Here is a 72089-nt window from a genome sequence, read left to right as displayed (position 1 = left end):
GAAGAAAACAACCAAGGCTAGTTTAGTGCAAATTCATAGCCTGCAGATTGCCATGGAGTCAGCAGCCATGATTGGAGAACAGCTGGTAAAGGAGCCCAGCCCTCACCTCATGTATATCTGCTCCTGGGCTTCTCTGTCTCACATGTTTCTCATCTCCTGCTCTGCCAACATGTATACACTGGAGGAACATCCCAAACCAGCCATGCTGGGAAGAAAACCACTCACACAAAGACCAGAGAGCTGCTTCCTCAGAGTCAGTACAAATACTGGCTCTAATTCTAACATTAATGTGGCTGGAATCATGCAGGCAGAGACAACTGGCATATGGCAAAAGTTGCAGGCCCCAGAACTGCAAATGGGAGATTCTTTCTGAAAGAGAAGGCAGGTTGCCACAGGAAACTAGACTGATTCACTTCACCCACAAAGGGCAGTAGATCTCCAGCACAGGTGGTCAGGCTGGAGAGAGGAGCAGAAGGAAGCAAGCAGGGGCAAGTCCTACCTAGGTGTATCTCTGCAGTCTGAGCTCCATTCATTTATCCACCAATGGTATGAACTCCACACTGTATTCGGGTATAGCAGGAGCACAAGGCACAGCTTCAGCCTCAAGGGAATCAGGGGCATTGGAAATAGAAGCACAGCAAGCAGAAGTTACCTGGGGTGAATGTAAAGGGTGGACCATGCTTGATTCTGGGAGCAGCCAACAGAGAGGTGCCAGGCAGGAGCTGGAGAAAAACTCCTGATGGTGCTAGCCCCATGGGATCAGGTGAAGGGAGTCACTGAATGGGGCTTCTGACTTCCTGTTCAGGATACTAGAGAGGTAGGATGCCCTGTGCTAGGGAGAGCCCAGCTCCAGGACTTAACACAAAGACAAATAAGCCTTTGACTTTCTCCCTAGACTTTACCCACCTTGCAGACTTTTCTGATCATCCTGAGCCTTGTAGTTCAAGGCCTTGTATTTGCAATCCTTAGTTCAAATCAATGGCTCTGGATCATTTTTGGAGGCTTCCTGCTGTCCTGGGAAAGGATTTTTCATTCTCCAGCAGCCATCTGCCATCCACATGGAATGCAGACATGGTGTCCGGGTGTCCAGTCTCATGCAGGTTTCTCTTGCATGTATGTATGGAGGCTACAAGAACATATAAGGTGTCTTCTTTCCACTTATCCTCTTATTTTTTTTGTTGTTGTTTTTGTTTTTTTGAGGTAGGGTCTCACTCTAGCCCTGGCTGACTTGGAATTCACTATGTACTCCCAGGGTGGCCTTGAACTCACAGCAATCCTCCTATCTCTGCCTCCAGAGTGCTGGGATTAAAGGCGTGTGCCTTTATTATTTTCTTGAGATGGAGTCCCTTCCTTCACTTGGGGCTACTGTCAGTCGGGAAACTGCAGCGCTTCTCTGGTCTTTGCTCCTCTGGGCTGGGTGGCCACACTCAAATTTTGACATGGATTCTGGGGAATTGAATTTGGCACTCTTTCATTTGAGAGACCTCAAACCATTTCCCCAGCCTCAACTTCACATTTAATAATTTGGGGTTAATTTGTGACAGCAGTGATGTTGGAGGATGCAATGCACAAAGTCACTGAGACTGTCTTTTGGCAACAAACAGAGGATTTTAATAACAATGTTATCGGATTGTATGTTGGTTTTGTTCCTTTTATACTTTCAGTTTTTACATTTCCTGCAATGAGTCTGTGGTACTAAGTCATCATTTGAAATAGCACCATAAAGGAAGCTTCAGTGGAAATGTTCTAGAGAGGGCAGGATGCTCTTGCATGAGGAGAGAAAGATAAAAAGGGCCCCAGGTCAAGGCCATTCTTGTCTCTGAGGATCCCTTCTGATCCTGAAGCATGCCCTAGGTGCACTGAGTATTCTTTCAATGAGCATGGAGTAGAAACTTATTATATGGCAGGTAAAGAGTCTCTCACCTTTGATAACCCAAGCTGCCACATGTAGTGGGTGCTGTGTCTACAGATGAGCACCATTATCCAGAAGCATGCCATGCCTCCTGGTCACAGTAGTCAGAAAATAGCTTTCTATTTTCATTCTGGTCTCCAGGCTTACTTCCTTCAAAACTAGAGCTGCCGACAGACCAGCCTCATCTGGAAGGATTCGCCCATGGTAGAGACCTTTACTTTTAATTCCTCTCTGTCCACCCTTCCCTATATCTCCCCACCTCACACGCACATTCACTTGCATGCAAACATACATTCATTCGTACACAAACATGCATATATACCCAAACCCACACATATACATACAAACACACACAAGCACACATACATTTACATACCCACATGTACTCACAATCACACATGCAAATATCAACATGAACATACATACATGCAAACACACTCACATAAAACACATACCACACAGGCATGCACACACACAGCACGTGTCCCGAGCTGACTGACGGGCTCTCTGGCTAAGCTCCCTCAGCCATCAGCTGCTGTTTATTTCTTCGCCTCCTCATTTGGCTCCTGGGAGGATGTTTCAGCAGACTTTTCAGAGAGAAAGAAAAAAATACAATAGCTCATTAAGCTAATGACCCTTAGCCAGGCTGGCTGTGAACAACACAGGGAGGGACAATTGTGGAGCTTTCTACCATGCTGCACGATTGCCTCCATGGACTGTGCTTATTTGTTCTCCCCTCCTTTTGTTTCTCTGCCTAAGGAGTAGATGAGGGTTGCTCTACCTGTTTTTTTTTTGGGGGGGGGGATTTTTAGTTGGAGTTAATCTTCCCAGAAAACAACAACAGTAAAGCTGTTGGTGATAAGAATGTGCACTGTGAGTGGGCATCTTGTGTGTGCACATGCTGCTGAGTTCAGAACCATATGTGCCTTTGTCCTCTGCTCAATCCTCCATCTCCTCTGTAAGTAGCCCCTGGTGCTTGTACTTCCAGAGAAAGACTCTTGAAGAAGGCTAGAGATCTCATGAAGGTCCACATTTTAGCAGAGATCCAGGTGAACTGATCCCAGTGTCCACCACAGCCCAAGCAGATGGGTCTCCAGGAGCTGGCTCTGTATAGTTCTCAGAGGTACATGCTCCTTGTCTGCCTAAGAAATTCCCCAAGACCCCAACCTCTGGCACTTCTTTGCATTTCAAATCTTCACACATTTTCTCTCCCAAACAAAATGAGGTCATTATGGATGCACAGTGAGAGCATGTCTGCACCCCTTAAATCATTATTGGGTTGTATCCTGGATATCCCAAGGGTCCATGTCCCCTTGTCTTCAGTGGGATTTCTTGGTACACAGTGATGCAGTTGGGGGACAGGAGTATGCAACTCACCTACCTGGCCAGGGCCCTTGAGAAAATAAAATAACAATCAGAAACACTGTCTTCTTCCTCTCTCTTCAGAGAATGTGAGCGACCTGAAAGAACTGTAGGGCTGGAGAGATGGCTTAGCAGTTAAGCGCTTGCCTGTGAAGCCTAAGGACCCCAGTTCGAGGCTCAATTCCCCAGGACCCACGTTAGCCAGATGCACAAGGGGGCACACGTGTCTGGAGTTCTTTTGCAGTGGCTGGAAGCCCTGGAGCACCCATTCTCTCCCCCCCCCCCTCTCTCTCTCTCTCTCTCTCTATCTATCTATCTATCTATCTATCTGCCTCTTTCTCTCTCTGTCACTCTCAAATAAATAAATAAAAATGAATAAAAGTTAAAATAAAAGAGAGGAGATGGGAGTAAGAGGTGATAAGCAAAGGCTCGGGAAGATACAAAGTGGAAGAGAAGGCTGACCTATATCTTCAGAATATGGGAAGCTCCTATCACATCAATCAACCTGAAAACTTACTTCTGGGCTGCTCCAGTGAAACCCAAATTAGGGTCTGTTCCTGACATTATTCTTTCTGACTGATAATGTTGGCAATTTATTAAATGCTGTGCTACAAGCTAGGTTCTGCTCTAAGCACCTCACACATCCTGACTTATTTGATGCTTAAGGATACCTTGTTCAAAGATGGGGTAGAGTGGTCATGACATTTGACAAACAGGAAAAGTTAGTCAGTTACTTGATGTCTCAAGTACATGCAACATAAGGACTGGTGTTTGCAATATATGCCCCCTACTCCAGAGACAAATCAGACCATCTAATGAAAATTTCTAAAGAGGGGCTTTCTGCTATTATATGTGTATGTGTCTGTGTTTGTGGGACTATGTCACTTCCTTAGGATAAACTATATGTATTCTGGCATATGACTTTGGGAAAATATCAAGCATATGTATCTATAGGGAGAAAAAGAAATCTCACAATGAACACCTTCCTTGGCATCTTTCCAGCAGGGCAAGTGCTGTCTCGCTTGAGTGACAACCATGGACATGTCATGTTAACCTCTGTATTTGTGTCCACAGTTGAACACACCAAGATATTGTAAATACTAAACATAAAAGCTACCAGATGAACTCCATAGGAACAAACACAAACATTTTACAAAGTTCAACAACTGGTGAGGCTCTCCAAAGTCATAGCACTGGGTGGGGGTGGGAAGAACCCAGTTTCTTATCCACCTTGGTACAAAAGACTTTGATGTGTGGATGTCCTGCCCCTTGGTGACAAGCTCTGTGTCTAAACCAAACTTGTTCTTGATGAGCCAAAACCATACCTACCACACTCCACTTAAAAGGCAGTGTTAGAGGCAAATCAGATTTCTGAATCATTCACCATCTGCTTCGGCTGAAGCTAATTTCAGACACTCGTTTCTTGGGATCTATGGCAGCAACTCAAGTGTCATAAATGTAAATAATTGGATCTTCAATACTGAACCTTAAGGACCTTTGCTAATATTTTTAAGACAATAATATTAAAGTATCAATATTTATTTTTTGTGATTTGAATTTTTTTAATTTAATTTATTACTTTTCTTTTCAGCAAATACAGGCAGTTTGGTACCATTGTTTAGGCTCATCCATGACCTACCCCCTTCCAATGGACCCTCATTGTTGATGTAAATGGATCGTGCATTGTGGAGTTAGCCCACAGTTATTGGTACGATAAATGTCTCTGCATATCATGACCCAACATGTGACTCTGACATTCTTTCCACCCCCTGTTCCACAAAATTTCCCTGAGCCATGTTGGGTTCAATTTTGGTCTGCTTCACTGCTGAGGTGTTGGGGGCCTCTGAGGCTCTGGCTCTCTGATTTGGTAGGAGTTGATTTTTCTCTGTGTTGGTCTCCTTCCCCTTTGTGCTGGTATCCGGTTCATCAGGAACACATCACCCTTGCTTCTTTCGCCAATTGTCCTTAGTTTCAGTTGGGCCCCTTTTGAGGTATGTTGGGGCAGCTCTCTCCTTAGGATCTGCATCTATCTGAAAAAGAGAAGCAGACTCTCCAACGGAGAGTAGTTAGCACAGAGAAAATTGAGATAACACTTTTTTGATAGAGAGTTTAATAGTGTAGGCCCTCTTGTACCACATGATTGATGGTAGCTTGATAAGGGAGAGTGGGCTTGTGTTTGGATATGGTTCTGACTTGTTTCCCAGCTCCAGCTATGGGTCTCATATCACTGAGGGGATCAGTTAGCCAAATCAAGAGCAGTTGGTTCCCCAACATGGCTGTGTGCCACTATTGCACTTGTGTGGGCATCACACCAGGTTATTTGTTGCTAATTAGGTTAGACCATGAGTTGCTTGGACCGATATTGGTCATTTCCCCCTGTTACCCATGTAGCACCTTCTGGCACTAGACACGCTGACTGTCTAGGGACTGACTCTCTCCTGGCTTCCAGCCATACCGTTCCATTTTACGTGTCTGCTGCATATGGAGTCTTCAGCAATAGGGTCTTACGACTGCTTTGGTGGGTCATCAAGTACTCTGACAGAAGTCTGTCATTGTTTTGGGAGACCTTGTAGGTTTCTCTGATCAAAAGCTCTTGTGGATGATAGCCCCAAGCTGGTAGTGGGGGTTACAGGTTTATCAAACCTTCATGGAAGAATTCAAACCAATCTTCCTAAAACTGTGCCACAAAATTGAAGAACAATGAAAGCTACCCAACTCCTTCTATGAAGCTAGTATCACCCTAATCCCAAAACCAGGCAGAGATGCCACAAGAAAAGAAAACTACTGGCCTATTTCCCTAATGAACATAGATGAAAAGATCCTGAACAAAATACTCGCAAACCGAATCCAACAACACATCAAAAGCATTATCCACCTTGACCAAAAGTGGGATTTATCCCAGGAACACAAGGGTGGTTCAACATACGAAAATCTCTCAATGTAATACACCACATAAATAAGCTTAAACATAAAAACCACATGATAATTTTGATAGATGCAGAAAAGGCCTTTGACAAGATACAACATCACTTCATGATCAAAACATTGGAGAGAATCGGCATGGCCAGTTCACATCTTAAACATAATAAAGACAATATACAAAGCTCCAAAGGCCCAAATAATACTTAATGGAGAGAGACTGGAGGAATTCCCATTAAGACCAGGAACAAGACAGGGATGTCCTCTCTCACCTCTACTTTTCAATATAGCTCTGGAAGTCCTAGCTCTAGCAATAAGACAGGAGAAGGAAATAAAAGGGATACAATTTGGAAAGGAAGAAGTTAAGTTAGCTCTATTTGCTGATGACATGATTGTATATGTAAGAGACCTGAGAGACTCCATCCCAAAACTCCTGAAGCTGATTAACTCCTATAGCAAAGTAGCAGGATACAAAATCAATGCACAAAAATCAGTAGCATTTCTGTATGCAAATGATAAAGATACAGAAAAAGAAATAAGGGACATAGTCACATTTTCAATAGCAACAACAACAAAAAAATAAAATACCTTGGAATAACGTTAACCAAGGAAGTAAAAGATCTATACAATGAAAATATAAAAACTCTCAAAAAATAAATTGAGGAGGACTTGAGAAGATAGAAAGACCTCCCATACTCCTGTATAGGCAAAATTAATATTGTGAAGATGACAATCCTACCAAAGGCAATATATAGATTTAACACAATTCCAATTAAAATCCCTACAGTGTTCTTCACAGAGATAGAAAAAAATGATCTTTAATAATATTTTAATAGGCATTTTAAAAGAGATAGATAGATAGATAGATAGATAGATAGATAGATAGATAGATAGAATTTCTTTTTAGGGATATTTGAAATGAGACTTTCTTAGGAATTCCAGTGGCAGAGAATCAGCTTACATTGTTTCTAGACATAATTATGCAGGTCTTCTGTATAGAATTCTTCTGTCCTCAACTTTGGCTCCAGCTAGACTTAACAACACAATGAGCCTTGAGTGTTGGCTATATGGCCAACACTGAACAAAGTCACAAAATGGGCCTTTGAGGACCCTTGTCCTATACCTCGTGGTTGTGTGGCAGGCTCTCAGCATAGCATAGCCTCCTGGACCACTTGGTGACATCCTGCCTTGCTTTCCCTCTAAGCCCAGCACTGGCCTGGCACCTCCCCTGTCCCTGTCCTCCCATGAGCCCTTCCACAGGACAGTCCCCAACCTCACTTCTCTCCCTTCTATGTTAAAAAAAAATCAAGTAATGCTCAAATAAAATCCTGGATGTACAACACAGTGGTAACGAATGCTGACTAAGTTCAGATTATTTTAATTGAAAATAGACTTTCACAGGTGAGGTTGGATGACCTTTAAACTCTCATCAGATCTCCAAATTCTAATTCACTATTAAACATGAATTGAAACACTAACTTTTTAGACATTAATATGTAAAATAAACCCATACAACTACTGCTTACTTCTAATAACTTGTAGATTGTCTTGTACTTTTATACATATAAAAACTTTATCAATAAATTATTACAATGTTATTTCTTCAGATAGTTTGATTTCACTTCTTATGGTTTTATCCCATTGGATGAGATTGTTAGATAATAATGAGACAACAGAGCTCTTTTCTTATTTCCTGATTAAAATACAAGTATTTCTAAAATGTGTCTGTTTTGCTTAATGTTTACCTTATAATTTCGAGTAGCTACATGTTAAAATTTATTTATTTATTTATTTTCAAGTGTTTGTGGTCATGTGTGTGCGTGTGTGCATGTATACATGTGTGCACAAGGATCTCTGTGGCATTACATGAGTGGCCAAGAATTCAACCCCAGGCTGGCAGACTTTGTAAGCAAGCACTATTCTCCCTGGCCCCTTATAATTTTTCAGCACATCTACTTTCTTTCTAGATTTCCATTGATAATTTAAATACATTTTTTCTGAAATGTTCTTCCTTCTACCAATTCAAATCTAGTTATTTTATCCTATAGTCATTGATGTTATAAAATGCATTGGAATTGATTCTTATGCCAAATGATAATTGTATTCCTAGAATAAGTAGTTCCAGGTTGAAAGATAAAATGTCTCAATGTACTGCTTGCTATAAAATACTAGCATTTAATATGGCAACTTCTACAGCTCTTTTCATTATTTCACATTTTTATCCATCTACTGGAGAGCCAGCAAATATGGAGACAGAAATAGTGCAGATACAGAAATATAAAAAGAAATACAAACTAATGTTTAGCAAAATAAAGGCTATGTATTTTAACTGAATTATATGTATGAATAATATTATATCATCTCCATTCTTCCCAAATACTAAATATCAGAACATTTCGGAAATCCCTTTTCTCCTATTTGCTTTGTGTGTAATATCTTCCACTGCACTCCCTATATGGGTCTTGTGGAGTTCTTGGTTGCCCAGTACACACATGTCTGGTGACTTGAGTGGATATTCCCATGTGCTGTGCTCACAAAGACAACTGCCACCTAGATATTTTACCTTAGATGTTTTACAGCTATCTCAAACTTTACCTGGAGTAGAACCCAGGAGCTCTCACTCTTCTTCCTAGTCTTGCTTATCTGCAGGCTTCTCTGTCTTTTTTATTTATTGCCTCATCATTCAGTTGGTTGTCCAAGATAAAAACATGGCTATATTTGATCCCAGCCCTTTGTATCTCTAAGCTATACAGTCTATCAATAAGACATAATGAACAGAAGTAATAAATATAAGTTTTCACAATACAGGAGGCAAACTCATTCCTTGTAGAGTTTACTCAGCAAACAAGCCTAAGGGAGGAAACAAAAATAAAAACAGCTATATTATGGTGAGATTTTTAAAGTATATGGAAAATAAAAACAGGCAAGAATCCAGTGGCTTTCCTCAAATCTATTCTGAAAATATGACCAAAATTTTTTTATTATCTTCATAATAGCATTCATATGTTACTATATGGAGGCATATAACTATGAATGTGATATTTTAGTATATTTCAGCATACTTAGTAGTATATTTCAGTCAGTGTGCATTTGAATGAATATGAAAATGAGTTTGTTATTATAAAATCAAGTTAATTTTTATTCTGGTACAATATGCAATTAAAAATTTTAATGACAATAACCACAATATTTTACCATGTGTTGTAAACAGCTTCAGGTCCCTGAGAGGAATATCCAGACCAGGCACAGTTATGGAGAAAGGGATTTATTGAAACTTAAAGATCCAGGGTAAGTTCCATAATGGCAGAAGAAGCTGGCTTGCTTCCACAGGTCCAAGCAAAGAGAGGGGAAAAGCCATAAGCCAAGGCCCACAGCACACTTCGGAACCTCGCACACTTTGCATGTCTTTAGATTGGAATTTCAAATCGACCGCCACATCTAGGGTCCTAGTGACACCTCCTCCAGCCAGGTAGCTGCAGATCTAAATTATAAACTGTTATAAAATACTGAATATAGCCAGGCATGGTGGCGCACGCCTTTAATCCCAGCACTCGGTGGGCAGAGGTAGGAGGATCGCTATGAGTTTGAAGCCACCCAGAGACTACATGGTGAATTCCAGGTCAGGCTGAGCTAGAGAGTGAGACCCTACCTTGAAAAACAAACAAACAAAACAACAAAACCTGAATATTTTGGGGACCCTCTATTCAAGCCAGCACACCATGCAGACAAATATTTTAGCTATTTCATCTTTTGTTATTATTGGTAACAGCACAATAAATATTTACATTCAGTATTTTATTTCTGTTGTTGGAATTGATTCCTAAGACCAAACATACTGACTGAAAAAGGGTCACAATAATGTAAGAACTCAATGCAGAACAAGAGTTCAGCTTCCCTTAGCAAGCCCTGGGACTTTCACTTCTTCCATGATTGCTGGTTAAAGTCTGATAGGACCAGAATCATCAAAGATTTGGAAATTAAGGCAAAATAAAAAGCAATGGTTTTGGCTCTTATGACCGCTTTTCCTGGACCATTTCATTCATGAACATCTTTCAACTTATAGAAACCCAAGAGCAGCGTATAAAACTCATATAGAATGCATGCTCATTGGTCATCCCTGAAATACAAATTGGCTGATCTGTGCATTATGGAGGTTCCATAACGCCATGTGTCCTTTATTGCTCTTTGTCTCATTATAAATAACAACAGTCTGGTCAAAATATGTCCATGAGAGATGGAGAGATAGATTAGTGATTAAGGCACTTGCCTTCAAAGCCTAAGGACCTAGGTTGGTTAGATTCCCCAGTACCCACATAAGCCAGATGCACAAGGTGGTGCATGCATCTGGAGTTGCTAGTGTGCTCTCTCTCCCTCTCTCTCTCTCTCTCTCTCTCTCTCTCTCTCTCTCTCTCTCTCTCTCTCTGTATGTATTTCTCAAATAAATAAAGCAAAATATGCCCATGGTTAAGTTAACTATCTTAATAAAAACAAGGTTTAAAAAGATCCTACATCTTACTGAAGGCCAATTAAATCAATTAAGCTAATGGAAGTGAGACTGAGATTTTCTTATTAAAGGTCTTATTAAAGGGATTTTACTATGTGCTCTGGGGTGAGTGCACATACCCCTGGCCTGAAGTTTAGCTGAGCATCAAAGGTCACATGCAGTCAGTACCAGCAGGCTGTTAGTGATTCAGGATGACGAGCAATGCTTCATGGTGACAGTTTGTCATGACTTGGGGAGAATGCAGAGATGTTATACATTAAAGGCAGAAAGACTGGCATGAAGCAAAGTAGGTCAGAAAGATAAGAGCAGATGTTGCTGTAGGCAGGAGGGCTGGAAAAGGGATGACTTCAAACTATGCAAACTGAAGGAAAAAATGAGAAGACAGTGTGAGGCACAACTTGATTTGAAACAGTGGAGTTTGCAAACTGGTGGCCTACATCCCCTATCAGATCCATAAACATGAATGTGCAGACCATAAAATCATTTTTTCCATTCCAGGCAACATAGAAATTTAAAGAGCTTTCACGTAAAGTGTATGATCTGACACCTCCAGGCTGATAACATTATATGACCATGATTGGCACAAGCTGGGGCCTTTGAGGGTGCTTGTCACCCTCCCCTTCTGCTTTCCATGCTCATCTCGGGTACACTGAGTACAACCGAGTGCTATCTACTTACTCCTGGAGACAACTGGTATCTCACTCCTATTTTTCTGCACATGCTCAAGTAGTAAATGAAGGGAGAGGCCCATAGGCCAAGCACAGGTCCAGCACAGTTCTGCCTTATCCCAATGACTTTGGATAACATCTCTCAACTCCCAGCTTTAGTATAGCACTGTAGATGCTGAGTAGATATTATTTCCTTCTCTCCAAAGGCATCCTGAGCACTGGGATTCCTTCACACTAACTGGAGGTGGCTTAATCCTGCCAGAAACTTGCATGCATAGAACATCTAGGTGCCAGCTCAAATGGGAAGGAGCCAGAGAATCAGAAATGAAAAAAAAAAATACAATGGGTCATTAAAACATACTTTTCACTGTTTAAATAAGCAAATAGATACATGAATATGTAAATGGATTTGGATCAAGCGTAGACACAAAAATTCTTCTTTATTCTCTAACAGGGCTGAAAGCACTACTGACCTTACACAACTACACCTACAAGAGAATTAGACTCTACTTGAAGACCCTGAATTAAATTTACAGGGATAGATCTGCAAAGATCTTACACATTCTATAGACTCTTATATGAAGCTGTGTGCTACATCCATATGGGCACCTGCCCTTCTGGCCTCTTCTTGTCTGACACTCTGGCACTTAGAATCTGGATCTGTTATGGAGAACAGCGATGTAGTAGCCATCATGACACATGCTCACTGATAACCTAAAGTGTCTTAAAATGTGGTTACACCACCAAAGTTCCTGTAAACTCCCAGGAAATCCTAAATAACCTGACCTTGGCCTCTTAGGAAGGACATGGGGGAATTGTCAAAGAGAGAACGGTTTCATTGCAAGTTTGACAGCTGAGACAGGATCACCTGGAGAAGAGGAACAGGCTTGTTCAGACTTAGATCACTGAGCCATATGGGGCATTCCAAACACTTCCAAGCTGATACTTAGTACCCTGCCCCAGAAGCATCCTTAGAACCACTGCTTTGTAATGCTTAATCCAAACAAAATCTCCAGGGAGCCTGGTGGGTTCCACCCACTCTGAACCTCTAACTTTTGAGATCTTGCACTTCTAGTCAAGGAAACATGAGCATGCCTAGCAAATGGATTCATAGCATCAGGAAAGCGGGCACAGAGTAGTTAGCTTTTGTACATGTGGTTCTGCTCATCTGTAAAGCTGAGTCTATTTGTGTGTGTCTCAGATAGGATGTCTCTCCTTTAACAAACAATTTCCCCAAATCTTATCTCTATCATGGGAATTTCCCAAGTTTTCCAGTTGGATCAAATTGTGCCCACTATGACACATTTTAATAATCCCTGTATTTCTCAGGGAGACCATGTGTTCTTTCCTGGTTGTCAGTGTAGATCTTGCACACATGTTCCTTGTTGTGTAATCCACATGTGTCACCCCCTTGAAGATCTGAGTTCTCAAGTGCTAGCTGGCATCAGCAAACTGTATTTAATGAACAACCACATTAACTTGTGACCAGATAATGCAACCTCACACCCAGAAACATACACTGATAACTATCTAAATGAAAACTAGTAATGATTTCTTGAGGGACTAATCTCCAATAGAAAATCTGAAGAAAGAGTAATTGGGTGTTTGAAACACAAAACTCTTTCTGAAGGAAGGTGGATCTCCAAATGGAAGAATACTTTCCTTTAAATGTATCTTTTGCCTCGTATATTTTCCTTGTGCCTACTATATACCACTTTCCATTTATATGACACTCAAGCTATGTACATTGTGTGTGTGTGTGTGTGTGTGTGTGTGTGTGTGTGTGTGTACAAGTGGATGTGTAAGTGTGTATGTGTATGCTTTTGCTTTCCCTTGGCTATGAGTTGTGTTTTGTGTCATGTTCATCTGCATTAAGTCTGTTTGGTGTGATTCTTACAGATGGTATGAAAGAGTATTATTGAAATAACGTTTCTAATATTCTGGACAGCTTCCACATCAGAATCAGAATCATAGGCCCAAAATCTTTTATCTAATTAACTTTGAAGATGATTTATCAGATTAATGGTTGGAGCTGAAGGAACTTCTTTAGACCAAGGGTCCAAAAATGGAACTTGCTTGAAGTAATTTCACCTCCTGCCATTTCAGAATCTTCTGTAAATTACTGTGGCTGATATATTCCCTGTAATGTGTTTGTTAACTGCAGCAGAAATCTCATTGGAAAACCTGAGCCGTCACTTCTATTGTGCTCATTATGAACACAGTCTTGTGTAACTACCATCTTTCTCTATTTTCCTGCACTTGTTAAGTAAAGTATACAGTTTTCAAGCTTTAGGAATAGAAATTTACAAAACACTTTTAATAGTAATGATTTCACATTTTATAAGCAGTTAAATTAACCATGACACCCACCTAACAAATAATAATTGATTAAGAGCACATGCATACCATTAAAGACAATGTACTACTTACTCTTTTATTGCAAACCAAGTGCAATCAGCACAGAATATTGAAGGGAAATGGATGGATCATAGTAAGTTAATTGCTGCACTAACTTCTCAGAGCCTGGGCCAAGGTCAAGGATACCTGGAATAACACCTGGACAACACAGGAAACTGCTATCACAATAGAACATTATTTATTCCTAGGAGCAGAGTCATCTCCCCAGCATAACCTTCTCTAAGTCATCTTGTAATTCCAACCCTTCACACATGCATAAAGCCACTTACACATGCCTATAGCCTTGGATATAAAACCTATACCCTCATAACTTTCCTTGGTATTCTTTGAACAAAAGCATCAACTGATAGGAACATGGCTATGTTGGTAAAGTGCTTGCCTCCCAAACATGGGACCTGAGTTTGATTTACCAGAATCTGATTTACCAGGTGTGGTGGGGAGTACTCATAATCTCAGCACTAGAGAAGTGGAGACATGCTCATCCCTGGAATCCACTGGCAAGCCAGTCTAGACTACTTGGTGAGCTTCATGCCAATGAGAAATGCTATCCTAAAAATGGGGAGGGTTGGAGAGATGGCTTAGTGTTTAAGATGCTTGCCTATAATACTAAGGACTCAGGTTTAACTCCCCAGTACCCTCGTAAGCCAAATGCACAAGGTGGTGCATGCATCTGGAGTTTATTTGCAGTGGCTGGAGGCCCTGGTACACCCATTCTTTCTGTCTGTCTGTCTGTCTGTGTGCCTCTTTCTCTGTCAAATAAATAAATAAAATATGGAACAACACCCCACATTGGCCTCTCTTCTGTATGGGCAACCATACACATGAACACACACACATAAAAGAGAGCTTCATACTCTCATAAAATCTAAATTGTGATCTTATTTTGTTTACTTATTCAATTAGTTATGTAATAGTTATATAGTTTGTTTTGTGCTTTCTCAATTCTTTGATTAAAGTATAGGTCATTCATACATTAATGAAACCAGAGACAATAAGACATTTTTCTCCAAACCATGGAAATCTTTCATTCTACACTAGACTTCCCAGCTTATTTGTTTATTTTTTATTGGCTATATTCAAAAGCAATTCTCATGCAAGCATAGAAACCTCAATTCAAAATGTGCTGTCAAGGCTCAGTAACATCACAGAATGTATTTCATATGAAAATATAGCCGACATCATGTTTTAGGAAAGTTCTCCATCTCCACCAAGACTACTCTGTTTTCACAATCTAGTATTTTAAGAGCAATTATCTTTTAGTATGATTCTAAAATTATTATCTAAGCAAAAGTAAATGTTTGCTGTGATCACCATTTAATTTCCTTATAGTCACTTAACTAATAGCTGTAAAACCACCAACAAAAATTTGAAAAATTAAAGAAAGAGATGTTATCAAAATATGTTCTTTCCTGTAGTTTTAATCACCCAAATGCGTGCATATTAAATTATAAGCTAGATATAGAAACACTACAAAATGTTCCACTGAAGCTAGTCTTGTAACTTTTACTTTAGTTGTTTTTTTCTTCTTTTGATTTTTTAGCATTTAATTCCACATCCAGCCCTCTGTGGTGGATGTCACTCAAAATGCAGAAGCTTATTGGGTAGATAAAAGGATAAAATCAAGTAGTCATTCTACTAATCCCTTTACAGGAAAACAGCTTTCTGCATAAAAAAATAGAACTTATGTGGCCATTAGCAGATGCTACATCAAGCAACCAAAAATATACACATTTAAATTCTTAAGCACAATCTATGAACACTACACAGATGGTTTCCAAGAAACTGTACCTAAATTGATTACGATAAAAATGATCTGCTGCGATTGTTTCTGTCAAAAGGGAGAACAGAATTTGTCCCAATGTGTCACTCTGCCCACTCATGCAGAGAACCCAGCTGCTGGGACAGATGTTCTTCTAAGCACTTTATTTTAGGGTCATTAAAATGGTTACAGGGGTTAGTCATTCACTGTTTTATAAATTGTGCTTACTAGCTGAGCTCAACAGATGCTAGGAAACTTCTTTGTAGTTGATCAGAAACAAAGTTTCATGTCAGATCCCATCCACCTTGTGCTCAGATGCAGAAATTAGAAACAAATAAGAAATTAGGAACAAATAAGAATGAACAGTCAAACAAAGAAGTACTCAGAAATGCTGGCACATTCAGTGTAGGAAAGCATCATTACCTGGCTCTGCTAATAATGCTGATGCCGGCCCCCGAGCCTCCCGACAGGCAACAAATGAAGCTGTCTAGAAGGCTTGCCTGGGCTTGTACAACTTCATGGTTTAAATTGACCAAAGTGTGTGTCATTGACCCTCAGAACTTGATAGGCAATAATACATATCTCCCTGCTGGTCCTAGAACGTGCTTCTTAGGAAGGTTGATGGTTTCTAAGCCTGACACAGCCTTGGTACTATCCATTATTCCTGGATATCTGTATCACTGTCATAACACAATAAGATGACATAATCCATCAACTAAAACCCAACCAAATCATTCTATATGAAATGATGGGCATATGTAAGCTTCTGGGAGGGAGTCGTGTTGATCTGAACATCAGTGATGTATACAGACAGTAGTTTAAATTATTAGCACTGTACCCTTTAAGAAGCTCACTGCAGAACTGGCAATTGACACAAAATCAGAAACAAGGAACCTCAAGGAGACAACCAAAGGCCAGAGAAGAGTTGAGAGAAAGGGTAGGAGAGGGGCAACAGGAACTAAACTGTGAGTGATTCTAGAGAAGGGAGTTTTAAAGGAGACAAGGCCTAAAAGCATCATGAAATGAAGCTGATTTTCAAGAACAGACAGGCAAGGACTTGGGGAAAAGACTAAAAGCTCTTCAGAGGGTTAAAAATCTGGAAATAAAAGTCTAGCTATACAGATAGAGATGGTTTTGTGGTTAAAGATATATGCAATCTGACAACTCAAATTCTAAGCTCCTCAACTCCCACATAAAGCTAAAGCCAAGTGGCTCATGAGTCTGTAACCAAAATGTGCCTATGCTTATAGCAAGGGGAGGCACAGCCAGCAAAACCCAGACTCTCACAAGCAGCAGTGGCAGAAGAGACCCTGTCTCAAAAGAAAGTGGAAGCAGAGTAGAAACACCCCAAGTTGTTCTCTGATTTCCACACATACAACACAAACCATGAGAAATACATGCCCATACACACACAAATAAGAAATAAAAATAGAAAATAATTAAAATCCAGCTGTAAACAAAGGAATATCAGTGGATTGTATATGCAGAAATTTATACATTGAATTTGGGATAAGAAAAGCTTGAAAACAAAGGAATGCAATTTTTTAAGTTCAAAGTTAGTTATAATGTTGTGGCTGGTTCCCATGACGATGAGGTACCTAGCTTTAGCTTTGGTTTAAGTTTTTGAGAAACCCATATCTGTTTGGAGGCTATTACTTCTTCCCAGTTAACTATTACATGGTTTATTTTAAATTATTGGTAAAGATCTAATTTATTTATATGGTATTATTATGATATCAACACTTCATTTCCAGAGTATCAGTGTAAGTTTCATAAGGAACTTTCTAGAAAAGCCAGTTCCCAAGTTCATATTAGACATCCTTAGAGTACACTCTACCCCTACCAAGCTCTCTAGGGAAACCTATGAACCCTAAGAATTGAGAACCTGATTTAGTATATCTATCAGTCTTAAAGCTAAATCCACTTAAGTAATATTAGAAATCAAAGTAATTATCCGAAAAATTGAGGGCATTGCTGGGCGTGGTGGCCCAAGCCTTTAATCACAGCACTTGGGAGGCAGAGGTAGGAGGATTGTCATGAGTTCGAGGCCACCCTGAGACTCCATAGTGAATTCCAGGTCAGCCTGAGCTAGAGTGAGACTCTACGTTAAACCTCCTCCCCCCCCAAAAAAAAAATGAGGATCTGGGTTAAACAAGGAAATGAAAAGTAATCATTTCTAGTTGCAGTAGTACACTCAGATGTGGAGATCAATTGGCTTCTGCATTTCCCCTATCTTCACCCTTGACTTTTGTCCTCCTCCAAGTTTTGGCTTCTGATGCTGTTTAATTACAACATCTATCTTTTTGCTTTCTGAGTCCAGGGACGCAGTAAGTGGGGTTCTGCTCTAAGATGCTCAAGAGTCTGTGTTATTAGCTCCTTCCTACCCCTTGTTTCATGGATTCTCATTAGTCCATTTCCTGTAATCCAGCTCTTACCTGCTCCCTCATTCTTATTGAAGAACCTCTTCTACTCATGGAGGAAAGTATACACTATAGATAAAGGGAGTCAGACATCAAAACCTGCAGCAAGGTCACATGCTGAGAACTGTGAGAGGAGACTCCAAGTGTACTGGGGAAGGGACTTGGTCAAGACAGAAGCTCTGTATGTGAGGTGTGGAGAGACCCTAGAGCTTATTATACCCAAAATGAGACTTCCTGCCAGTAACCTTTTCCCACTGTCTCCTAATCCTCTCTCATTTTTTTTTTCTTTTGCTGTTTTGTTCTTTTATGTGATAGAAATGGGTAAAGGATATCAGGTCCCAAAACCCACAAATAGTGAGAACATGACTTTTAAGTCAGAAAAATTAAGCTGGACACTCAAATTTAAGTGTAATTTACCCACCTGTAAATGATGTCCTTTGATACAGTTAAAAACAAAAATCATGTAAGAAAATACTGGATCCACAGTTAAGTAAATTACAATATAGTTTGAAAAATCTTCCTGTGTGAGAAAGAAATCACCAGTGAAGATACCCAACAGTGGACAGTGCAAGCATTACATTTGGCCAGCCAGGCCAAATGAGCCAATGGGTGCAAAAGTGGCACATCTGTTATGGGGGAAACACACTGCCTTCTAATTTGACTGAAGGCCTGCTCCATGGGAGGGAATATATCCCTGAAACTGAAAACCTACAAAAGGGGTAGTCATGAGCATTAAAAGTGTAACATCTGCTACTGTCTGGCTAAAAGTATATACTATGCTCACCAAACTTCCCAGTAAGCACTTCTCTTAACATTCATACCCATATATTAATGCTACTCTCACTTTTGGCTAGAGAACCTTTTCTTTTCAGATGGCAGTGACCTTGGGATGATTCAGAAGGCACCATGGTGCTGAGAAGAAGTGACAGAGGAGTGCTCAGCACTGAAATATCTCAATCACACCTTCCATGGCTCAGGACCCATTGAGGAAGAAGTGATGGAAAGAATGTAAGAGCCAAAGGAAAGGTAGGACTCCTTACAACGTGCTCCTCCAAACACAAAATGGCCTGGATATTCCTGACCTCACAGTGCCTGACACTACCTACACAAGACCATCATAATAGGAGGAAAAAATCATAACATCAAAATAAAAGACAGACTGATTTTAGGGGGAGGAAATATGATGAAGAATGGAGTTTCAAAGGGGAAGTGTAGGGAGGGAAAGAATTCCCATGGGATACTATTTACAATTATGGAAGTTGTCATTAAAAATAGTTTAAAAATAAATTAATAAATAATTTTTTATAAAAGAAAAATCTCCCTGTGGCTGGGGAGATGGTTCAGTCAGTAAATCACTTGCCATACAAACATGAAGATCTGAGTACACTTCCCTAACCTCCATGTAAATGACAGCTATGGTAGCAGGGACACCTAGATTACCAGCAATGGTGAATACAAGAGGGTGGGTCCCTGAGACTTGCTGGCTAACAAATATAGCTGAATTGGGGACCTGTATGTTCAGTGAGATACCCAGTGTCAAAAATAAAGTGCCAAATGATTTAAGAAGACAACCAACATCAACCTTTGTCCTCCACACAAACACACATGTACCCCCTCCCACACACACACCTGTAAACAAATGCAAAAAAGGGTAAATTGATATGGAAATGAGTGTTGTGTCACACTGTTACAGTGGACAGTTGAAAGGGATACTCAGCTCATGTAGCTAGTGCATTCGAGTCTCACAGAGATGAAATTCTAAAACTGCCTGGTCATAAGCAGGACGCGTATATTGGTGCTTCTTGTAAAGCAGGATGACAACACAACCATGGGAGCATTTAGAACCAACCTTCACAGCCATGTAGACATATTGGGTGAATTATTGGAAAGTTTATACTGCCATTCCACTGATCTGCCCCAAGGATGCAATATGCACCCAACTTCCACATTTGCCAATCTTTAAGGAATCTATTTAGCATGTCTGAGTCAGAGTTGCCTCCTATCTAATTACCATATAGAGATAGCTATCTTATGTCTTTTCCAGTGTTGCTAAGTGCATTAGTTGCCTTCGTGTTGATGGGACAAATACTGGCAAAAATCCATGTAGGGGATGAAGAGTTTATTTTAGCTCACAGTTCCAAGTTTCAGTCTATCATGGTGGGGAAGCATGGTGGCAAGAATTCAATGCACATGGTCCCATTCAGTCCACATCATGGAAGGAGAGAATGAAAAATGCTGGTGCTTAGCCAGCTATCTCTTTTATATCTGGTGTTGTCCATAGTTAAGTTAGATTTCCCCTTACCTAATCCAGATAACCCCTTACAGATGATTCTAGGTCCTGTCAAGTTGACAATTATTATTAACCTTCCCTAATATGATGGAATGTAGCTCCAAACTGTGAGTCAAAATTGATCTTTTGATCTTTATCATGCACATATAACTGCTTTTAACATGCTGACATATAACTCTAATCCCAACACTTAGGAGGCAGAGGTAGGAAGATCAATGTGAGTTTAATACCACTCTAGGACTATAGAGTAAGTTCCAGGTCAGCCTGAGCTAAATGAGAGCCTACCTATACAAGAACATCATAATAAGAGGAAAAGATCATGACATCAAAATAAAAGAGAAACTGATTGAGAGGAGAAGGGGATATGATGGAGAGTGGAGTTTCAAAAGGAAAAGTGGGGGAAGGAGGGAATTACCATGGGTTGTTGTTTATAATTATGGAAGTTTTCAATAAAAAAAGAAGAAAAACAAAAAAAAACAAATGAAAAATGATCTTTCTTTCCTTAATTTTATCTGGCATTGTGTCATAGCAATGAAAGTAGTAACTAACACATATATTTCCCAGCTATTTAAGCTATGTTTAAGGATACCAAGGTACAGAAAGAGAAAATGACTTAACTTTCAGTTCCCAGAGTGTACATAGCATGATCCTTGATCATATACCATAGCATGTATGTAGCTTAATCTTCCAGGTAGAGAGAAGATAAATTCAAGTATGCTGAATCACTTAAGCCATATATGTGTATATGTATTATACACACACACACACACACACACACTCTCTCTCTCCATATATATATATATATATATATATATATATATATATATATATATATATATATGAATAAAGTTGCTCAGTAGTACCAATGTTAGCCTGGGAAGAAGTAATAGTGCATGTGTTTTGATTTCAGTTTGGCATTCCTGCTGTCTTATTAACATTTCCTTAGCAAGTAAACTTTATAGGAAATTTATTACAGATTTCCATGCTAGAATTGATAAGACCCATCACTGGCATCCTCCTGCTCATCTTCTTTCTACCCCAAATAAATATTTCCCCATTCCAATTTTGTAAACTCTGTTACGGGCATTATATAAGCCTGTTTTACAAGGAGAAAGTGTTTTCCAAAAAGGGTCAAAAGTATAATACCCAAAATGCCTTTGTTATCATGACACTGGGGAGAACATTTTGGTTGTGGTTTATTTTCTCCCTCTCACTCTCAAGGGCAGTTTCTGTGAACTGCAGCACTTGTGCTGTTGTGGACTCTTCACACAGTTGGTCAGGTTTTTCACAGTTTATGCCACATTTTCGTATCAACAGAATCCTGTGCTTTGCATAGCATTTTAAAAGGAAATTTGAAAGTATCAAGATGTAAACCTCTCTCTGACATGTTTTGGGCATTATGGACTGAATTTAAACTCTTGAACTTCAAGTTCTCTAAGAAATAAGGGTGCAGAATTTTTCAAGGATTAATACTAACTTAGATTGAGCATGTGATGTCTCAAGTAAAATATTTCAGACAGGGAACACAGGCTGATCTCTTTTCTAAACACTTGTAAAGTGACTTATGGAATATATAGAGATACGCCATTGGTGAGTTTATAGTGTGTGAACAATGTGACGTCAGAGTTCTGCTCTTCCATTCTTAGCAGGCTTACAAGCCCCACTGTGGCCTCCAATTCAACTTGGTACACATCATGTAAATGGTAATTTTCCTTGTTCCATCTCCCACTGAATTTCATATTCCTCAAAGGCAGCAAATTAACTTCACTTTGCTCTATATCTGCCATCATTCAACAACACAGTTTGTCTTGCTCAGTAGGTACTCAATCAACAATGAATGAGTGGTAATCAAATGCAATAATTGCAGCCTTCACTTTGGAGTAACACATAGGGCCAGGATAAAGATGCTCAGGGTAACAAATCAACAGATAGAAGGAGCAGATGGCAATGGAGTTTAGCTTCAATGTGTGACCCATATTCTAGGAAATATGATGGCATAAGGCATGCACTCAGACTATTCACTTTTTGAAACTGTGTAAAAGAAAAAAATAGAATAGCCACACAATCTGGTTTATCAGACAATGTGCCATACAATGCACTTCGAAAATGTAAGTTCTCAAACAAGATAAATCAGAAGCAGGTAAAATAACCAAAATTTATACAATAGCTCATCCAGAAATAATGGTCCATTTTCTCTCTAACAAAGTATGTTATATAGTCTCATCTTGACAATATTAGAAGTTCATGCAGATCACATATTCCTAAAGTGTATGAAAATCCCAATGTGCACATTTAAATGATCTGATTTCCATGGGGAATATAGATTGGAAAAGGCCCTCAGCAGGGTTTGAGAAATGGTTCAGCAGTTAAGCCACTTACCTGCAAAACCTAACAACCAGGATTTGATTCTCTATTTCCCACATAGAGTCAGATGCACAAAGTGGAGCATGTGTCTGGAGTTCCTTTGCAGTGGTTAGAGGCCCCAATATGCCCATTTTCTCTCTCTCTCCCTCTCTCCCTCCCTCTCTCTCTCTCTCTCTCTCTGTGTGTGTGTGTGTGTTATAAGTTAATAAAATATCAAAAATTAAAAAGCCAACAGTGGACTCAAAAAGATCACTTGTTGATTTGGCTTCCATGGGTAGTATTGATTAGAAAAGACCAGAATCAGGCTTATCAATATTACTTATTGATCTCTCTTCCATAGGGAATATTAATTGGTAAAAGCCAACAGCAGACTCAACAAGATCACTTATGGTGCTGTTGACACAGGCAAAGGTGCTGGTAACTTGGATGGGATGTGGTAGTGGGTGGAAGAGGTTTGTAGAAGAACCCATAAGAATGGATGACCGGATGCACATAAGAATGACTGGGGGAAAGCCACCACTTTAAATGACATCTTGGCCTGGGAAACTGGGTGGTAAAAATTCAGCTTCTTCATATTGAGGAGGCCACAGGGAGGGTGTGAGGTCGGGACAAAGAGATGTTTTTCATGTGTGCATTTTGAAATGTACATTGTTACAAGTAGATATGTTAGTGTGTGGCTTCAGATTCTGGAAGAAAATTCTGGGCTGGAGATATGCCTTTGAGAGGTTTCAACATTGGAAAAGTAATGTGAAACCAAAATGTATTAATTTGAATTCACCAGATGGTAAAAATTAAAAGTTGGAATTATATTTAGAATATAAACAAGAAAAATCTCAAGTAACTTATAAAAAAAATTTAAAAAATGAACATATAGGAAATAATGTATATCAATTATAATAATAAGATTTTTTAAAATCTGAACTTCTGGGAAAAGGAATATTCAATACAGTCAAAAAACTAGAAATCTAAATGACATGAAAAGGATCCACAGCAGAATTATTCAGTAAACATACAAACAGAATGACTTTATGCAATTAGACAGGTTAAAGCACCTAGGAAACAAAAATGGAGTATGGCGTCCACTGAAGTCTGCCCCAAGTGGGGCAGACAATTTCACATGCACATAAACTAAGCTGGGGTGAGTATGTGTGGGATACAACATGGAAAAAAACAATTTCATTGGAGAAAATTTGGGAAAGTCTGCACAAATTTGTAAGTAGGAAAGCAAGGGATAGCTGGGGCATCTATTGCCCCAAATCTCAGGTGAGGGGTTAGGACAAATCTATGCCTTCAGATTATATCTGCCTAACCTCAGGATCAAACCAGGTGTTGTCCTCTCCATCTTATAATTCTGTATATTTATGGGGCACATTTAAAATATCTAATCTGTTTATGTGTTGTACTGGTCAAGCCCATTTATCTGAAGATTCTAAACCTAGCTGGCCTTCCCTAGCCTGGCCTGACTATTCCTGCTTCACTTTCTACAAATTCCCATCTACTCTACTCTTAACAGAGTACACTTTTTCTTAATGGAATTCTTTATGTTGCAGGGATATTGTACAGAATGTCATTCTTTCTGTAAACTCTACCCATTTGCAGGTTAACTAATGCTCACCCATTCTTCAGATTCAAATGAAGGAACCCAATAGTGGAGCGTTTTCTAAATGTCAGCCAAGTCCTTCAACATGACTTGCCCTTTCTTTTCTCTGGTAAGTTTGAAATAATGGTTTGAAATGCTGGACTATTCTGAATAGTTGGCCAAAGTACCTGTCACCTCCACTAAACTATTAGCCTCTGGAGGGCAGTGTCTTGTCTAGTTTATTTGTAGTTGTCTCCTGTATTTTTAGAGAGACAGGCATGGAAGCAACTATTTGTCCAGATAGATACATGGTGCTAAATAAGACCCTGGCTGGTAGAGAAAGTTAGTTGATGAAACTTTCTCTGGCAGATGAACTCAACCCTTGTCATAGGACATTTTTCTCTTTCTATCTAGTGATTTGAAAAAAAGCTAAAGGGAGCCACAAGGGGAAAAATATCATCTGACTAATTCTCCCTTTGATGTTTCCATGCGCTACTTTCTATGTGTCAAGTTCTGTGGAGTTAAGAGTACATGTTCTCATCCAAAAAGGAAGGGACAGAACTTGAAATACTGTCACAGGCTAGAAAAATAAGTCAAGCCTCTTCCTTGCTGTCTCCTTTACAATGTAATTCTTGTAAATAAAATAAAATAAAAGCAGATACGTTTCAGAAAACAGCACACCAGCAAATGTGAGGTGCTCTGTGGCTTCCCACAGCTCCAGGGTGTGACTTCCCCTGACCTTATGGATCCTGCCGGCAGCAGAGCTCCCTGTCCTCCTGCTCCTTAATATGATGGAAAGATGAGCTTCCTGGTTCTCTTTCATGACTTCCATGGTGGGGCTTGGTTCTGGAAAGATGCATAAATAAACCTCATGTAGACTTGCTTGGTAAAGTGATTTGGGTGATGAGGCAGCTCTGGAAAGAGCCAATTTTACACCAGCTTTGATAAACTGGAAAGCACTGAACAAAGAGCTGCCCATATTTCTGGGTCATTGTACAGAGTAACCATTAATTGTTTTCCTCAGTGTGTATTTCAGGGTGGAGACAAAAACCAACAGACAAATAGGGTCTGAATTAGCCAATGCTGGAAACTTTTCTGCTGGGGGTTATCTATGTCTTTCCCTCAGTTTTTCCCTGCTACAAGTAATCCCCCTCCAGCATTCCCTTTCCTTTCTGCCTCCATGTTCTTAATGTTCATGACAAAAGTCGATGTGTTGTGATCCCAGTCCCTAAAGTTAGGATATCCGGAGGTGAGCTCTTTGGGAGGTGATGAGCTCCTCGAGGCTGAGGCTTTCTCTTACGGCTGTAGAGAAAAAGCCTGGCGTTTGCCCTTCTGTATCGCTCAGCATTTAAGAAATGTGTTTGTTCCCTTCACTTCTTCATTGTGTGGGACACAAAGCAACGAGATAGGACCCTCATTAGACTCTGGAACTATGGCCTACTTGACCTTGGAATTCCTGACCTCCAAGATCTTAGAATTCCCAACCTCCACAGCAACAAAACAATTGCTGTTGTCTGTAATTACCCAGTCTAAGGTTTGTCTAAGCTATGTTAATATAGTGTCAGGAACAAAGCTGGTCTCATCACCTTTTCTTCTTCATCTTCATCCTCCTCCTTCACCTCCTTGTAATGGTCTTCGCCACATCTCTCTCTCCCTCACTCATTCTTTCCCTCCTTCCCATTCTTTCTCATCTGTTTAGGAGAATTAGTATACACCAAAACTAGAGGATCTATCAATTTTTATATTTATGTTTCAGAACCTTACAAAACCAGCACAAAGTGGTAGTTCTGAGTAGATGGATAGATTCTTTTAAAAATAAAATTTATTAAAAATTTATTAATGTACAATACATAAAATGACCTTTTTTTCCCTCTAAAACATCACAGTAATGTGAAAGGTTAAGTTTAGACATTTACAAATATACCTACACACAATTACTTGGAGCCACCCAACAATGCATTCAAGTCCCCAGTTATATTATATAAACTGCTTCAAGAAAGCTGATTGCAGACTTCCAATCAAGATGGAGTCCACCTAACCACACCACACCTCCTTGGAGAAGGAAAGGCAAGATATTAAGGGTTCACTGGGACTTATAGGAGAGAGCAGTCTCTAACAGACCTCCAGTGGAAGGGTGTGGAGGGGCAAAAAGGGAAATTAGCTGATGCCCATGATCCTGGTAGCCCATCAGGTATTTAATCCCCTCAAGTAGTTATCCTAGCCATAAACCTAACCTCAGGTTCCTCCTGCACTAACTTCAGGCAAGGGGACACAGGCCAGCCTAGTTCCACCTATGCCACTGTGCACGGGCGAGTGACCCACTCCCCACATACCATGACAAAGCCCCTCACTCACACACCCTGCTTGATCCCCAGCCCATGCCAAAACACCTCACTCCCCAGCCTGTACCAAAGTCCCTCATTCCCACTCCCTTCACACCCCCTAGACAAAGCTGCTTGCTCCCCCACCACCCCAACAAAGCACCCCATTCTCCACCCTGCACCAAACCCCATTACTCCCCCACCCCACACCAAAGCCCCTCACTCCCCAACTCCGGGCCTAAGCTCCTCACTGCCTCTACAAACAACCTTGTTCCCCCTGCCCCATATGAAAGCTGTACCACTCCCCCTGACCACCTCGACCTCAGACCCACTCTCCCTGCCCCAACACTGTGATGGGCAGACCACACACAAAAAGGGATAACATGAAAAATCAAATGCAAGTAAATCCAATAAGACTGCCCAGACCTACAGTGGAGGTCTCCAATCAAAACATAGAAGATTCATTAGGATCAGAAATCAAAAGTGAAGTTTGAGCAATGAAACTCTGACCAAGCTAGTAGTAGAACTTGCAGAAAAGCCACAAAGGACCGATAATCATGTGGATGCTGTCAGCATTAGACTAGACCTAATAGATAAGAAAAAGGAAGGGATCAAGAGACTGTTAAAGGATATGAAGGAGAGAAAAAAATAGAGGACCTCAAAAATCAGATGGCTGGGCTAAATGAAGATGTAAAGAAATGCAAGGATGAATTCCAAGAAGCATCAAGAAAATCAGAAAATGATGTGAAAATGGAACTTGACAGAGGGATGGAAACTATACATAGAAAAGTAGTAGAAAATGCAAACCTAATTGAGCAAGCCCAAAACTCTGTAGAAGCTCTCAAGAATAGAGTCAGCCATGTGGAGGATAGAAACTCAGATCTGGAAGACAAGACAGAAGAAACAGTTTGAGAGTTCAAAAGTTTTGAGAGTTCAAAGTTTTATGTGAACAAAACATGAGGGAACTGGGGGATGCTCTAAAACATCCTAACATTTGGACCATGGAAATACCAGAAGGGAAGAAACTTAGGCCAAAGGCATGGAGAATGTATTTAACAAAATTATTGAAGAAAACTTTCCCACTCTCACAAAAGAAAGGCCCTTCAAGATACAAGAAGCTAACAGAACTCCAAACAGGTTGGACCAAAGGAAAAACTCTCTAAGACATATTGTAATTAAGACTCTAAACACTGACACCAAAGATAAAATCCTAAAAGCACCTAGGATAAAACAGCACATCATATTTAAAGGTAACCCAATCAGAATTACATCATACTTCTCAATAGAAATCCTGAAAGCCAGAAGAGAATGAAATAGAACATTGCAAAATCTAATCAACCTATGGTTTCCAACCAAAAGTACTATACCCAGCAAAAGTATCACTCATAATAGATGGTGAAAGAAAAGTTTTGCATGACAAAAACTCAATTTACAACTATATAAACACAAAGCCAAAGTGACAGAGAGTATTTCAGGAAATTCTCCACACAGAAGAATCAAAGAATCAACCTCAAGTGCCTACCAGAAGTGGATCACAATAACCAAACTCAGAAAAGGAACAAAAAATGGAAACACCAAACCACACAAACCAACACAATAGGGCAGGGATCAAATCAAACCTCACAGTCATTACCCTAAATATTAATGGCCTAAATGCACCCATAAAGAGGCATAAGCTAGCAGGGTGGATCAGAAAATTGGCCCCCTCAATCTGTTGTCTTCAAGAAACCCAATTCACCACCAAAGACAGACACTTCCTCAGGATGAAATGGTGGAAAATGATATTCCAAGCAAATGGGAATAAGAAGCAAGCAGGTGTAGCTATACTAATATCAAATAAAATAGACTTCAAACCAAAAATAAGCAAAAAAGACAAAGAAGGTCCCTTCCTACTTATCAAGGGAACAATTTATCAAGAGGATATCACAATCACAAATCTCTATGCACTAAGCACAGGGGCACCACAGTTCATAAAACAAAACCTACTTGTCAATAAAACAGAAATAACCACCATAGTAGTTGGGGACTTCAATACTCCATTGTCAGCAATAGATAGATCGTCCAAACAGAAAATCAACAGGGAAGTGAGTGAGCTCAATAAAACCATAGAACAATTAGATCTGACATCTACAGAACATTCCACCATAAATCCACAGAGTACACATTCTTCTCAGAGCCCATGGAACCTTCTGTAACATAGATCATATACTGGGTCTCAAAGCTTGCCTTCATATATCTAGGAAGATTGACATAATTCCCTGAATGATGTCAGATCACAAAGCTATATTGTTAGAAATTAATAACAAAAGATCTGCCAATAATCCCATCAGCATCTGGAAATTGAGCAAGAATAAATGTTTTCATAACAAATACAGACAGATACCAAATCAGTACCCTGACCATCCACCTAAAGGCACTTGTAAAGCAAGAAGAATCCATACCAAAAGGCTCCAGACAGAAAGAAATAATTAAGATGAGAGAAGAAATTAATGAATTGGAAACTAAGGAAACAATTAAGAAAAATGATAAAGCAAAGAGCTGGATCCTTGAAAAAAAATAAACAAGATGGACAAACCCCTGGACAATTTGATCAAGTGAAAAAATGAGATTATTCAAATTAACAAAATTAGAAATGAAAATGGAGAAATAATAATAGACACAAGTAAAATTGGGAAAATTATCAGGACTTACTTTAAAAATCTCTACTCCACAAAACTGGATAATATGGAGGAAGTGGAAAAGTTCCTGGACACATACTATCTACCAAAGCTAAACCCAGAGCAGGTTAATCTCCTAAACAAACCTATCACACCCATTGAGATTGAAAAGGTAATCAAAAACCTCCACCAAAAGAAGAGTCCAGGACCAGATGGCTTCTCAGCTGAATTCTATCAAACCTTCATGGAAGAACTGAAACCGATCTTTCTCAAACTGTGCCACACTATTGGAGAATAGGGAAAGCTCCCCAACTCCTTCTATGAAGCTAGTATCACCCTAATACCAAAACCATGCAGAGATGCCATAAGAAAAGAAACTACTGGCCTGGATTCCTAATGAATTTATACACATAGATACTGAACAAAATCCTCACAAACTGAATCCAACAACATATCAAAAGCATTATCCACCTTGATCAGTGGGCTTCATCCCAGGAAAGCAAGGTTGGTTCAACATATGGAAATCTTTCAATATAACATACCACTTAAACAACATTAACCACAAAAACCACATGATCATTTCAATAGATGCAGAAAAGGCCTTTGGCAAAGTACAACATCACTTTATGGTCAAAACATTGGAGAGAATTGGCATATTTGGTTTATATCTCAACATATTAAAGGCTATACATAAAGCCCCTGAAGCCCAAATAATACTTAATGGAGAAAGACTGAAGGAATTCCCATTGAGATCAGGAACAAGACAGGGGTGTTCACTCTCAATGCTGCTGTTTAATATAGTGTAGGATGCCCTACCTTAAGCAATAATACAGGTGAAAGAAATAAAAGGGATAGAGTTAAGAAAGGGAAGAAATTAAGTTAGCTCTATCCACAGATGACATGGTTCTATATGTAAGAGACCTCAGGGCCTCCATCACAAAACACTTAAAGGTGATTACCTCCTTCAGCAAAGGATCAGGATACTTCACAAAGCACAAAAATAAGTTGCTTTTCTATATGCAAATGACAAAGTAATCAAGAAATAAATAAGGGACATTGTCCCATTTTCAATACCAACAACAACAAAAAATAAGTTCCTTGGAATAACATTAACAAAGGAAGTGAAAGATCTACACAATGTAAACATAAAAGTACTCAAAAAGAAATTGAGGAGGACTTGGATAAATGGAAAGACCTCCAATGCTCCTGGATAGGTAGAGTTAACATTATGAAAATGGCAATCCTACCAAAGGAAATATACATTTTTTAATGTAATACCAATCAAAATCCCAACATTGTCTTTCACAGAAATAGAAAAAATGATCTCAACATTCATATGGAAAGGCAAAAGTCCTCAGATATTCAAGCATATCCTCAGCAAAAGAAACACCTCTGGAGTCATTACAATACCTGATTTAAAAGTATATTATAAAGCCATAGTAATACAAACAGCATGGTACTGTCATAAAAACAGGAATATAGACCAGTGGAATAGAATCAAGGACCCAAACTTTGGGTGAAGTAACTGCAGCCACTTGATATTTGACAAAGGCTTCCAAAATATAAGCTGGATAAAAGACAGCATATTCAATAAATGGTGCTGGACAAACTGGATAACCATATGCAGGAAACTGAAACTTGATCCATGTACCTCACCATGCACAATAATCAAGTCCAAGTGGATCAAAGACCTCAGTATAAGACTGGAAAGTTGGTTACTACGGGAAGAAAATATAGGATGTACTCTCCGTGAGACAGAAATGGGAAAAGACTTCCTGAACAAAACTCCAGTAGCACAGGATCTTAAACAATCATTCAACCAATGGGATCACATGAGGCTGAATAGCTTCTTCACAGACAAACATAAAATAAGCAGAGCCAATAGATTACCCACAGAATGGGAGAAAATATTTGCTGAATATCCATCTGACAGAGGCCTAATCTCTAGAATCTATAAAGAATTCAAAAAGCTAAACAATAAAAACAAAAAATCCACTAACAAAATGGGGCAAAGAACTGGACATGTATTTCTCAGAAGAAGAAATACAAATGGCAAACACACACTTCAAATGTTCATCATTCTTAATAATCAGGGAAATGAAAATTAAAACATCTGTAAGATCCTACCTTACCCCAGTAAGCATAGCAAACATTAAAAAATCAAATGAAAGTGAATGCTGGCAAGGATGTGGAGAAATAGTAACACTATGGAAAGCAAAATGGAGACTCCTAAAAAAGTTGACTATAGAGTTACCACCAGACCCAGTTATTCCCTTACTGGGCATGTACCCTAAAAGCTCCATGCCTTAGCTCGGAGAGATTTGTTCAACCATGTTTATAGCTGCTCAATTTGTAACAGCTAAGAATTGGAATCAACCCAGATGTCCATGATTAGAAGAATGGATAACTAAGTTATGGTATATCTACATGATGGAATTCTACACAGCAGTAAGGAAAAATGATACAATGAGATTTGACAAAAAATACTTGATCCTGAATAGATAATTCTCAGTGAACTCACCCAATCACAGAAATATAATCATTGCATAGTGTCACTCATCTACAGCTCCTAACCTGAATCTACCCAAGATGCCAACATACTTAGCAAGCATCTTGAGGACCCAGCAAGAGTGTAGGTGAGGAGGAGGAAGAAGGTAGTTGAGGGAGAGGGGTAAATAAAACTGGACCCAAACAGCAATGGTACCATAAAATTCTATATCCTAAAAAACAGACCAAATGGTTGAACCTTCACCAGGCCCTTAAAAGGAACACCTGAATCACAAGGCCCTGAAGAGGTTATGATGAAGACTGACCTTAATCTTCTGTTCCTATTTCTTGCTCTCTCTGTCTTCTCTCTATCTCTTTTACATTACTTGTCTTTTTCTCATTTTGCTCCTTGGGCACTGTCATGTAACTCCCAATACTAGTATGTGGCTATCATCTACAATGAGCTCTTGATCAGAAAGACCCCCAAGGTTTTACAAAAGAAGACATATTCTGTCAGAGTACTTGATGACCCACCAAAGAAGACACCATATGCTGTTGGCACGTAACATTGAGTGATATGTCTGGAAGCTGGAAGACAGTCAATCCCCAAACAGTTAGTGTTTAGTGCCAGAAGGTTCTACATGAGCGGTGGGGGAAACATGACCAATATATGTCCAGGGAACTCATGGTCTAAGCTATTCAGCAGCAAACAATGTGACATTATGCTCACACAAGTGCAATAGTGGCACAAAGCCATGGTGGAAAATCAGCTGCTCTTGATTTGGCTAACTGATCTGCTCAGAGGACCAGAACCCATAGCTGGAGCTGGGAAACAAATCAGAATCATATCCAAAAATGAGCCGCTCCCCATTACCAAGCTACCACCAGTTGTGGCCTACAAGAGGGCCCACACATATTAAATTCTCTAAGAAAAAAAAAAATAAGCATTAACCCACTTATCTGGTGCTAACTTTACTCGCTGTTGGAGAATTTTCTCCTCTTTTATAGATAGACGCAGATCATAAGGAGAGAACCACCCCATCATATCTCAAAGGGGCCCCAGCTGAAACTTAGAATAATTGGAGAAACAAGCAAGAGTGTTATTTTCTTGGTGAAACTGGTACCACCACAATGTCACAGAGACAAAGAGAACAATCAACTCCTACAAAACTAGTTATCCAGAGACACAGAGGCTTCCAAGATCTCATCACTGAGGCAGACCTAAAATGAACCCAACATGGTTCAGGGAAGTTTGTGGAAGAGGGGGTAGAAAGAATGTCAGAGCCACATACTGGGTCATGATACACATGATACACATTGTCTCCTACACATACCTGATAGCTAACCCCACAACGCATGACCCATATTCCAGAACAAGGAGGATCCCTGTGGAGCGGGCAGGGGCAGTCAGTAAAGAGGTTAACAGTGGTACTAACTTGACTGTATTCACTGAGTACAAAACTAAGTAAAAGAGAAAGAGAGAGAGTGCTAATTGCGACATTACTTAGAAAATTAGCCATAAAATAAATTTTGAAGATAGAATATTAATTCTAGTGATTTGTTTTTATCTTTTATTGTAGCATTGGCCATAGATTTTCTGACAAAATGGAATATTATAGTAAAACACATGCCTATATGTCTCACATCATGACTTATAGAGTACTGATTGGCATCCATGCTTCCTTTTATACAATATTGTTCTCGAATATTTTCCAATAGAACAGAAACAATGCAGACAGGGCAGACTGTGTCAAAAGAAGGTAGAAAGATAGGAAAAACACCCCAATGTTGTCCTCTGACATCCACATGCACCATGGCACACTCACACTTATACACTCACATTTGATATGTATACACACATACAGATATACACAAATAAATAATAAAAGTCAAAATGTCCCAAATATAAAGATCACAGATTCAAGCTAATTAAATTAATGTCAAGTTATTTAATTCCCTACCATCTCATCACACTTTATTTCTGCAATTTTTGGAATAAAATCATGGAGAAAGTTTTTAATAAGTTCTAAAAATTGCTTCCAGTTCCCTGGTCCAGTTTCCCTGCACCAGAGGGTATGCAGGCAAGGCTCCGCATGGAATTTTGTTTCCCTTTTTCAGACTGGAGTGGGACCTGAGGAGATATACGACCTAGCTCACTTCACCCTGGCCCCAGCTGAAACCACAAAGGAATTGGGGAAATGAGTAAAAATGCTGCTTTCTTACTGAACCTGATATCAGCACAAGGGTGAAGAAGGAAGACACTGAGGACACTCAATTCCTACCAAACCAAAGATCAGAGCCTCCTAAGAGCCCATTGCTAAAATAGACTTAAAAAGCACCTAATGTGGCTCAGGAATTTTGAGGAAGAGGGGGCTGAAAAATTATTAGAGCCACAAATTGGGGCATTATGCACAGAGACTTTGCCTTTCCCCATAACTGACTGCTGCCCCCACAATGCATTACCCACAATCCCCATGGGGTTGACCTGCATCCCCAACAAGGAGGACCTCTTTGGAAAAGTGGCAGAGATGAGGGAAAGAATGGTACCAACATGTGTTGTTTACATATTGAGTATGTCCATATCTAATAAAAACAGATTTTTTTAAAATGCAAAATAAATAAAAAATACCAAAATCATAATACATAAAAATGGAAAACTTAGCACTTTATTCATAGTTTAAATGCTTCTATCATTTTTTTTCTAATTGTACATATTTCATAGAAACTTAGAATATACAAAGAGTAACGTAGAAAACAGAACTTTACCTAACCCCATCATGGGGAGCTGTCTATTGTGAGTAGTATGCCAATGTTTTTGCAAGTCACACAGGCAGTATCAGGAAACACACTGGCACAAAGTTCAGAATGCAACTAGCCCATTTTTCTGATCGCTGAAGACCTCAAGGATTGAGAACCCAATACAGATGGTCTGTTGATATCACCCTAGTACCAGGCCAGAACCTCTACATAGGTGAGCATTCTCTTTGCCAGAGCTTCCCTGCAATGCACCCCAAGAGCTCCTTTGCCAAAGGAACTATGATGACAGGAACTAAGGATTCTGGCTAGAGGACAGCTTCGAACCTGGCATGATGACCTTGAGGTACAACCTGGGAACAGATCTGCTGGAGTGGAACTATTCCAGTGGGCTGTGTGCTGGCTGAGTCAGGTTGGCATGGCTTGGGGAAGGATGGCTTCTGTTTCTTTGGCACAGTGCTCTCTGCCTCAGCATTTCTTCTCCAATTAATCACATTAGGAAGGTCTAAAAGGCCTTATTTGCCTATAAAAAACAACACACATAGGGGCCATGTTATAAGCTGTTAAAATGACTGTGTCTATGAAGATAGGCATAGGATAAAGTTCTAGGACTTTCAAGTACTGACATGACTCCATGTTGACAACATGAGATAGAAATATAGGAATTTTGTGTGTATCCACATATAATAAGATAAAAACTTTGACTGTCTTTCAAGGAAAAATTAATAAAGAAATTTGGGGAATTACCATCAGTCTCTGAACTTTTTATGGGATATGTAAGGTAGTCAGATGCTGGGGTTATTGCTAATTTAGAAAAATTATGCTTTCTATTTTTAAAAGAAGTGATACTTGTGAATAATTTACCCCAGTGCTTAGCTACCATAAATTCTCAATAGTTGCCTAAATAACCATACACTGAACTTTGGAACAAAAACATCACTCATTAATATTACATTCCTAAACAATAGTCTGTACCGTTTTAAATGTTTAAAATTCCTATCCCTTCCACTTTTCCTCTTGGCTAATTCCTGAACTTGCTGAGACTTGATTGTAGAAAGCCTTCTCTGAAGTTTGAACAGCTAGTCTTCCATTTGCACAGATAAATTTTCCAGCTTACATATGTTCTCTCTATTTTGGTGGTCAAACCATTGTATCCTCCGGTGCTTTATTCTTTGCCACTCCATTATTCTACACTAAGTCCATTTATTTCCCAAAGAAGATCTAAGTAATAGAATTCACCTACAACTTAATACCAACATTGAGACCTGAAGAGTCCTTGACTAGATTTAATTTAAATAATTTTCTTTATATGCTACAAGGTAGGGATAATGTTATTTTCTTTCCATGTGACTTTTTGGAGGCTCTGAAACCATTTGTTAAAAATGTATTCTATTATGCAAAAATGACACTTGTTAAGGTAAACTCAAAAAGAATGAATACTGATATGCAAGAATCCTTCATCCTATAGTAGTGCTATTTAATTTGAATTTGTTTTGTATTTATGTGTAGAATTCTGTCTGATTTTCATGTTGCCTTCTTCTCTACTCATAGAGGAATCCAATTTCTTTCATTAAAAAATGCAAAAGTGTTATATTTTAATATTGTGGAAATGGGAATGGATTCTGAAATAACTTATAAAAAATCAAAAATTTTTGACAGCTAGTTAGAAAAAGCATGCTGATTGGTTCTAGCAAAACTGCCATGAACATAGCTGGACATAAGAGTTTGTACTATTTTATGGACATATTGGCTTCATTATCCTCATTGAAAATGCCAAATATTGTTAAAATTTAGGTTGACTATGAATCTCTATTTGTCTAAAACAATTTGGAAGGCATTATAACAAAAGATTCAAAACTCCAATGTTCAACACTGAATTACATGGTACAAGCTTTATCTTTTACCAAAAACAAGTGGAAAAGTAGACAAGATGTGTGTGTTGATTTTTTTTTTTTTCTGTTAATGGCCAATAGAAAACTGTAACTGTAAGCCTTAGCAAATAAATTGAATCCTGTGATTACCTGCTTTTTCTCTCCAAAAGCATTTAACAGATCTTATGTTAGGGAGAAATAATTCAAGCAGAAGATGAGGATGTTCAGATAATAAATGTGACAATTAAGTGAAAGAGATTTATTTTTTATTTTATTTTTTTTTTAATTTTTATTTATTTATTTGAGAGCGACAGACATAGAGAGAAAGACAGATGGAGGGAGAGAGAGAGAATGGGCGCGCCAGGGCTTCCAGCCTCTGCAAACGAACTCCAGACGCGTGCGCCCCCTTGTGCATCTGGCTAACGTGGGACCTGGGGAACCGAGCCTCGAACCGGGGTCCGTAGGTTTCACAGGCAAGTGCTTAACCGCTAAGCCATCTCTCCAGCCCGTGAAAGAGATTTAATAATAAGAGTGTCTAAGAAATGAGGCTGGGGATTTACCTAAGTGGATGAGTGCAAGCCTAGTGAGTGCAAGGCCCTGGGTTCAGTCCTCATTATTGGAAGAAAAACCAGGGCTAGAGAGAAGACTCAATGGATAAGGCCTTTAACTAGAAAGCCTAATGACCCATGTTTAATTCCCCAGTACCCACATAAAAACAGATGTGCAAAGTGGTACATGCATCTGGAGTTTATTTGCAGTGACTAGGATTCTGGCATGCCCAGTTGCTTTTTCTCTTTCTCTTTCTCTTTCTCTTTCTCTTTCTCTTTCTCTTTCTCTTTCTCTTTCTCTTTCTCTTTCTCTTTCTCTTTCTCTCTCTCTCTCTCTCTCTCTCTCTCTCTCTCTCTTTCTCTCTCTCTCTCTCTCTCTCTCTCTCTTTCTCTCTCTCTCTCTCTCTCTCTCTCTCTCTCTCTCTTTCTCTCTCTTTCTCTCTCCCTGCTTGAAAATTAATAAATAAAAAAGATTGTCTAAGAGAAAATAAGTACTCAAACATGTTCCACATAAACCCATATGTGTTTATGTGTGCATATACCATGACAGTCTGTTGTGAGAGTCTAAGCGTTACATGCATAAAGTAAGAATAAAAAAAGCTGAACAAGGACAAAGAGATGAACTACGTGCTAATCAATCCCCGAAGAACATTCATGGTTGTATGATAAACCTACCACAGCAAACAGACTATACTTAATTCTGAGATCATGCAGCAAAGACTCCAGAATATTCACATCTTATAAAAGGGTAGAACTCACCTTTAAATAAAGGTTCTTCTTCTTTTGGATCTTTCCTAATGAAACTAAAATTAAGTTCAAAATAACAATCTAAGAAAATAAGTTCTTCCCCCACAAAAAAAGTGGAAAAAGTCTTTAAAGTAAATAGCAATGCAGGGCTGAAGACATGTTTTTGTGGTTAAGGCACTTGCCTGCAAAGCCTAAGGACCCACATTCAACTCCCCAGTACTCACGTAAGCCAGATGCATAAGGTGGCACATGTGTCTGGAGTTTGTTTGCAATGGTTAAAGTCCCTGTTACAACCATTCTCTCTCTCTCTCTCTCTCTCTCTCTCTCTCTCTCTCTCTCTTTCTCTCTCTCTCTCCTTTTTTCTCTCAGATAAATAAAATATTTTTAAAACTATTTTAACTTTTTAAAAAAAGTAGCAATTCAAACTATCCAATATATTCAAGACCATAACATCGGTGTTCTCCCTGAAATAAAAAAATTCTTAGATCTCAACTTAAAAAAATTAACCAATACAAAAAGAATTCTTCTAGATAAAGTTTATCCCAAACTGTAGAACTGATAGCACATATATTGCATCAGTTACCTTCTAGCTGCTGAGACAAAATACTTGACAAAAAATGTGTGTTAGGGAGGCAGGGCTTACATCAGCTGAGTTTCAGATGATAGTCCATCATGGCAGGGAGGGAGAGGGGAGTCTGCCTTCTGCAACTTTCCAGAATTTTTAGGTTATCCATGATATCTAAAAATAAAGGAGAGACCAGAAATAATAAATGGCATCACACTGTGAAGTCCATCAGAGTGCACACAACATGATAGGTGCAGAAGTAACAAAAGTGTGGTGGGGATCTTAGAGAGAGGGAAGAGCTGTTTCCAATGCTGGTTTTCTAAGGGAGAGGCACCTGTCAAGGTCCTAGAGTTCCGTTCCCCAGGACCCATGTAAAGTCAGATGCACAAGGTGGTGCATGCTTATGGAGTTTGTTTAAACACACCCATTCTCTCTCTCTCTCCTTCTCTCTCTCTCTCTCTGCATTTTTTTTCTCAAAAATAAATAACTTTTTTCACAAAAAAGAAAGGTTATGCAGCCTTCAGGCCTGCAAACCAGTGTGTCTATTGCAGGATAACTCTAGTAGTCACACAGACTCCCAGCTGTGCTATTCTGCTGATAATTTCTTCAGTAAAGAACATGTCTTGTATCATGAGGCCTGCTTTGCCAGTTAGAGGAAAACTGAATGTGTTAAAATAAGTGTTTTTACAGGCTCACACTTAGCTCTTCCCTCTATCCTCTACTATGTAAAACTAGTATGTAGTTTTCTAAGATGGGCTATAGGACATGGACCCAAAAGACGACAATTCAGTGAAAGGAAAGTCATTTTTATTCCACTAAAAATGTCTTTCTTGATATATTTTAAATTCTTTCATAAGTAACAACCTTTACCAACAACTGCTAGGAAACACCAAATGTGAAATAGTATTTTTTCTAGGGCAGCATCAAGAGACAAGGATTCTAATGTGATTTATAAAGGATTTACCAGGTGGCAACTATTCAGAAATTCATACACAAAAAATTCTGTGGAAATGTGGTGGAGGTTTCAGTTTGAGAGTGACATAAAGGTGTTTGCTACTTTATTTTCTTCTTTTCAAAAATCTACAAATAGTCCATAAAATGGAAAAATAAAACAGTCATACTACTTATAAAGAAAAAAAAAAACCTGAGTTTTACTCTGGCTGATAAAATAAATAGAAAAACTGGCTTGGAGATATGGCTCAGCAGTTAAGGTATTTGCCTGCAAAGCGTAATGTCTCAAACTCAGGCTTGATTCCCCAGTACCCATGTAAAACCAGATGCACAAGGTAGACTATATGTCTGAAGTTTCTTTGCAGTGACTGAAGGCCCTGGTGGGCCCATTTTCTCTCTGTTTACCTGTCTTCTCTCTGTTTCTCTCTACTTGCAAACAAATAAATTTAAAATATTTACAAAGAACTATACCCTTTCCTGCCAGCTGTCACCTGCTGCGACAAGGAAACATAATGCCATAGGGTTTACTGACCTGATGTGTGGGTTGCTGTCCTCCTTCCAGAGAGGACAGTGTCCACAGAAAGGAGCTGGGCAAAGGTTCTTTTGAACTCCATACTTTCTTCACATGATGATCAGGGTCCATTATGATCTCATTCAAATCTTCTTTTGGAAAACCAGGTCCTACTGATTATTACCATAATTACCTGCTCTCAGTCTCACAGGTCTCATCATCATCATCATCATCACAAATCCTTGTCACTTCTGCACTGAAGCCTGAGGTTCTTACCTTCTATTTTTCTGCTAGTTGAATGTCTGAAAATGTCTCTAATGAGAGAGGAGGCCTATCATTCTTCCATCAGAATGTCCCCTCATCGAACACACATTCCTGGAGTACTCAATTGTACATGCTAGTTATCATAGTTTCTTTGTTTAGATTTTTTTTAAATATATTTATTTGAGAGCGACAGACACAGAGAGAAAGACAGATAGAGGGAGAGAGAGAATGGGCGCGCCAGGGCTTCCAGCCTCTGCAAACGAACTCCAGACGCGTGCGCCCCCTTGTGCATCTGGCTAACGTGGGACCTGGGGAACCGAGCCTCGAACCGGGGTTCTTAGGCTTCACAGGCAAGTGCTTAACCGCTAAGCCATCTCTCCAGCCCAGATTTTTTTCTGAGATTATCTTTCTTTACTTATATAAGCTGGCCTTGAACTTATAGTCCTTATAGCCTCTCAAGTGCTTTGATACAGAGTTACATCACTACATGTGGCTAGAAGGATTTTTTTTTCCCTTTCTTTCTTCTTTTGAAATACCTAAAAGAGGGTAATGGACCAATAATCTTGTGGTCATGTTAACCCATGGGGAAAGAAATGCTGAAGGAAAAGGAAGGAGAGACTTACTTTCTTCTATTTATTGAGTATGGTTGGATGGAATTCTCCGTCTTTAAGGGTATAGACATCAAAGGCAGACAGGTCCTCAATGATGCATTCTAAGTTGCTTCCAGTCACCCTTCATGCCATCTGTGAGGTGTCCTCTAATCTGCTGCTCAATTTTCATGGCTTTGACATTGGTCTTATGTGCTTGTCCATGTGTTTACCAATGCTTCTGTGGGTGTGGACCTGAACATGATGGCAGTGTGTGGGTGGGGGGAGGGAGGGCTAAGGAGGGGCTTCCTTCTGCTTCTTCCCAGAATTTCCAGACTATTCTGGATATCTATAAACAAAACAGAGACAAGAAATAATAAAAGGCACCACACTGTGAAGTCCATCAGAGTGCACACAACATGACAGGTGCAGAAGTAACATAGGTGTGCTGGGGACCTTAGAGAGAGGGAAAAGCTATTCCCAATGCTGGTTTTCTAAGGGAGAGGCATACTGTGGCTTCTGGACCCAACTTTTCTTCCTTCAACATGAAACCTTGCTTTTTCTTTTTCTTTTGATTTTTTTTGCAGGTAGGGTCTCACTATAGTCTAGGCTGACCTGGAATTCACTGTGTAGTCTCAGGCTGGCCTCAAACTCACTGTAATCCTCCTGCTTCTGCCTCCTGAGTTCTTGAATTAAAGGCATGCACCACCACTATGGGTTCAACATGAAACTTTCTAACATGAGCACATGTCTTCTAATGTCAGTGACTATATGCCAGGAATGGCCCAAGCACAGGGACTCTTGAACCTCTTGAGGCAAGTGTTGTATGTGCTTCTGTTTCCTAAAGCCAGCCAGTCCTTCACTTGCCATATCCACCTCCTCTCAACAGGATAAGGCTTCATGAGTAAGGTGGAAAGTGTACATTTGATTGGTAAAGTCAGGGCTACTCATGCTGCTTGGACTTTAGGATTGAGTAGGGCCTAGAAATGGAGAAGCAAGCAGTCACACGTGATTGTAAAGAAAGCTGAAATCCTAAACAAGCAAGACAGATTAAAATGCTTTCCTTGTACCCCTGACCTGGTGGCTGTTGAAAGCATGATTGTTGGATATTTGAGCTGGTGCCTTGTGTGAGCTCCCCACAAGTGCTGGAAACAGAGGAAGACACCCCACGCCCTTTCACCCTCTCTGCAGGTCTGCTGCACCTGGGAGTGTGTAGGTGTATTTTTCTCCTCTTGTTGATTTGGTTACTGAACAGAACTTTTGATGGAGCCCACATCCTTTTACTGAGTATCAGGGAAGTTTATTAAATGTGGTTCAGAGAACACAATAAAAGCCCCAACTATCTGATTTTACTGAGTCTGAGTTTTTCTCTGTCACTATGTTATAAACACACCTCCACAATTAGCTGTACTTCCCTGCTTGAAAGGACATTTCAGAAAGTGTGATAAGATAAGCAGGTAGTAGCAAGTAGGATTCCTTTGTATAGACAGGCCCGATTCTCATTCACAGTATCAGGTGCATACATCCATACATTACTGATTGTACATATAAATACACTGTGAGCCATTCTGTGATCACTCCCAGGAATATGTCCATTGAGGAGGGCAAACAATTTCAGTGTCCTTCCTTTCTGTTCAAACTTTGTTACTAAAGTATATGCAGTGTATGCCAAGACCCCAAAGTCAGTCTTTTTCCTTCTTTCCTAACTAACTTCATCTTCTCTCCAAATTGTTAGTTTGTATGTCTTTTCCTATTGAATCATTGCCCTACCATCAAAAATCTGGCCACTGAACTCTCTCAGGCCTTCAGAAACTCTCACATAAACACCAACTTTGTAATGCCTTATGTTAGAATCAACCAGCCATTGTCTGTCTCTGCCAGGGGTATAAATCAGAAGACATCTGAGACCATTTCTGTTCAATTTGTCCTTTGTACCACAAGGCCCATTGCAGACCATACAAATGTTTGTTAATAAGCAATGCATAAATAAATCCATGCAGCTTAAGTTCCTCTGCCCTAAAAACTTAGTCTCTGGGGGAAAGGATAAACATAAAGGATACAGATACAATACTGTGTTAGATACAATGTCAGTGAGTGTATAGCACAGCAGAGAACAGAGCAAGAGGCCAGCAGTGCTCCTCCTGAGGGCAGCTAGAAGAGGCCCCACTGCACTGTCCCCAGAGGAAGGGGGAGGCAGGGGGAAGGCTGGATTGGAAAGGTTGAGATGGGAACAGGGATGATGGGGGAAAAATAAGTGTGGCAGTGAGGCTGGAGAATGTTCTGTGCTTGTACCTCAGAGGATAATGTGCTGACTGTATAGCTAAGAGATTCTACTGCTTCCTCATTTTTACCCTTGAGGTGGTTTAATATGACTAAAGAGAACACAAAAGATAATATTGAAAAACACTGAGAATCAGAAAAAGTATATATGCATGGTACAAAAACACTGGTTGAATGACAAAGTCGGTGTGGCAGCTCCCATTGGTGCTACCTGATAGCTGGAAGGCACTGGAAGACTGATCTGCCCCCCCCCCCGACACACACACACACACACACACACACACACACACACACACACACACACTGCTTTACCTTGATAGTGGACTTAGTCATGGTCATATACATTTCAGAAGGCTGGCCTGAGAATAAAATTGGGAAATAAAGGTTGATCCTATCATCATGTTGGTTGGTGCTACTTGAGTGCTCCTTTTTGTATCTCTTTTATTCTTTTTCCTTTTAATTTCTTTATACTTTCCTCTGGATCCCAGCCATACTCACCCACTCCATCCATCCTTGATGCTTTTCTCCCTGTCTGCCATTAAGCCTTGTGTAGCCTGAGACCCCACCCCCACTCCAGCCCTCCAAGGTCCCACACTAGCAGCTTACTCCTTGGTTTTCTACTCCACTAAGCTCTTCCTCTTAGGCCTCTCAGAATATGCTGCCTGGGTATGCTCTGAATTACACATCTTCATTGTTCCTGTCTCTGGATAATGCTTGCTACAGATGATACAATCTCTTCTATGCCATAATTATGAAGGAAAAGGCTTTGCACCATAAGACTGTCCTTTGCACTGTGAGTAATGGTACTGAAGATACCAGAAACTTCAGCATGATGGTGCTCTCAAAATCACCATGAAGAGAATTTGTGGCTGCATAAACATTTCTCCCTTTAGAAAAAAAAAAATCATTTTTAAGAGCAGAATTTAGGAATGTTACATTCTTAGAAATGAGCTTGAGTCCTTTTAAAGAGCCGAAGTAGGCAAGGAGATCAGCATTTATCAATTGTCCAATATGCTGTTTAAATATGCCTTCCATATTTTACCTCATGTTCTCATTTCTACAGGTGTTTTGTGGAAAAATTATACTAGAAACAGAATGCCTGAGCCCCCACCCCATCCACATAATGAATCCCTAAACCTTACAGCAGTGTCCTTAGGAGGGGAGTGGATTTTGGATGCTAATCAAGTTTCCAGGGTGGATCCTTTGTAATTGGATCCTTGCCCTCCTAGCTCTAATGTCTGTCATGTAAGGACACAGCAAGGCACTGACCTTCTAATATCAGGAAGAGCCACCAGATAGCCACCATACTGATTTCTGATCTCGTACTCCCAGCTGTTGTAACTGTGAGTAGTGAATGCCTATTATTTGACCTGCCACAAGTGATACTTGTTATAGCAGTCGAAGAGGCCTATGGCAAGACAGTATCCATTTCTTTTGTTGTCCTTGAACAGGGTCTCATTTAGCTTATCTCAAATGTGCTATGGAGCCAAGGATGACATTGAATTTCTCATCCTCCTGCTTCAACCTCCTCAGTGTTGGGATTATTGGCATGTACCACTTCTCCCAGTTTATGTGGTGTGGGGGATCAAACCCAGGGCTTCATGGGCCCTAGGCAAACACTCTACCAAATGAGGTATATATCCCTAGCCCTGCAAGACACTATTTCATAAACCCAGTGAAAGCTTATGCCAAGGTACTGACAGCTGCTATGAAATCATAGTTTCCAAGGAATTCAGACTACAAAATAGGATTTGTAATGCATTAATGAAATTTTCTTCTTTAATGTTCCAGCAATCAGTAATACCCAAATCTCTGAGGCATAAGCAATGGCTTGATTTTTGCCATATTATATGTTGACTGGGGTCAGCTGCCACACTGCCACCATCTCTTCTGTCCAAGAGCCATGCTGAAGGAGCAGGTCTTATCTTGGTTTGGGAAATCCCCCAGCGGGCGGGGTGGGGGGAAGGACACAGCTAAGCACTTAAAGGCTCCTCTGTATGGCCCTGGCTGGGGTCATCTTCACATGTTCCACTAGCAAAAGCAAGTCATGAAGCTGAGTCAAAAGAATGCAACAGGGAAGAATCTGATGGAGAGAGGAGAAAGAGAGAGAGAAAGTCCCTATGGGCCACAGAGCATATGATGATCTAACACGGATGCTGAATAAAAATGTAAATTAATAAGAAATTTTATGGCTGATGCAAAAAAATAGTGACCGATCCTTTAGGATCAAGAAAAGCACTTGTAAAAATTATGTTTCCTGCTGCTCTTTACTTTGCAAACAACAAGACCAGTTAAGAGTCTATTAAATATAGATAGAGCGTCTGAATGACAGCAGTGACAAGCACAAGAAAGGAGAAGGATACATCTGCAAATTCCCTAAGAGCTTTAATAGTTGAGACTAATTAATGGTGATGAAGTTGCCAGAGTGTCTCCAAAATACTAAAATTACTCACCAGCCCTTGGGACACAGAAGCTGTTTTACATACTTTTCTTGTATCTATGGTCAAATATCTGACAAGGAGCAGCTTAAGGAAAGAAAGATTGACCTGGGCTCATGGCTTTAATTAACACAGTCCCTCGTGGCTCAGAAGGAGTGGTGGCTCTGTGGAAGTAGGACTATGTATGCCTTGCTCATGTGAGCAGACAGGGGGCGGGGCAGGGCTGGAAACCTCAAGGCCTACCCCTACTTTCTGCAGACATGCTACATTTTCTAAAACTTCTACAACCTCCCCCCTAAGAGCTGGCAATTGAGGAGCAAATAAGCAAATCCATGAGGCTGTAGGAGACATTCCACATTCAAACTATGGCAGAAGGTTTTATGGGGCAGGACAGTAACAGAACATCATAGTAGAGCACACAGTTCATCAGTAATTCTTTTCTGGTTAATTTTATTTCTGTATAGTATCTCTATTTGCCTGTCCACAAGAATGCAAGACATACATGGTGGTCGCTTTGCAATCTGGATTATAATCAAAGTTTTAACTATTGTCTTCAATCATGACAAATGACCATAAATGGACCCAAGTTATCACCACGTGACCTGGAAGAAGACCACCAGCAGGTCAGTGCTTCCACGGCCCATTCAATGGTAGTATAGACATGGCAAACACCTGTTAGAGAATCATGCTCTAAACTTACTAGAAATAATACTTCAAAACAATGGACAGGAGTTTATAATTTTAGGTTTTTATGGAAACATTCTCAAATTTTCTTCCAACACAAGCTTACAAAACGCTAGCCTAGATAAGAGCTGTATTCAAGGCTTATCTTGTCATGTAATGTTCCATTTCATAACAACTTACTGGCACTTTTAGAAGGATGAAAACAATTAGGATTTAAGCATGTACTTATGAAAAGCCTCATTTTTAATACATTTCCTTAGAGGAAAGACAGTCAATCTTGCAGCTTCAGAGGTTAAAACCTGAGAAGGCATCTAAAATCTCAGAACTGAGTTACTCCTGGAGAAGAAATGGGGGCAATGATTGCACTCCTTCTCGTGGCACCCAGAGATCAAAGACACACCTACGGGAATCAGATACTGCTTTATAAAACCAGGCAGGTGGACTGAAGTCCATTCCCAAACCTATAAGAAATGAATAATTCATAGAAAAACCACCTGCATTGGATAGGTATGCCTCTGCTAAAAGCTGAAAAGGGAATATTATAAAGAAAATGAAGGTAGGCACAGTATCTTCAAGAGACTAATAATTTAGTTGAGAAGGCATGATATTTAAAATAAAATATCCTATTTAAGAGTGGTTTGGCTGTTACATATCAATGCATTATTTATTTCTTTAGTATTTGGGGATAACTACTAGGCTTGAAAACTGTGCTCTGCACTTAGGATATGAATAAACAAGCAAAGGCATTTAACTTACATAGAAATACATGGCATGGCTATGGCATAAGTGAAAGGCTGGGAATAAGTAAGTACTCTCTATGCTTGGATATCATTCTGAGGAAGATACCATTTCTCCCTCACCATGTATTGTGATAACCACCAATGTAAATTTCCTTAGGATTTATTTATTTGTGTCTAAAGTTAAGATAATTTTATTTGCTTGAGAGAGCTAGTATAATAACATTGTCATTGCACATAGCATAGAAATTGCACCTAAAGAAATTGCCATGAGGAGGCCACTTAAATACATCAGTGGTTAAAGACACTTTCTTGCAAAACCTGCTTGCCTGTGTTCAATTCCCAAGCCACCCATGCAAATTGGATGCAAAAAGAAGCACAAACATCTGGTACTTTATTTAAAGTGGCAAGAGACTCTGGTGTACACATGCACACACACAAATTAATTTTTAAAATTAAACAAAAAAGGGTGGTGAAAACATTTATGGCCTTTAATACCCTTGCAAAACTAATGTCGTTTTCCAAAACTTAACATTTGTGCTTCTCTCCTTGGTCAAATCTTACTTCCAAGAATACTCAATTCCCTCTCCTGTTTCCTTCCACCATACAGACATTTATTATAGTATTTACCATAACTTCTTGCTACACAGACCAACACTGAGCCATCAGGTACTAAGGAAAGGATGGCGGAACAAACATTCTTTCTATTCTATGAAGAGTACTATTATCATGTTTCATGTTCAGTATCCTCTGCCCATGGTTGATACTCCCTATATAACATATTACATGAATTAATAGTTCATTGGCTCTTATTATGGCCAGCATGTTAATCTTAAATACACATATTTGAGAATGCCACTCCTTTTCTTAAAATTGTTTATACATAATCAAGCACAAAGAACTTCCCATCTTTTGTAATATTTCCAAAATATACCCTGGCTCATTATCTCTCCCTTGCTGTGGTTTCCATGTAGTTTCCAATACTGTGGTCTGAAGTACGTTCAAAATCAAAATTGTCAGAGAAATGAAAAGTTTCTCTGTGTCCTCTGCCTCAGATTTTTCTATTTAGTCATCAAAATTCACTCAAAAGAAAAGACTAACATATTGCTCCATGTAGAATTCACAACTCCCTGCTTCAAACAACAGCACTTTGGGTATTGTGTGTGGGACAGCATCTCTTCCCTCAGCGATTCTTTGAAGGAGAAATGGCATTTGTTTGTTTGCTCATTTGTTTTCCATTTACTTCACTGCATAGAAAAATGTATAGCCCCATATTAGATGTTCAAATGTTATTGAAGAAAGAAAGGAAAGAGAGAAGGATGAAAGAAAGAAAGAAAGGAGAAAAGAAACCAATTAAAAGGAAATCTAGGGCTGGAGAGATGGCTTAGTGGTTAAGCTCTTGCCTAAGGACCTTGGTTTGAGGCTTGATTCCCCAGGACCCATGTTAGCCAGATGCACAAAAGTGCACACAAGTCTGGAGTTCATTTGCAGCGGCTGGAGACACTGGCCCTCCCATTCTCTCTATTTCTCTCTATCAACTTCTTTCTCTGTCGCTGTCAAATAATTTTTTTTTTAAATAAAGGAGATCTACCATTAATCTATGATAGTAACAATAGCATTGGTATAATATTACTGCTCTAGCTACAATAAACTGAGGAGCTACAGTGTACCTGCTCTAGTTAGTTCACCTGTAGCCTGTTTATTGAACACTCTTCTAACATTAAAGACTGGGAATTTGTAATGTGCACATATAATCATAGTGGTGGGAGGAAGAGAAAGGCAGACCACTGGGGTTCTCCGGTTGGCCAGGATAGTCTAGTTGGCAAGTTCCAGACCAAAGGGACCCAATCCGAAGAAAAGGTGGATGGTCCAACGAGTAGTAATTTATTTCAGTCTAATTGTCTAGTTATTTTTGTGGCTCTTAAGATGTTGGTTTTTGGTTAATTAAAAGCATAATTTTTGTTAAAAATAAGTATATAAAAACTCATAATATTCATAAAGGAAAGGACAGGTGGATGACGCAGCGCCTGAAAAATGAAATTCATGGGAAACACCGACTGGTGCTCACATACACACTTGGGTGTGCACACCCACAAACAAGGACAAGTGTGTGTATGCGTCCACATACAAAAGACTGTAAGTTTGAAATTTAGGTCTCTATCCACTTTTCATAAAGCTCAGTGTCACTAATCCAACTGGCAGAAAAGTTGTGAGCATTGAGCAAAATTTCTATCAGCTCTAAAAAACTCTTAGTTTTAAGCTGTATAACCAGGAAATAAATCTCAGCTGAATGCTTAATACAAGTGATACTATAATGAGTCTGTTCATGAATAACATATGGAAGTGATCACTGCTTTGTTAAGATTCAATGCCCCTTGTTTTCCATCTTGAGATTCCTAATGATTTCTATAATGTTACATACCAATAAGGTTTCTGCTATGTACTTATAAGATATATGTATATTTTTATGTATGTACATATATGTAAGCTATATATGTATACTACACACGTAAAAGTTATGTATATTTATGTTATGTATATGCATATATTTATGCACATATGTTATGTGTATTATATGCATACATATATTGCCCATTAAGCTGGAGTACATTTTTGTAATTGAAACTAGGTGTATGAATACTTTTAATATATTGATATGGCTTTCCATGAAATTTATGCATAGAAAGTGTAGAGTGTTCACAAACTCTTAATGTTTTTAATGATAGTGCTGTACTTCCAATTAGCTTAAAATTATTAGTTAATTGTGAGAAATATGAAAATTATAACCACATTGTGTTTTTTAGGCTTTTAACTCAAGTATTTTTTTGATCTGTTAAGCAGCTTTATTTCTCACTGTGAATTACCTTTTCATATGTTTTGTCTATAATCATGTTATTTTATTTTTGTTTTCTATCATAAATATTGGATTTATCTTGGTATGTGCTTTGTGATTTTCTTCACAGCTTGTTGTTTAATTTGTATATGGTATTTGTGACACATAGATAGATTTTCAAAAATACAATCAGTTCTATCATTCTGTTTTTGGTATAAGGCTTAAAAGTGGTGAATCAATTTAATTTTAGATGAAATGATACATAAAGCTATGCCAGGGAGGAATTATGACATGTTTTATTTTGAGATGAAATCTCAAGCTATTTAAACATGTTAGATTGAGAAGGTGTGTTGATGAGAGGTGCTGGTGAGGATCCTCCCAGGGAAGGAGGCCACATGAGTCACAGAGTGTGGCAAAGATCACACTTAGAAATCAGCCAAATAGAATAAAGCAAATTTCTCTGCATTCCATGCCCTTCTTTATCCTTGCATATTTTTCCTTTTGTGTAAGAAAATAACATCTTTGAGCACATGAAAACTGTCATTTCTGGAAATATACAGTTTATTTGGATGAAATGTTTTCTGTATAGAACTTCAGGAATGGATAGAAAGGAATGAGGAAATTGAAAACCTAGATATTTTTTTGTGTTTAACTTTGGACTCCACATTCTCTTATTTCTTACAGGAGAGTTAAAAGCTAATGATAATTCAACTCTAAATCTGTGAATGTTCCAAAGAAATGTAAATAAATTTCTGTGCACACACAGTGTGATCCTACCTTTTGGAGACATCAGAAAATGGAGTCTGTAGCCATACCACTTTGAACACTCCCATATCATCTGATCTCAGATGCTAAGTAGAGTCTGGCCTGGTTAGTAGTTGCAAAGGAAAAAATTGCCTTAGGTCTTCCCTCTGCACATCCCTGCTTTTAGTGGAGGATGCTGCTCAGCATTGAGAGTATAGTCAAAGACAAAGAGATTCAGTCCAAGACCAGAATTATTTAAAACTTCTGATTTAGTGACTCTCTGAAGCTGTCTGAACTTTTCTTTGATCCTTTCTATTACATTGGCTTAGATAGTGTCATAATTAAACTAAGGGAGACATGGCAGGTGATGGGCACCTGGTGAGATGTGTCCTTAAGGGAATGAAAGAATGTGGTCCTCTGTTTCACATGCCTCCTTAGCCCAAAGACTTATACCATTTGGGTGAAATATTTCTAAAAGCCCCTAAGTCAGCATACCAGAGAGATACTTACACATCCATGTTTATAGTGGCACTACTCACAATGGCCAGGAAATGGAAAAACATGAATGTCTATCAAAAGATGAATAGATAATAAAAATTCAATAAGTACACAATTGAATTTTATTCAGCTATGAAGAAAAATGAATCCATGACATTTCTGGGAAAATAGATGGAATTGGAGATTATTAAGAGAAATAAACAAGACTCAAAAATACCACATGTCTTCTTTCATAAGCAGAATATATAATTTTATTATGTAGAAAAATATATCTATGTATGGAAGGGGATTGTGAGTAGGAAGAAGAGGTCTAAAGGGAAGGGAAAAGAAACAAGAGATGGTAATGGAATACATGGGACATGAAAACAGAAAAGGGAAGTTGTTTGGGGGACAGAAAGAAGATGAGAAATAGGGGGAGAGATGGGATGATGGAAGGCAGAGACAATGAATATAGGAATGAAGAATAATAATATATACATTAAATAATGGGCTTGTTATGATTTTTTTCATATATATATAAGCATTTCACACACTCATATAGATGAAACCCATTTTTAAAGTTTGCATCATAACTCTTTTATGTTAATTTAAAAATGAATAAAATGATGCCTACCTTGTTTGAGGAACCCATGGAATTTTGTATTTTTTAACCCATGAATCCATAAGGACTCTGCATATCCTAGCCTTTTGCATCACTAGTTAATTTGCTTCCTTACTTACCAAGGTAACAATTTCATACTCCCACTCTCTACTTCAAATTCTGTTCTATTACTCAGATACAGGAACCTCACTTCTTATTTCACTGAAGAAGCAGAAATAATTAAATGGGAACTACATCATATTTCCAACATTGAGTAAGACCTCCCACATTTCCATGCTCACATTTACCTTGTATTTTTTACCACAAGCGACTTCTCTTTGTGCATCCAAATATTCATGAGTCCCTATCAGAAGACACCTAGTGAAGCGATTTGCTGCTTTACTCATCTTCACTCCACATGTCTTTTCCTCATCAATATTTCTTTGTGCCCTCCACACACAGCTCTTTCTTTTGCCTTACACACTCTCATTAAAATCTGGAAACAAATCTCTTCTTAGTTACAATGAGGCTCCTAGAACAGGCTGTTCATAAGCTTGGCCTTCACCAGCTGTGTTTACACCATTCTGATCAAAGCTACTCATAGCACACTGGCCCCAGCCACCAATTCTTCCTCTCAGATCTCTTTGTTATGCACAAGCAACCTACAGTCTATGCTGTAAAAATCAGCAAATAAACTTTTCTTTTTTGAATTTTTTAAAAGTTATTTATTTGTAAGCAGAGAGAAATAAAGAGAAGAGAGGCACAGAGGCAAAGAAAGAGTGGGCACTCCAGCCACTGCAAATAAACTCCAGATACATATGCCACTGTGCATCTTGCATTACATGGGTACTGGGGAATAGAACTCAGGTTGTTAGGCTTTGCAGGCAAGTGCTTGGCAGCTGTGCCATAACATAAAAATCTCTACCATAACCATGCTTAAGTGTGTAGTTTAGTGGCATTAAGGACATTTGGCATATATCTGCAGAAATTCTTCACCAAATCAGTCTGAAACTCTGCCCATTAAGCAGCCATGTCTACTTCCTCTGTCCTTGCCATGTCTGTCATCTGTCTCTGTAGATATGACTACTTTGATCACCTCAGAGAAATGGAAACATGTGGTTTGTCTTTTGTGACTAGGTTTTTCATTCAATGTATGATCTCAAGGTTCTTCTGCTTGAGCACATGTTGGAACCCCTACTTGGTAAGTCTGAACATTGTCCCACTGTAATCATGCACTGGATGATGTATCCACTCATCATTAGTATACTCGTAAGTTGACTCACTTTTGGATACTGGGGATCATGCTGCTGCAGATAGTGGATGCACACATATCTCTCTGAGATATGGTTCACAATTATTTTATGCATGTACCCCCAAATAGACTTCCTGTTCATGTGGGAATTGCATGTTTATTTTTTTATGAACTTTTAAATTTATTTTTGATGGCTACATCAGTCTACATTCCCACCAATGCCCACAGTACACAAGGGTTCCAGTTCCAGTGGCTCCACATCCTCACCAGCAGTACATGACCTTGTGTGTGTGTGTGTGTGTGTGTGTGTGTGTGTGTGTGTGTGCGTGTGTGTGCGTGTGTGGTGCTTGTCACAGGGCACATGTGGAGGTCTAGGACAATCTCGGGGTGTCAGTTCTCACTTTCCACCTTGTTTTGATTCAAGGTGTCTCTTTTTGTTAGCTGATGTATACACCAGGCCTGCTGGCCCATGAGCTTCCAATATTCCTCTGGCTCTGCCTCCTATCTTTATAGAGGTGTACAGCGATTACAGTCTTATGCATTACTTGTGTTTGTCTGACTTTACAAATATTCTGGGGATCCTGACTTGTCATCAAGCACTTTTGACCACTAAGCCATGCTTCCCAGGCTATAATTGATTTTTTAGATGATCAACTAGGTAAAAGCATCCTGCTACTGAATAAATTCTCACATATGTCAATATATGTATGCTTCTAACTACTTATCCAAGATATGTATGACCTCATCTTTGCTCACATCTCCACCTCTGATTCCAGACCCTTGACACCTTCCCCTTTTCACTATACACTGGGCTTGTTTGTGCCATTCACATTCACCTGCCTTCTGACCCCTCAGAACCTTTATACTTCTCTCTCAGTTGAGGTGCTCTTGGACAAAAATAGCCAATAAGGGTTTAGCTCATAACTACCACTTTTTTTCTAAAGCGTTAGACTATGTATCATTCCATTCTTTCTGAAAGCTGCATTGTCTATCCTCCTCATTCATACGAGTTACCATGGAACAGGAGGAACACTACTATCTCACACATGACTATGTTCAAACTCCCAGCTTTTAGTAGACACTCAAAGATTGCATGCTGGGTGTTGAAAATTACATGTAAGGACTTTACCTTCACCATGTGTTTCATAAGATGAAAAATGCATGATAACCATTTTATTTTATTTTATTATTTTGTGCTTATCTGTATATATGGGAGTACATGTGTGTACACACACATTTGAAGGCCAGAGGACAACATAAAGTATCATTACTCAGGAACTGTCCACTTAGTTTTGATATAGGGTCTTTCATTGTACTAGACCTCACCAAGTACGCTAGACTGGCTGACCAGAGAGCCCCAGGATCCACCTGTCTCTGCCTCCCCAACAATGACATTATAATCATGTCACCATATTCAGCTTTCCTTACGTAGGTTCTAGGGATCAAATTCGGGTCCTCATGCTTTCAAGGCAAACATATTACTGAATTACTGAAATCCTATGATTTCTTTGACAACCAGAAGTGCAAGCACAAGTGAAAGATTGTCACATCTAAGAGAAAGAAAGCCAAGTGAACTGGACTACAGTTCAGTTAAAAATAGAGTTAAGTGTGCAATCTGCCATAGATGAGGGCTCACATTCTTAATGTAGAAGAAATAACAGCAGTTTCTGCATGTCTGCAGCCAAGAAAGGCGGTTTTGGTCTCAGCTGTGGGCTGAAGCCGGTCTGCACACTGCGCTGTTGTTCCTGCATGCCAGGTTTGATGCACCCGCTGGCTACCTGATGGAGCCCAGCTGAGGTGATGATTGCCAAAGCACAGGGCACATCCAAAAGAACAGCCTGATAGTCTTGATGCCATAAATCACTTCTAGGCCTTTGCAGGTGCAAGCCAGGCAATTTGATTTTGATTGCTTTTCACTCTAATAGTCAGTAAATAAAGTCATAAAATTAAAGGGCTGGAATAACCTAGGAAACTAATGAAAAAGATGAGCGCAGACATGCTCTTGTCCTTGTCCCATTCACATTTTATATTCAAAATCAATTCAACAATATCTTGACCAACACAGAACCACAAAAGTGCTCCAACAATGCATCATGTAAATTCAAAAGAGTACCAAGGAACAGGAATAAAACTAATTCATCATAGCTGATTAATGAATGAATATGAGATGTTTATGGGACAGTTGCCATTATTATTATGTTTGTCCTGAATTCAAATTTTTCTCAACTTTTAGAATTTGAATTTATACAGGAAAATTAAGATGACTATGAACAAAAGCCCATAGTCTCATAGAGAACGTGAATTTTTAAGTCAATCCAACTCCTCCTTATTCAGTGTTCTCAAAATTTTTTGTTGACATATAGAAATTTATTTCTGTCATACAGAGATTTCAGGATCATTCATTCTGGAATTTGAAAATTCCTGTGATTTTGTTGATTATCATTCCCTTGCCTCTCCCTAGTCCTCCTCTCCCCCAATTCCTTCCCTCAAGTATCTCCCCCAATTCTGTTCTTTTTTGTTTGTTTGTTTGTTTGTTTTTCGAGGTAGAGTCTCACATTGGTTCAGGCTGACCTAGAATTTACTATGTAGTCTCAGGGTGGCCTCAAACCCTCAGTGATCCTCCTACCTCTGCCTCCCGAGTGCTGGGATTAAAGGCATGTGCCACCACACCCGGTGCAATTCTGTTCTTTATGTTTTTATGTTTGCTTTATTGAAAGCTTAGGTCCTCATAGAGAATGTGGAGTTTCAGTCTTTCTGAGTTTGTATCATCTTACTTCATATGATTGTTTCTAGTTACATTCACTTTTCTTCGAATTTCATAATTAAGCTAATTTTTCTGTACTGCTAAATAGAATGTGTATATGTACCACAGTTTAATTATCAACTCACCTGTTGATGAACATCTCAATTGGTTCCAGTTTGTGGCTATTGTAAACAGAGCCATGATAAACATCTATAGAGTAGGTTATAGAGTCTTTAAGGTATGAGTGGTATAGCTGAGTATGTAGAGTTCTATTTCTAACTTTTTTTGAGAAAACTCCATGCTGACTTCCATAGTGGCTGTAGTAGTTTACATTCACACCAACATTTAGCTGAGGGTTCCTCTTTTCTGGCATCCTTGCCAGAGTATATTATCTGTTTTCTTGATGCTATCCATTCTGACTTGGATAAGATGGTATCCCAAAACTGTTTTGAATTTCATTTCTCTGACGGCTAGGGAGGTTGAAATTGTTTTTAAAGTAGTTTTATTTATTTGCAAGGAGACAGAGAAAATGGGTTCACCAGGTCTTCTAGGCCCTGCAAACAAACTCTAGATGCATGCATAATTTTGTGCATCTGGCTCTATATGGGTGGGAACCCAGACCAATAGCATTTGCAGGCAAGTGCCTTGACCACTAAGTCATCTCTCCAGCCTTAAGTCTGAACCTTTTTAAAGTGCTTAATGGCTACTTGTGTCACATTCCTTCATTTCATTAGCCCATTTGGTGATTGGCAGATTTATTTTGATGTTTAATATTTGCAGTTCTTTACACATTCTGGTTATTAGTCTGAAGTATAGGTGGAAAAGATTTTCTCCCATCCTATAGACTATTTGCTTTGCTAATGATTTCTTTTGCTGGGCAAAACCTTTTTAATTTCTAATTCAACTTTTGAACTCATGTAAGTACTTACAGTTCAGCTATGGGTACAAGATAGTAAGCTCCCTTTTAGTAGTTGGTCTACAGGCTTGTCCCTAAACTTCATTAGAAATTCAACATCATATGGACTCTTACTCATGATGTCACTCTTTAAGTGATTAAGTCCATTTATTAAAATAATTGACTTGGGCATCTTCAATGATGAATTCAGCCTCCACTCCTGGCTCAATGCCAATCAATCTCAGAAGGACTGTGTAAGTTAATGATTCTCTTGTAGATTTTCACCTGGAAGTGATCCCAAGTCGTGGAGCCTTCACCACAAGGTGGTTTCATTGTAGTCATTCTCAGTGTCTTCCTGACCCATTTATTCCTCTGCAAGAGTGAACAGCAGTGAGTCAGAAGTGAATTGAAGCTCCATGCACCCACAACTGTGTCTCAGAAAGACTTGATATTACTGTTGATATGCACACTATAGACTGGAAAGAAACACAGAGGCTAAGGCTCAGTTGTGAATGCACTTGCTGCATAAGCATGAAAAACTGAGTTTGGATCCCAGAACCCACATAAAAGCCTAGTGTGGAAGTACATACCTAAAATCCCTGTGCTGAGGATGTGGAGACAGGAGGATCCCTGGGATTTGCTGGTTAGCTAGACTATCAGCATCAGATAAGCTCAAGGTAGAAAGAGAGAGATTAAGATCCTCTATATCAACCTTGCTCTGACCTCTCCATGCATGTGTACTTGCTTACCCTACACACAAGCATGCATACCATACATACATATGTATGCAAGAAAATAAATCTAAAGCCTTTCAATGACCTTACACTATTGGATTCTGAAAACACATGGCATATGCTAGAAAGAGTCATGAAAATCAAATAATATATATTCACATTACTTTTCTGAGATTCCCCTAAAGATCTATAAGCCTGGTTAGTAAGACTTCTGTGATAATGACAAAACACTCCCTTCCCAAAAATGGAAAAAAAGAAGTTGATGAGATAGACAGGTGGGCTAGTGACTTTCCGTTACTGTGGCAAAATACATTAAAATCAACTTAACAAAAAAAAAGAGATGCACCTTGACTCACAGTTTCAGAGATTTCAATCCCTAGTTAGCTAGCTGTATTGTTTTGTGGTCTGTGGTGGGGCAGAAATAACATAGGAGAAAGGCAAAGTGAATAAAAGCTCTTCTTGTCATGATAGTGAGAAAGTATAGTAGGAGAGGGGATCTGAAGATAAGAGATAAGCCTAACTCACATCTGAGAAAGTAAGTAACTTACTTTCTCAGTTAGGACCCAGCTCCTAACAGCCCACTCAACTAGGAGCTTTTGAATGAATTTAATCTGTTGATGGAGTTAGTACGTTCATGACAAAGCCTTAAGCATGTGAACTTTGGGAGATATTCCAAATTCAAATAATAAAAACTAGGTTAATTAAAAATAAAATGAAGAGAGGTTTATTTGAATTATCATTGTATAATCACACCTAATGCTTAGGCCACACAAAATAAAACATAAGAAAACAGTAAACACAAGTAAAAGACACAAAAGGAAAATCTGAGGATAGGAGGTAAAGATAGCAGAATATGGCACAGGTGAGAAATGCTCTAACAATTTTCCCAAAGTACAAAGGAATATATGGCTTCCAGGAGGAAAAAAACAAATATTTCATTTTAAAAATGGATATTTGGTCCTCTAAACAAGTAAGAGTGAGAAAACACACACACTTAAACAGTACTACAAATAATCTTGAAGAAGTCAGAATAAAATATTAATCACAAATACAGATATAATAAAAACATGTCAGATAATCTACAAATACATGTTTGAGCGCCATGTGAAATTTTTGTTTTTGTAGCAGATGGAGTAGCTCAGAATTCACTAGTCTCACTGAGAAACCCGAATGAAGTCTGAAGGTTTCTGTCTGCTTTTGCTTTTGTTTATGCAGTGCTCAAATAAAACCCAAGGCTTTGCCTTCACTAAACAAGTGCTATGCTGAACATCCCTAGCCCGACAGTCTAAAAATTTAAGTATAACTCAAAGCATGGCTCTACTGAAAAGAAAGCTTGGGAAAGGAGAAAAAAATCCAGAAAAGTAAACTCGAGAGGTCAGCTGATATTCTTTCTGAGGACATTTGTTCCAGGCTTTCCCTGGCAGAGGCCAGCTGCTCAGGCGTATTGGCCATATGGGGATGGTGTGGTTCAGTGGGGCTGGAGGGCAAAACCAAGACGCTTTGGAAAGATCTTGGTGAAAGTTGTAGGTAAGAAAAACAGGAAGCCAGTTTTCCCTGGAAAAAACGACTTGAAATTGACAGTTTCTGTAGTTAGGCCTGAAAACATGAAGCTGGAAGGCTTTGAAGTGTCGTCTTAAGCATAGGTAGGGTAGGGATGAGCACCGTTAGCGTCACCAGTAGCTAGGGCCTGATGGTCAACTGAAGAGTCTCAGCTGAATGTCCTAAGGAAATTGTATTAAGAACAGGTGCAAAGTCTGGAAAAACAAATTCTTACAAAGATGAAAGCTGAACTAGTCCCCCAGTGGATTAAAATGAACAACACCCACCATTACTGACCAATAAAAAAAAGGTAGGGAAACTAAATCACCTGGAGCCCTTACCACTTTAAATATTATTCCACAATATCTACTCTTCATGAAAACCTATTGGGCACTTCAAAACACAGAAACCAATGATTTGAAAATCAGAAGAGGAGAGTCACAACAAATCCATATGGATTTGATGTTAGAGGGATATAGAACCATACACAAAACAAAACATTGAGCAAAAGTGAATCTTATTTCTTCCTTCACAACACATAAAATTGTCACTCCAATCTGGGTGTGGTAACATAGGTATTTATTCCCAGAACTCCAGAGGCAGAGGTAAGAGGACCACTGTGAGTTCAAGGCCACTCTGAGAGTACATAGTGAATACCAGGTCAGCCTGGGCTAGAGCAAAACTCTACCTTGAGAGTCAAAACAAAACAAAAAAACAAAAAAATCCCTCTAGCTCCAGGTGAACTATACATTTTAATATAAAGATTAAGTCAATAAAGATATCAAAGAATAATCTTAGAAAAATATTCTGAATTTAAAGCAAGTAAAGGTTTCTTAGATATTATACCAAAGACATAGCCCATTAAAAATATTGCTAAATCAAGATTCATTAAATTTATGGACTTTAGTGCCAAGAGCAATTAAACACCAGATATAGGAAATGTGTAGGTGTGTACATATAGCCTTTAAAATTTATTGTTAATAATATTCAATTATAACAAAATAAGCAAAAGAATCAAGTAGCTCCTTTAATATTGATGTCAGAAGATGGGAAAATAAGTATATTACAGAATGTTATACACAGTCAATTATTAGGGAAATATAAAATGAAATCACAATAATGGCTATACACATATATCAATATCTCTACAATTGTAAGGACTAAGCACACAAATGCATAACAGTGGGTTTCCTATGTTGTTGTGAATATGAAGTGGTACAACTCTGGAAAATAATTATAGTTTCTTTAGAACAATATCTACCATTTGATGGTAGGTATAACCCACCAATATGACCATTGCATACCTAAGTATCTACTTAAGATATTTATGCTACACATTGATATTTATGAGAGTATTTCTTATGACAAACCCAAGCTGGAAACAGCCCAATGGCTATCATGAGAATGGCTAAGTATATTATTGTATCTTCATTGTTTAATAATACTGAGAAATAATACAAAGAACACTATGTATAGAAGCAATTGAATGGATGAATCTTATATACTGAGGGAAATAAATGATAAACTCTTATGCATATTACCTATTTCTATTGTGTAAATATCTAAAAATCACCAATTGCTCTATAGTGAGAGAAATCAGATGAACCATCCTCTAGGGATGAGGATGAAGGTTGGTGCTGTGATGAAGAAATTACAGGCTATAGGAATCTTTTAGAGATGGTGATTCCTGTTTGCTTGTTTGTGGAGGTGTTTCATGGGCATATTAACACATGTCAAGAGATATTAAATTATAAAATAAGTATTTTTGTTTATTATATACTAATAAGTCCTTAAAATAAGTAAATGATTAAATAAAGATATATGAAACAAATAATTTAGAAATAATTTTAGGGCACACATAAAGCATGACACCTCAAACATTTATTTCATGTTCTGAAATAGATTTTACATTGATGATGATATCATTAATCAATGATTAACATGACTATTTTATCCATCTGCTTTCCCCTTGAAAACTACAGCTTCCAAAATCTTCATCTACTAGATGTTCCATATCTTGTCAAATGTTAAATGTGCTTTCTCAGAAGTCATCAGGGAGGGCTGGAGAAATGGCTCACTAGTAGTGTCTGTTGGCACTGGCACACCCATTTATTCTCTCTCTCTGCTTGCAAATAAATAAAACATTTGCAAAGGGGAAGGAGATCAATGCAGAGAAAAATCAACTCCTACCAAATCAGAGAGCCAAAGCCACAGAGGTCCCCAACACCTCAGCACTGAAGCAGACCAAAAATGAACCCAACATGGCTCAGGGAAATCTTGCAGAAGAGGGGGCGGAAAGAATGTCAGAGTTACATGTTGGGTCATGATTTGCAGAGACATTTATCATACTAATAACTGGGGGCTATCTCCACAATGCACGACCCATTTTCATTAACAAGGAGGGTCTAATGGGAGGGGGTAGATCACAGATGAGCCTAAATAATGGTACCAAACTGCCTGTATTCACTGAAATGAAAACTAATAAATTAAATTAAAAAAAAAAGACATATAAAAATACAGCCATTTAAGTAGAAGGATTTAAATATGATGTAACTCCTGAACTGGTGACTTTATAAGAATCATTAGGAAAACGTACCTGATAAAAATATTAAATGTTAAAAAAAAAAATGTCATCAGGGAACAGGGTCATCACAGTATTTAAGAACCTATCTCAGCCCTCAGCCTTCTCTTCTATAGTGTTTTATTTTTCTGTTTCTCAAGTAGTCATTATTACTATTATTATTATTAAGACATTTTGTATGGATACATCATGGGTTGGTACCCTCTTTTCCTTTGTCCCTACTCCTATCCCATCAGAGACCCCCTTCAGTAGGTTGCAGGTATTCCCTATGGGGTTGTGGGACCAGCGGTCAGTTATTTTGGAGAGAGATAATGCTTCTGGGCATGATGTCTCAACCTGCTGCTATTACAATATTTCCACCCCCTCTTCTGGAAAATTCCCTGACCTGTGGTGTTTTAAGTCTATGTAAAGTGATGAGCTCTTAGGAACCTGTGGATCTCTGCTTTGGTTAGTGTTGAGTATCCTCAGAGAAGTAGTCTAGTGCTAGAAAGCACTACATGAGCTACTGGGGGAAAGTAGCTAACAAATGTCTGAGAAACCAGTGATCTAAGCTACTCAGAGGAAAACACCTTGACAGGATATACACACCAGTGCAATAGTGGCACACAACATTGGTGGATAACCAACAGCTTTCTTTTGTTTGGCTAAGAGATCTATTCAGTGTAGAAGAACTCATATCTGGAATTGGGAACCAGGTCAGAATCCTATGGAGACAAAGATTATGCTCTCCAGTGTCAAGCTCTCACTAGTCAATGGCTAAAAGAGGTGTTATATAAATCAAATTTTCATTATTCTTTAAATAGATGGAGCTCCTCCTGCACATTTACATGGTTCACACCTAAAATTTTGCTCCTACTTTGGCTTATCTTCTGATGTTTCCTCAGTTCATGCCCCACATGACACTGTTCACCTAAAGTCTAAATCCTAATCCTTCAGTTCATTTCTTTTTCTTGACAACAGCACTCATCCCTGAAAAGTTCAATAGAGATAAAGACTTTCTTCATCTTAATCTCTCCATCATATATGCCAAACTTCAGTGGTAAGTTTTGTATGTCTGTAGAATAAAAGTAAAAAACAAAACAATAACAACAAAATACTCCTTGATTAGATCTAATAATGGATAAAGCAAAGATTAATTTAATGAACACTTTGAAACAAGTTAAATTTTACTTTGAAAAGTAAAACATGTTAATTGCTAACCGTTTTAAATTAGCAAAAATAAAATGAAAATGCACACAGTTTTACGAAAAGGTAACTACAGGGGCATATTGCCAAAATTGTTAGATTATGCTTAAAATTTATTGAGTATTAATGAGCAGTCTGAAACTATTGTAAAAGATTTACATGTGTTTTCAAGGATGCTTACACATTTGTATTTGATAAATTATATTTGCAAAAACTGTCCATTGAATAAGCTTTTCTTAATCCTAGATCATGAATATTTTTGTTTTCAAATAAAGAATCATAATTTCTTGTTTTTTTCTTTTTTTAGTAATTAGTTTTGTACTCAGTGAATACAGTCAATTTGGTACCATTGTTAGGCTCGTCCATGTCCTACCCCCTCCTCATGGCCCTCCTTGTTGAGGTATATGGGTCATGCATTCTAGACTTAGCCCGCAGTTTTGGGTAGGATAAAAGTCTCTGCATATCATGACTTAACATGTGGCTCTGACATTCTTTCCAGCCCCTCTTCCACAAAATTTCCCCGAGCCATGTTGGGTTCATTTTTGGTCTGCTTCAGTGAGGTGTTGGAGGCCTCTGGGTCTCTGGATCTCTGATTTGGTAGTACTTGATTTTTCTCTATGTTGATCTCCTTCACCCTTGTGCTGGTACCTGGTTCACCAAGAAAACAGCATCCTTTCTTGTTTCACCAATTGTTCTTAGTTTCAGCCAGGGCCCTTTTGAGATATGATGGGGTGGCTCGCTCCTCAGGATCTACATCTATCTGAAAAAGAGAAGCAGATTCTCCAACAGAGAGTAAGTTAGCACCAGGACAAATGAAATAACCCTTACTTTTTCATAGAGAATTTAATAGGTATAGGCCCTCCTGTAGCCCAGGATTGGTGGTAGCTTGATAATGGAGAGTGCGCTTATGTTTGGATATGGTTCGGACTTGTTTCCCAGCTCCAGCTATAGGTCCCTTACCACTGAGGGGATCAGTTAGCCAAATCAAGAACAGTTGGTTTCCGAACATGGATGTGCATCGCTATTGCACTTGTGTGAGCATCACAACAGGTATTTGCTACTAAGTAGGTTAGACCATGAGTTGTTTGGACAGATATTGGTCATTTTCCCCCAGTTGCCCATGTAGCACCTTCTGGCACTAGACTCACTGTCTGGGGACTGACTCTCTTCTAGCTTCCAGCCATGCCACTCCATTTTACGTGTCAACCACATAAGGTTTCTTCAGCAGTAGGGTCTTTCCACTAACCTTTGCTGGGTCATCAAGTACTCTGACAGAAATCTGTCTTTCTTTTAGGAAATCTTGTAGGTCTCTAAGCTCATTGTGGATGATAGCCACATGCTGGTACTGGGAGTTACAGATCAATGCCCACTAAGAAAAGGAATAAAAAGATAACTACTATAAAAAAGTTACAGAGGGCTGGAGAAATGGCTTAGCGGTTAAGCGCTTGCCTGTGAAGCCTAAGGACCCTGGTTCAAGGCTCGGTTCCCCAGGTCCCACGTTAGCCAGATGCACAAGGGTGCACACGCGTCTGGAGTTGTTTACAGAGGCTGGAAGCCCTGGCACGCCCATTCTCTCTCTCTCCCTCTATCTGTCTTTCTCTCTGTGTCTGTCGCTCTCAAATAAATTAAAAAAAAAAAAAGAGTTACAGAGAAGAGAGAGAGAGCAAGACAGAGAGAAGCTGTAGAAGATTAAGGTCAGTCTTTATCATACCCTCTCCAGTGTCTTGTGGCTCAGGTGTTCCCTCTAAGGGTCTGGTGAAGGTTCAGCCATTTGGTCTGCCTTTTAGTATGTAGAATTTTATGGTACCATTGCCATTTGGGTCTAGATTTGTGTTTCCCAGCCCCTTCCTACCCTCCCCTTGTTCCCCACCCAGCCTATTGTCTAGTCCACAAGATGCTCTTTGTGTTGGGGAACCAAGCCTCCAACCTTAGGCTTCAAAGGCAAGCGCTTAACCGCTAAGCCATCTCTCCAGCCCCAACACAAAGAATTTTATGATGGCAGCAGTGAAGCAATAAACAGCATACTCTATTGGTTATGACTGACGCAAAAAGGAGTGTGGGTTATCACCAATACTACCTGCCATGGGATTAGAAGTATTCGAGCAATTAGACAAGAAATATAAATGCAAGGCACCCACACTAGAAAACATGTTTACAAAACCTTAATATTCATAAGATAAAAAATGGAGTTAATTAATTTTATACAGAAATTTGCAATGTACAAACCTACAAAAATCAGCTGCATTTTAATATATCATGAAAAAAGCAATTTGAAAAAGAAATTAAAAATTTGATTTTATTTAAAATAGAATTTCCCAAAGGAACAAAAGACCTAGAAGTGACTTTTCCAAGAAAGTAAAACAGTTTTGCATTGAAACCTACAAAGAAAGGTATTTCTGGGCTGGAGAGATGGCTTAGCAGTTAAGCGCTTGCCTGTGCAGCCTAAGGACCCCGGTTCGAGTCTCAGTTCCCCAGGACCCACGTTAGCCAGATGCACAAGGGGACGCATGTGTCTGGAGTTCGTTTGCAGAGGCTGGAAGCCCTGGCGCGCCCATTCTCTCTCTCTCCCTCTATCTGTCTTTCTCTCTGTGTCTGTCTCTCTCAAATAAATAAAAAATTAAAAAAAAAAAAGATATTTCTGAAAGGAGTTAAAGAGGATCTAAGGCAATGCAAAGACGTCCATGGGAAGGTTGACACAGGTGTATTGATTCCTGTGGTTCACTGGCCTCCATTTTAACTTGTTAAGCTCCAGGACAGTGAAAGACCCTCTCTAAAAAAGGGTGGAGAGTAACCATAGTTCTCTGACCTCCACATGTGCATGCATAATCACATACACATGAACTTTCACACATCAACAAACAAATGATATTTATGTTCATAGGCTAAAAGACAATATTTTCAAAATATAAATTTTACTCAAAGTGATCTAAGTTGTAACATAATACCAATTTGAATCTACAAAGTCTATTTGTCAAAAATAGCAGAGCTAATTTTCAAATTTGAGACTACCAAAACACAAGCAATCTTCAAAAAGAAAGGCAGTCAAAGAACTCATACTTCACAACTACAAGACTTACTACAAAGCTATAGTAATCAAAACTGTGTGCTACCAACAAAAGGATATATATACAGACCAATGAGGCAAAACTGAGAGTCCATAAATGGACTCACAAAGCTATAATTGAATGATTGTCTGACAAGGTTCCAAGTCTATTTAATGGAGGAGAAATAGTATTTAAGGAAAATTGTAACTGAAATTCCACATGAAAGAATAAAGTGAAATTCTTCCCTCACAGTATATATAGAAGTATCTCAAAATGGATTCATGATATAATTATAGAACAGAAGTTATAGAATAAGTAGAGAAAAATATAAATCTAAATCTCTGTAATCTTGGGTTTGGCAGTGGAACCAAAATCATGATGGAAAAAAACAAATACAAAAAAACAGGTAACATAATTCATGAAAACTCAAACCTTTGGTGCATCAAGTAACATTATGATAAAAGTTGAAATCCATGAAAAGACATCAAGAAACATTAAACATATGTTAATAAGTGAAAAGAAGTCTGTATAGAAAGACTATATGTTCTTTGATTCCAACCATAGGACGTTTTGGAAAAGGTAAAACTAGAAGCAATAAAAATGAGCTGTCACCCACAGTTGAAGGGCAAAGGAGGAAGAACATGTACAGAGGTAGGATTCAGGGCATTCTTAGTTCATGTCCACATTATGTATAAAACTTTAACAATGGACACATGATACAGAACTGGGAAAAAGTACAAGCTAAGGACCCTAATGTAAATCATGGACTTTACTTGATAATAAGTATATTCACATAGGTATACCAATTTGCTAAACATAACAAACCAAAGCAGGAAGGGAGAGCATTGGGGAAGGAACTGTATTCGACTGGCACAATGTATCTCTTGACCTAAAATTACTCTAAAGCATAATGTCTATTCATTAAAAACAAAATAGAGCACAGAGAGAAACCTGGGAAACTGATAATCTGATAAGAATTTCTCTTTGCGGTTTTTTGAAGTGACTTATTGCACTCTGTCACCACCTTCATTTGTTAGGAAAGTTTTAATAATTTGGGTCTCTGTTAAACTGTTTGATATTGGGGCTAACTGCATTCTCTGCGCTCTTCACTGTGCCTTTGTGTTTCTTCAAAGTACCAAAACACAATTGTTGCTATGAACGTCAAGATGAGACAAAAACAATTAAATCCATAGCCATTCAAATAAGAGGTTGCCATCCAAACTCTATCCATGTCTGTTTCTTGGGTTTAATCCCATAACTCTCTATTCTGTTACATATGCCTTACATGAAATTGATTTTGATCAAATACTTTGCTTTGCTTATTTTTGATGTGGCGCCTTGATCTACCCACTCTTTCCACTGACACAATCTAAAACTCTGCTTCTAATTAGACTACATCATTGTAGCCCAGTGAGATATTTTTCAATAAAAGATTTTTGCTTCAATAAAAATGTATGTATTTTAAAGCTACAGTCATCATGATAGAAAGGTTATGTTGCTCTTATGCATGGATTCTGATTTCTGTGTTTGTGGATAAAGTTATAGAGCAAGCTCCTGTTGTGAACAGATTACTTAGACTTATTTAAACATTCTCTATTATCAAAAATGTTTGGGGGCTGCAGAGATGGCAGTTAAGTCACTTGTCTGTGAAGCCTAAGGACCCATGTCCGACTCTCCAGATCCCAAGCAAGCCAGACACATGAAAGTGAGACAAGCGCAAGGTCTCACATTCCCACTATGTGGAACAAATGTCTGGAGTTCAATTTTAGTGGCTGAGGCTCTGATGGGCCAATTCTCCCCCCCTCCTCTCTCTCTCATTTTTTAAAGATTAAAAAGAAAATGTTCTCTGCATCACCTGAAGCTTCTTTCATAAACCATCTCATTCTGTTGAAAGTTAAATGTTATAGGATTCAAACATACTAATATCTGGACAGGAGTTGTTCATATATATGCTATATTTCTTGTACAACTCAGGCATACTTTGCGGGAAAGTGGGTGAGCTGAGCCATGTCTCCAACCAATTGAATGCCTTTTTGTTGCCAAGTGCTATTTAAAAACATTGGAAACAAGAAGGACTTGTAATCCATAGAAATGGTTTTCCCAGGGCATGTGTTCAGTTGGGTAGACAGACAATAAGTACGGGTTTAAATAATAGTATTAGAAACAGCAAAGGCTACTGAAAAAAAAGAAGGAAATTCCTAGGAGAAAGGGAAACTAAGTATGAGGTGCTATCACTCTCAGGAAGTGACTTTTAGGTAGAAATTGCAATGATGAAGTCTGTAAAAACATAACTTGCACCCCTCTCCCCACATTTTCTACAGCTTCATGGATGGTAAAAGAAAGCACGAGTGTCCTAGGGTATAGATGGAGGATATCTTGTTTGATCTACATAAAACCATGATCCCACAGGGTCAGTACTTCTGAGGCAGTTCCCCAAAATAGAATTGTCCAAAAAAGTAAATGAGGACCCATGGCAGCTGAACCCACAATGGATTTGCATCAGAGAGACTCCAAGTAGAGAGAATTTATGTGTGATGCAATCCTGACCTTCTGTCCTATCTCTGGCCTCCAACTATTCACTTGATAGATGACCCTGAATGATTTTCTCAACAGCCTTGCTCACAAGTAACTTTCTCTAAGGGAGTTCATCTGCTATAATACCCACCCTTCACATCTGCACATTCTTGAATCATGGTCAAACTTCTCATGGATATGAAAACCTGAGTTGTCTGATAATGGTCTCGGACCAAATCCATATAAGCCATATATGTTAGCTTCCCGCAATAGGTAACAGAATGAAACTTATGTAGTTTCAGACATTAAGCTGCCTAGGACCTCAAATTCAACCATCAAAACAAAATCTGTGAATTGTTAAAGCCTGCTTTAAAAACTCAGATAGTTTATTGAGTTTCTATGTGGATCTTTATGTGAGTTGTTCATGTAGATATAGCATAAGTTAATAATAGTCTCTTTAACTCTGCCATAGAAAACAAGAGTGACCTACAGTCTGTCAGGGCTATCCCTACAGTAAAAGTAATGACCACATTTTGTATTATATTTTATTTTGTCTTATTTATTTATTTAGTTATTTATTATTAATTTGTTCAGTTCCAGGAGCCAGGACCTTATACATGCAAGGCAAGTTATTCTAACACCACATGGCATTCCCAGCCTTGTTCCATGTTTTCTGGTTGAGTTACTGCACATCAGTAATCTGTGCAGGAGAATTCCTTGCCTCTTCTGTGGGACACCAACCTATTGCAGTGTTTACTTAAATACTAGATAGTATATCAGGACTACAGTAAGGACTCACATTTCCATGACAGAGACAAATATAGCCCAGTAGTGGATATGGTGTTACTGGAAAGAAGATTAAAAAAAAAACTTTCATGAGGTTGACTGGAAAAATGGTTCGGTCAATAAGGCACTTGCAAGGAGAGTCCAGACACCTGGTGTGTATAGCAATGCTGGGTATGGTCATGAGATGTATGCCAGCATTGGGATACAGAGACAAGCAGACACCCCAAAGCAAGGCCTTTCCTTCAATCCTCTTGCACACACGCACATAAAAAAAAAAAGAACTTTTAATCCGGTTAGTATCCTTAAAATCTTCACTATTAAGCCTATGTAGGATTTAATATTTTTTCTGCTTGAATACTAACATGTATGATAGCCATAGTTTCATTGATACTATGAGGGGAAAAAGAATATAAGGTTTGCGCAAATAGCAATATCAGATTATCAGCATTTTGAGTTAGTTGATGAAATCCCAGTTCCCTCATGGCAGTGATGAGAGGTAGTATTTGTCAATGCTATGGCTGTCATAACAGAGCAACCTTTAGCATAAGGGACCTGAATATTTTATAGCAGACAGTAAATATGACTTTTATTCCATAAACAGATGTCATTCCTGTTTCCTAAAGCTTTTTTTTTTTTTTTTTACAGTGCACATGTTGTTAAAATGAGCACCTGCACCATGGCAGCCCATGTCTCACTCACAAAATATGCAGGAACGCAAAAGACTCACGGAGAATTGTCCCCATCTGAACTTTTGGTCAGAAGATACAGCAAGGACAAAAATCTGGTGGCCCCACCATGAAACAACCTTAGCAGGGTTCCAAGGATAAAAAGAAGACAGTTTGTCTAGAGTTAAAAGGAAATGAAAAGAGATGAAGCAGGGACCTTACCACTGACTGTCTTCTAAGACACCACAATAAATCAGAAGGAACATAATTTTGTTTGTTCTTTTTTATGGTATAGGTAGGATTTACTCAGTCATTCAAAATGTCAAATCAGAACAGGGTATTCTACTTAGTACAAAACTTGAAGAGTCAAAACTACTCCTCAGAGAGGGGAGAAAAAGGCAATTGAAATGGTATTTCAGGACTTCAGCCCAATGACACTACATGAGGATGATGTCACTTGTTTTTCATTTCAGATTAATCAATAAGCCTCAAATATCACAAGTAAAGGGACTAGGAGAGAGGACCTCCATCCTTCAGCATTAATGAAAAATACTGGCCACATTGAATTATATCATCTGTTGCACTACTTAGTTTGGATGCAATTTTATGAAAGGGTAACTATTATTTTTGTTGGCATTGTTATAAATAATATATTTCATAATAATCCTTGGGGCAATAATTTATGGGATAATATAACTCTACATGGATTATGATGTGATTGAATTGATTTTAGCTGTTTTTTTCCAAATTTCTGGTCATAGTCCCTTTTGTACTTAAAAAATTAATTCACTTACATATATGAGATATAACACACAGAATGGTCTGTCTGAGTATCTCCAGATAGGAAAACTGGTCTCATCTAAATATGGTTGTGTGCTTAAGATGCCTGTGCCATCCCAGCCCTAACAAAGATTCAGAAGGGCAACCACCCTTTAGAGCAGAAGTGAAGACTATTTTTATACTGCCAAAGTCTTGGTTTTATGTTTATTTGTAAAATTCTGGCAGCTATTTTGAGATGTTTCTGAGTTGCAGTAAGAAACATTATGTCCATGAATTTGAAAAAAAAGTGGGGAAATTAAAAATAAAAAGGATTTTAGTGTATGATTTTTTTTAAAAAATTCAAATTCATTATCAAACAGATTTTGATATTCTTGTGTGGGTTTGTGTAGGGGGATGTGTCTTTCCTCACTGGCTGTTTCTGGAAGATGCTTAAGGGGGAAAATAACAATCTTTTTAAAAGATTCTGTGTTCTAGTTTTACGAAGTTCATTTTTTAACTTGCAAAAAAGTTTATGTCTGCAAGGATGAAGGCTTCACACTGATTGAGGAGAAGAGAGCTAGTTAGAGGCCAATGGGATTCCTGAGCTAGCCACACTAAAACCAAGAGCAAAGATGTCCCAGAGGCTGTGGAACTAGTCTTCTTTGGACCTGAAACCAAAGGGCTAATGACTTTGGCTTTGAGAAGGTCATTTGGTCTTTCAAAACCTTCATTAGATATTTGCTGGGTAACTCAGGTTTAGTGGTAGATTTGCATTTTTTTAAATCATTATTTTTACTCCTGTGAAGTATCCAAGTACCTTGGAGCATATCTGCACTTGATTGTCATTACAGGTAGCACTTATAACTGTATCTGTGATTATTTTCTTAACACTCTACAGCTTAACCTGAATACAGTTAAGGTTATAAACTTCATATCCACCTTGTGGGCCTTCTGACCTATACAGTAGTAAGCAAACAAGGAGCATTTGTTTTTTCATTCGGTGTTTATTTTAAGCCACTAACCACTACTAGCCACATGAGGACCAGGGATGGGCATATGAGGCCATATTTTTCACATGAAGAACTTCATAAGACTAAGAAAGGTGACTTTCCAGTGAGAAAGATAAAATTAGAAATCAATACTATCTGGGTCCAAAATCCATTCTGTTTTTTCTGAATTTTGTTATATATCTTTGTTTTATTTATTTCATCCTTTTTCCTAAATATTTTAAAAGTCAAAAGAACAAACTTACAAAACATTAGAGTGAATTTCTTTGCTCTAATTCCTCCAGAATGGCTGGCATTCAATATAAGTACTTGAAGAAACTGGAGCAGTAGATAAGAGTGCTTGCTGTGGAAAAAATGTGGACTTGGGTTTGATCCCCAGCACCCACATAAAAAGCTGAGCATATCTATGCAAGCCTATAATCCCAGCGCTGAGGGGGGTGCAGAGTTAGCAGGATCTTTGGGTTCATTGAGTCAGATGGTGTTGCAGTCTGGTTCGAATTACTGATAGAAATCACCCAACCAAGAGCAGCTTCTGGGAAAAAGAGATTTATTTTGGCTTACAGGCTCAAGGGGAAGCTCCACGATGGCAGGGGAAAACGATGGCATGAGCAGAGGGTGGACATCACCCTCTGGCCAACATAAGGTGGACACAGCAACACAAGGGTGTGCCAAACACTGGCATGGGGAAAATGGCTTTAATACCCATAAGTCCGCCCCCAACAATACACTCCCTCCAGGAGGCATTAATTCCCAAATATCCATCAGCTGGGGAGCTAGCATTCAGAACACCTAAGTTTATGGGGGACACCTGAATCACACCACCACAGATGGCAAGCCCCAGGTTCAGTGAGAGATTCTCTCTCCAGTAATTAAGGCATAAGAGTGAGAGAGAACACCCAGCCCTCCTCTGGTTTCTACGTCTGTGTACACAAAATGCACACATCTATGCATGTGTGCATATACCACACACACCAAAAAGAACATAAAAAGAAAGGATGACTGCAATATTTTAATGTACATTTATTGTAAATTTATATGTTTGCAGCCTATTTACTGGTCCATTGAATAGTCAATGCTATTTGATATGATCTTTACCAAGTTAATAAAGTAATCATATTCTTCTGTGACATAAA

The sequence above is a fragment of the Jaculus jaculus genome, chromosome 2, assembly GCF_020740685.1.
Source record: "Jaculus jaculus isolate mJacJac1 chromosome 2, mJacJac1.mat.Y.cur, whole genome shotgun sequence".
Taxonomy (NCBI): domain Eukaryota; kingdom Metazoa; phylum Chordata; class Mammalia; order Rodentia; family Dipodidae; genus Jaculus; species Jaculus jaculus.
Note: the sequence above shows the minus strand (reverse complement) of the source record.